General features: G+C 37.9%; 1 protein-coding gene across 1 annotated transcript; it reads right to left on the bottom strand.

Annotated features, from left to right (window-relative positions):
- Nucleotides 1-27,056: 27,056 nt before the first annotated feature.
- On the bottom strand, nucleotides 27,057-63,629 carry APOB (apolipoprotein B; the record flags this gene model as incomplete). The annotated part of the gene is given in 30 exon segments (XM_084203542.1): nucleotides 27,057-28,308; nucleotides 28,310-29,919; nucleotides 30,947-31,130; nucleotides 32,006-32,120; nucleotides 32,567-40,147; nucleotides 41,148-41,524; nucleotides 42,703-42,848; nucleotides 43,119-43,306; nucleotides 43,438-43,613; nucleotides 44,854-45,064; nucleotides 45,632-45,753; nucleotides 45,971-46,153; nucleotides 46,675-46,886; nucleotides 48,071-48,238; nucleotides 49,009-49,200; nucleotides 49,502-49,678; nucleotides 50,226-50,463; nucleotides 50,800-51,011; nucleotides 52,453-52,599; nucleotides 52,827-52,944; nucleotides 53,111-53,338; nucleotides 54,118-54,337; nucleotides 55,080-55,165; nucleotides 55,353-55,477; nucleotides 56,439-56,594; nucleotides 57,346-57,499; nucleotides 58,489-58,634; nucleotides 59,483-59,598; nucleotides 62,204-62,242; nucleotides 63,572-63,629. Coding segments are annotated over 30 exon segments (13,896 nt in total). The 3' UTR covers nucleotides 27,057-28,097.
- Between the last annotated feature and the right edge of the window lie 8,460 nt (nucleotides 63,630-72,089).

Below are 72,089 nucleotides of genomic sequence, written 5' to 3'. Positions count from 1 at the left end.
CTTTGATGGACTAAGCTGGTGCCATCCGCAGTCTGCAGACAAGGGCTAAAGAAACTGAGACATTTTCATAATGTTACTGAATGACAGCTGAGGTGTTAAGTAATTTCTGTGGTAGACAAGCACCTGGAAGAAAAAAAGTAGCTTGCCTTTGGCAGAGCTATGGCTGAACTCATTGTCCAGGCTGGGATCTATCCAGGCACGTCATGACTTTGGCTACATCTAAATAAACAGCTTTGAATGCTGATTTAGAGGTATTAATGGGTTTCTTGAACCATTTATGACTATGTGTAGTGACAATTGTGCCGCAACAAATCCACCACATAAATCAGGTGTGTGTTTTGGCATGGTCAGTCCTGCATGGAAGGGCAGCTTTTAGGTGAGGAAAAGAAAAGTTGCCTCATAAATGTCAATAAGATACTCATTCCATCAGATGCCAGGAAAAAGAGAAAAGCCCCTAGTAGCAATGGCAGGGTTACCATCCAATGCTGATGAACTATCAAGTAACTGTACACTCAAAACAAACTTTTTTTTGTCATTAATACTCAGTCAGAGAGATTAAGAATAAGCTGGCATCACTTTCTTTTTATTATATATAGGGCTTGTATGCATATTTGCCACCTGGCAACCCAACTGCAGTTTATTTAAACATTTTTATGAATTATATGTATTTAAGAGTTGCTTTAAGCTCTATTTGCAAGTTATGCACTGGCAACTGTAGAATAAGATTGATAAAAGTCATGTAAAGCAGTGAGATTGTCTGCATTTTTGTGCCTGATGCTGTGGATCCTCATTACCATTAGTTGAGATGTGGATTCATATTAACCACACATAACTGGTGATAGTCACTTTATAAATTGTTCAGCTGCTGATTACAGGCTTGAGCTCTCACTTTTCTGTATAGAAAGTCTGCATGAGCTTGAAGGCTTTATGGGTTTTTGAGAATTTGCAGGAAAAATTTGTGTTTATTTTGTTTTGAATACTGGCAATTTTGAAATGAGGTTGACATTTCAAATGCTACTCTGATTTCTGGAACTTAGATCCATCTTGGGTATTCAGAGCCATTTTAAAATCTAGAGGACTTTACACCCCCAACAGTCATTGAAAAAAGACTCTCCCGGGGACAATTCAGAAGAGGCACCACATTCAGGAACCTTCTCTCAATCCACTGGCCACAAGAGGAACATAAAATCTCATAGAGTCCTCTGACTTGGTAGCTAGAGCTAAATGCTTGATATGAAGTGACCGAATCTGAGTTTGAGTAGGAGGAAACAGGTAGGGAGGCCCAATTGATGAAAGAAAAACAGACTTTATCCTGACTTCTTTTTGTTCCCTTCCTCTTAAAAAAAAAATTAAAATTACAGAGTCATTAATTTGTTAATTTGTTATTGGCTCATAAAGAATTCTCTTTGTGACACCTTATTTCCAGGTCCAGTTCTTCCATGATCAATCTGTGAAATGGAAATTCAGGATGCTGGAAACCAGACTCTAGAACAGCTCTTTGCCCAAGTTATACCGGCATAACCAAAGTGGAGCTGCCTTCTTTGGGAACCTACAATACAAATCCTTTCTATGGACTAACAAACATATTTCTGTTTTTGAAAGCATGAGCAAATGTTCCATCAAAATAAATATTTTACATAAATAAGCCTAATTTATCCAAATATCTACAGAACAGTGCTTTTTGAGGCTTGCCAGCTCTAGCTTCCAATATGCTATTATCTGTGTTTAACAAAAGAGAAAACCAGAAAAAACCCAAACCAAACCAACAAACAAACAACCCCCTCTCCCCCAAAAAGAAACCAAAACCCCAAACAAACCAACAAGATCACAAAACACAGGTTTGTTGAAAAATAACAACTTGCCACATTCCAGGGTATCTCCTTCAAGCAAGAAGAGGTGACCCTCGGGATTTCCAAGACCTTATCCATGGCAAGCAGAATATGAGTTACACTTACTCTAAACCTCCTCAGCCATCAAGGGATCATTTCCACTCATGGGAAGAATGAGGCAGATCTTAAAATGAACTCACTTTTTGATCTTCTCCATTATTTATGAAGTCTTTTAGGAGCACACTCTTTGTGCAGGAATTTGAAATGAGGAGTAGGGTGAACAAATATATTTGTTTAGTGTATGGGTACAAAAAGTCATTAGAACATAAACCTGGGTAAGGATGTGTGATGGACATGGTAAAAGCTGGCAAAATTTAGTTTGGGTGGAATACACCTTTATTTCTGGCTATAGTTACTTCTGATTCAGATGATGATATGATCATTCAGGTGCTCTAGTGTGTCCAAAGGTGCTGGAGCATGTCTAAAGAGGGTAATGAACCTGCTGAAGAGTCTGAAGAACAAGTCTGATGAGGAGTCACTGAGGGAATTACGTGGGTTTAATCTGGAGAAATGGAGGCTCAGGAGGGAATTGATCTCTCTCTATAACTACCTGAAAAGAGCTTGTGTTGAGGTGTGGATCACTTTCTTCTCCTGGGTAACAAGTGGCAGGATGAGAGAAAATGGCCTCAAGCTGCACGAGAGGATGTTTATATTGGATATTGGAAAAATTTTCTTCACTGAAAGAGTGGTCAGGTGTTTGAAAAGGCTGCCCAGGGAAGTGTTTGCGTTGCTGTTCCTGGAGGTCTTTGGACATGTACATGTGGCACCTGGGGACATGATATAGTGGGGGATCTGCAGTGTTAGGTTGATGGCAGGACCCTATTTCCCAAGCTTAATGATTCCATGAATCTATGAATTTCTTGCCCAAATGTGGCTGTGGAACTGCCTTTTTCTAGTGTCCCATGAATTCAGCAGGATGGCTGAGGTGCAATGGTCCAAGCCGGAATAGGATCTAGGCTGTAAGAAAAATGTTCCTTGTGGATGAAACTCTGCTTTGTAATTTAGTGAAACATATTAACAAACAGGTTGCTGTAATAAAGGGTGAAGTGTGAAAGTAGTCCTGGACTGCTCAGCAAAGTGATTTCTGTTTTATGCCTTTTGGCAGCCTCACGTTTTGGGTTTCTCCTGTATTACCAATATACAGAAAACCCTCGCTTCTGGGTTTCTGGTATATTAGCTGGGTTTTACTGAGGGTTAGCTCGAGTTGTTCAGGTTATGTTTGCCCTCAGTGCAGCATCACCTCTCTGCTGAGCTCAGCTGTGATCACTGCCAGTGGAGACTGTTCAGTGTTGTTATTGCAATCTATCCCTGGGAACCAATCCTGAGCCATCCAACTCCTTCCCCCTTGACTCTTGCATGCCTCTTTCCTTCTCAAGTCCTATTGGCCAGGCAGAGAATGCAGAGTGGTACACTCCAAGAGTTTTCTGTACATGGAATAGCTTTCTCTGATGCAGAGATATTTACTTTGTCATGGAGACTCCATTACCTCTGAGTTGTTTCTATGGCAAAATAGGTTGGACATGAGAAAGTTGGTAAAGTCTATACACTTTGTGCAATGTGAATGTTGTTTCAAAATCTATTTTAATAATTTTTAATATTTTTTTTCCGTTTTGAAGTTTCTAAGCACAAATACTCTAAGTATTTATGGACAGGATAAAAGCCCTTTTAATCATATTTGTGCATATACCAAAACCTTTTTACTTCTGATCAACATGTTTCCTTTCTATCTGCTCTTAATTTCACTCATCTTCTCCTTGGGTCATTTAAATAAATATTAACAGCAGGATACATTCTCCCAGATTTCCATTTTTCTGCCTTCCTCTGAACCAGCACCTTGAAGGCTGAAAGAAGAGTTTGATTGAGAGCAGAGCTGTACAGCTAAATATCTCACCTTGCAGAGATACAGAATAAATCTGGTCGCTTCAGTATCATTTGTCCATCTGCACTTGGAATAAAGTTTCTTGAGGAATCAGGTGAAGACAGGACAGAGGAGGCAGACACACTGATGTTGTGGCAGCCCTTTTCCCAGCCTCACTGTGCCATGTGGGGCAGCTCTGAGTGGGAGTAGCAGTGCCAGGACATGAAAAGCCGCGGGGCTGCTTCTAGCCGGACGGCTGGATCCCTGCAGGATCAGGGTGCCCCAGGCTGAGCTGGATGGCTCAGCCTTCCAGAGGCTGGGTGTCTGAAACCTGACCTTCTCTATAGCCGTGGCCACCTTAGCAAGCTCAGTGATTGTCAGCTCTTAGTGATCTCAGCTCTTTTACAGTGTCAGCTCTTGCTAAAGGTGCCTTGGCTCGAGCAGAGGCTTCAGGCAGGCAGAGAGAGAGAGAAGAGGCCTCGGAGAATCCACGGTGATGGTTTCATTGAGAGGTCTGCAAAGGGTTTCAGCGACAGCTCTTCCGCCAGAATGGGCTAAAGTAGCCTCTTTTATAGGGGCACAAGGGCTCAGGAACTGACCAGTAGTAAGGGTTAGGGAGAATGGCTATGGGGTCACGGAGAGATAAGCTAGGCCTGGAGGACAGGAGTGAGGACTTGTGGCTTAGTTACTCTGACTTGGCATTTTCTCATCTCTGGGCCTCCGTCCTCCACGGAGCTCTAGCTAGCTCTGTGTCTGCTACCAGGACACAGGAGTCTGTGTGGACCAATAGCCATTATGGCACCTGCTGGGTGAACACACAGACACAGAGACAAAAACCTCCAGGTAAAATGCCCTGCAGCATAAACAGCATTAGATGCACATCAAGAGATCTCCTTTTGCATTGTGGGGCTGCACCAATTCTGCTGGTGGTAATTTTCTCTTGATTTAGTCACAGTGGCATAAAACTGCTTGTAGACAAACACTTCATATCAAAACAACTCTGATGAGTACTATCCTTTTCTCATTCAGAAGAAAAAATGCATATTAAATAACAAGTTTGATTACAGCTTTTCCATAGTAATGATAGAATGCCTTTTCTGACTTATCTCCAGATTTGGTGTGAATGGGAAAAGAGAAGTAAGCCCTTGAAACACTTGTCTTTAGCTCAATTCTTGCAGCTTTGTCCTTTTTTCCCCATAATGCCCCATATTTGCAAAGAGACAGATCATAACCCTGTTGTCCTTTTGTCTGTAAATCTTATGAATTGAGGATCTATTTTTTTCACTTGGTTTCCATCATATTTAGTTAAGCAAATTTATGCCAACGCAGTGTTGGAGAAGGAATGTTTCAAATAAAGAAGTGCTTCCCAAAATCACATGAGGAAACCCATTAATCCAAAGAGTTACTGAATGAGTTAGCATTCAGTTTCGAAACGGATGTCTCAGATGTAAAAACAAAGGCTTGAACTGAGCACAACATAGTTATGTGGTAATGCTGAATATTTCACTGTTTTTCACTGTGCTGAAATACAACAATAAGTTAAAATTACACACCATTTTAAAACACAATTGAGAGATTGCACTGAATTACAACAGCCTAAATTTAGGCGTAAAGCAATTAAAATTTTCTGATGAAAACAACATTTGTTGCAAAGCTTTGATCTTGGATGATGCATTAACAAATTGGGAAACAACAAATTACTACACTTTGCATCCTTGGCCTGTTTCTGGTTGCTTAATTGCAGGCTGGCTCCTCTGCAGTTTTGGAGGAGATGGCATCTGTTCCCCCTGCTTCCTGTTTAATTTCATATGGTTTCACCTACACTTCATTGAGACCTGGACCCACTCTTGTATCACAGGACCTATTTAAGGGTGAGAGGCAGAATAACCTGAATCACCATTTTTCTTGCTCTGGGGAGCCAGAGAAATGTTCTTAGCATTCTCTGCTGTGCAAGGAATAGAGTCATGCCCTTCTAATCTTCCTGAATGTGGCAGAAACTCCTTTGCTATAGGATTTCCTGCTATGTAATTGAAATGTTTGCCTCAGACGAGGAATTTACTTCCACCAGGCACCAATCTATCCTTACATGCCAGACTGGCAGCTTCCTTTGTTGTTTTGAAGAGGCTGGAAATTCTTTCAGGAATTCTTTCAGACCTGTGGGACTAAGCCTACTATTTAGTTACTTTCAATTGTATCTTTGTGGGATATTGAAGGTTGAACAATGCCATTTCAAGAGCCCAATTCTCATTCTGCTTTTCTTCATTATTACTTACATGCTGCCAAGTCATAATTGCAACCCTCTTGCAGTAGGTGTTCCTTAAACATTTACACAGTCCTTCTCCCAAAGACCTTGTAATTTAGCACAAAGACTCAGTCAAGGCAAGATTAAAGGAATAAAACTCAGAAGCCATTCTCTTGGATGGGGTTGATATACACTATGTCAGGCAGCACCAACTGCTAAGGTACTTTCAATTCTTCTTACAAACTTCTTGCAGACTCCATAATAATGGTTAAAATAACCATATTTACATATATATCCATTTTTAAAAATTTCCTTCTCCCTCCCAGAATCCATTGACACTAATGCAGACCACAGACATCACATTGAATTAAATAATAGGGATAAATAAACCAAAAACTCAACCTATTGTAAAGAGGGCTCCATCTAACATCCTGTCAGAAGATTCATTCCCTCCCTTCAGCACACATAATCAGGGCAATCTTGACCGAATGCACAGGGATCAAACCACCAAAGATTTCTTGCTGATGTTTTACAAAAGGCTTATTCTGTCCAAGTTCTGTGAACTCCTTTGGCAACTCCAGTGAAACGTGGCAGATCCCAGCTGGCTGAGTTAGGCCATGATGCAGAATCAAGTGACAGAAGTAATTTTTCAGCCTTTCTCAGAAGAGGTGGCCATGGAGGGCAAGCAGAGACTGGTGGGGTATGAAGAAATCAAGCTTCAAAAGTTTTAGAGGAGGCTTGGAGGAGACCTTATTGAGGCCTGCCATTATGTAAAGGGGGCTTCCAAGAAAGATGGAGATGGTTTACCAAGACCTGTGGTGGCAGGACAAGGGCAGGGCAGATTTCAACTTCTTCTGGTTGTGGGATTTCAAGGTGGGTTCAAAGGTGTCTGTGGACAATGTCTCATTGGCAGCCACTGCCAGTCACGGGGGCTTTGCTGAGCACATTAGAAACCTTGTTAGATATGGGGAGAGACAATTTAACTTCTCATATTTGGGAAATAGGATTTTTACTGTTTCCTTTTCTTTTACTTGTAGAACAAGATAAGTGCTAAGGATTTTTCTCTATCACCTCATAAGTGTGCTAGAAGAAACAATTCAGAATGAATAAGGTTTTTAATCAAGGCATATTTATTCCCATCTGTAGAAGACAGAGTAGACAAGCATAGAGATGGATAAGTAATACCTTAATAAGGTACTACAAGTAGTACCTTATTTATGACACATTCACAAATATTCTTAGAAATACAGAAATTGAAAGTGTATTATAATTGTGCTGTTAAAAATGCTGAAAAGCCTGCTCATTTCTTGACACCATATGTCTGTTTCTTGTATTAAAGGGTTCAGAAACATTGTTTATGGATATTGCATGACCATGAATGCCAAAAATAATAATCCTATTAAGTTTAGTCCAAATAGCATGTAATGAGATTCAAAATGATATGTTAAATACACATTCTAATAATGAAACTCAAATTGCTTTACAAATAGCATCAGAGAACATTAGCCTATTTTGATTCTAATAATTACTTGCATCCTGTGTTCCAAATCTATTCAATATGCTTTGTGTAAGAACAAATATTTGTTCTACTAATTGTTCTGCAATTCTCCTGGTTATTTTTAAAAGGCTAAAGGGCTACACAAGACCAGCAGTTGTCTTAGAATAAGATCTGGTTGTTTTTTTTACTTTAATCATCTTACAGAATTTGAAGAAATTAGGTTCTCTAATACCTCTGTCTTTTGTCCAGATTTCAGTTGTCTGTGTTTTGTATACTATCATTAAACCACTTTTCAAGTGAATCTTTGCCAGACTAAACATAATTTTTCCTCATAGAACATTCCATCCAAACCACATACAACCACTGTAGCCCTTTCTGGATTGTCTGAAGATGTAGATTGTTGATTTTTAGGCTAGGCATTATTTCTAGTTTACATATTAATTCTTAACTATTAATAAATTATGATAATATCATATTGTCAGTTAAAAAGGAGCTATCGATACATTTTTGACTGCAGAAAAATGTAAACTATCTATAAAGAAACCATATGGTTTAAATGTTTCAAAATATTGTTTTAAATAGGAAGAGAACAACTATGAATGGGAAGGGAGCTCAGTTTTCCTTCACTTCTGGCTTCACAATGAAGTAGCCTGGGATCTCAGTGGGTATTAGAAATGGACCAGAATTGTATAAATGCTACTTTATCCACCCCTTGAAATATTTATTCAGGTTTCTCTCCTTAAGTCTTTTACAGATGTGAAGTCGATTAGTCGTCGGTCTCACTGCCACAATCTCAAAGACCCAGTGTGTGGCCTCCAACACATGGAAAGATGACCAATCTGCAAGATGCACAGGGGACTTTTCAGATCTGAAGCCAACAGTCTGAAAAATAAAGTACCCAGGGAAATTGTGTCTTCTTTCCACTGACAGTGAGATCAGGTTCAAGGAGAAGCTAGGTATGCAAGTTAGACATCATGACAAAAGTCAAGCAGACAGAACACCATTGTCTTCATTTTTCACCACACTGTGTTTGTATTTTGTTATTTTAAAAAGTATTTTAATTTTGTTTTCTACCATCCAAATGGAGAGTGTCTTAATACCACTGTTATATCATAACTTTTTGATAACTTCATCTCTTTCTAATTTCCCTGTGTTCTACTTAAAGAAGGAGAGGAGAAACAGCCAGATAGTAAAAATGCCCACTGCAATATCCTGGCCTTAAAAATATCCTGTGTTTGAATGGCAATTCCTTTTTTTCTTAGCTGAGTTGCGTGTAATTCTTTTCACATATATGGAATAGTCCTGGGTATTGAGTACAGCTGGGATTTCTGAATACAAATTCAACCTGACTGCATACCATTGAAATAGAACTCAGTTGCTTGGAGAGTCTATTGGAGAATTCCTTAAGTCTCATTAATCACGTATGTGGTGACACTGGAGGGGGCTCTTTACTTTTTTATTTCTCATTTGTCTCTGATATTCCCTGTTTATTATGAAATCCCTTCCTTTGCTGGATTTATAATGTGGCTATTTTCCAATACAGTTGTATCCTTTCACTCCCAAGCGGAGCCACCCATGTGTGGGAGCTGGGAACCTGGAGCTTTTTGATGAATATCCTTACTTGCCACAGAGCAAAGAGACCATGACAGGCCTTGGAGATGCTTGATGGTGTGGCCCACCAGGAAGATGACAATTACAGATGGAGCTTGCCGATGCTGCTTGCACAATCTGATTCCATTTCCCTCTGCAGCAGAATATGTCTGTCCCTCTGCTGTTCTTTTCCAAGAAATTTGTTATTTTTTAAAAGAAATATGCACTTCTAATTAGGAAATTTATGAATTAATCTTATTTACAGCATAGTTTCTGTCTTTTAATATTGATGCTGAGATGAAGATTTGCAAAGACATTTAGGTACCAAGATGCCTTCAAGTCTATGATTGCCTTATGGTGTCCAGCTACCGATCCCTTGAACAAATCATCTTTTCCATTTCCAATTTTCTCATGCCTGCCTTCTCCTGCTCTCTAATCCAGGTTCCTCTCTTGATCTGTGCAGTGGTACATCATGACCACATACTTTGAAGATCAGTTGTTCCAGCCAGATTTTCACACAGAGGTGAGATGCTAGGTACATGGAATGGATTTGCAGAGGGTTTTCCCCTTGTGTTGGCAGTGTGGCAATTGAAAACACTCCAGGGGTCTGCAGTGCATTCTATGCATACTGCGCAGTTACAGGTCTGAAACTCCACTTGATTCTTTGTGCAGGGCGCAAATTTTCAAGTGCACGTGAAAAATGTCACTTTTTTTGTGCCTAGTGCTCATACCTCATTTGTCCATAGACATGAGAGCTGAGGATGAAACCATAATTTTCTGTTAGGAAGCACCTAAGGTTCTTTTCCTTGTAAGCTCATAGAAAACATTCTTTGTTTGGAAAAATGTGACTTTCAGATGAAAAACTGTGTAAGGGTATAGGGACCAAGTAAAAGATGCAGATATGCAAAAACTACTAACCTTGGAGAAAGGAAGGACTAAAGAGGCATTTTAGTTTTGTTTTAAAGCATGCATATATGTTTATATGTCATGCATATATGACATATATGCTGCACATGGAATATCTAAGCATTACTCATAAAATCACTCGCACAAATAAATTTCTAACAGCATTCATGGAGCCTGACACCTTTTTCCTCTTATTCCAAACAGTACTTAGATGGTGTTTCTTCTCTTCATTTGATGGGGCTAATTCCCTTTCTGGTTTTGTGGTAGAAATTTGACATAAAAGAGAGCACCACTGCAGTGATTTCTATTAATTGTCATGTTAAGTAACTTGATGCTAAGAGCTACTATAGGTGTTAACAAAAAATTACTTCCAGAACATAAATGTGTGCTGCCAGCAGAATTTAACCTCAGGCTGTAAGAGTAACACTGAGACATGAGGAGGCTGAAATGGAGTTCTGCCAGATTTCCCTGGGCAGATTATGCAGGTGTTTCCCTAAAAAGGAAAAGTCGATAATAGATACTATGGCAATTTATTTCCTCCAAATGATAGCACAGGCAAGTAGACTTTTTGGCATGAGTTTTGACCAGGAAATAATTGTGATCTCCTCAGTATTACTTAAATACATTTTTATAGAAAGCATAAGGAAATTTATGTTAAAATATATCATGTGTCAAAATCCCTGTATTTGATAAACGAAAAATGTTGGTGGCTGTTCCCATAATGCTTTTTGAATTATAAATATGGGGAAGAATCAAGAAAATGGAAAAGAGAAATACTTCAAAATGAAAACATTTGAAATAGAGAAGGTTTCTTTTTTTTTTTAGCAGCTCCACTTGGCAATTTCAGGAAGAGTTTGTTAAAACTTAAACTGCTGACTCTGCACCCTGGGATAGAAGATTACCTTCTACTGCCTCAGTTGTCAAGGTCAGTCCAAATAGCTAAAGAACTGTTCCACCATGTCCTTAATTACAGCAGTTTCATCTCCAAAGATGCTAGCTGAAGTCATGCCTTGGTAGAGAGCAGAAGTGTAACCTGTAGGGTTGCTTCTCTCATGAGTAATGGTGTAAATGAGCTAAAAGCAATGGAGGGCTGATTCAGAAATGGTAGAAAGTGGGAGCTGGGCTTCTAGATTCGACCCTCCCCAAAAGCCCATAATATTCATAACAGAACCAGATGACTCAAAGTTCAGATGCTAAGGGATTCAGTTAAACACATATCCAGCACTTGGCAATGACAAGTGCTCGCTCCTGGGGAGACAGACCCAGAGGGCGATATCTGAGAGCAGGGTAAAACAGGTGAGATCGGCTGATGAGCGACCCAAGCGAGTGTAGATGTGGCCCTGGCTGAAATTAAACTTCACTCAGTCCACTCATCCCCTCACCCACCCACTCAGCTGCCACACAGACACAACAGACCCCTCAGCCCACTCGAGTTGGCTTTATTGAGCAGGCAGGATGCAGCTCAAACCCCACTGTAGTCCCTGAGAAGGCTCCCAAGTATTTGTGAGCTATAGGATGAGGAATACAGACGTGGTTTGCTGTGGGAAGCAGCATTATTGCATAAACGTATGCTGGAGTGAACCAGCTTGGAAAAAATAGTCCCACAGTTTGAGTGGGATCTTCCTCTGCACATCCTCATTAACTCCCTCCCACCCTGATATATATGTCCTATAAAATACAACTGAACTCAGTGTTGAAAGCTTAGGAATATTGTGAGAAACATTATTCTTGGAACAACATATGTATGTGTTGAGGGATGAGAATGATTGTGCTCCAGTGTAGGGTGGTTAAGGGGGCTCCAACCACATTTAGATTAAGGCCACATTTAACCTCAGCCCATGAACTTGCTGAGCATTTTATTCCAGTTTGCCAAAACTAAAAGCTGAAATGGAGGACAACTGAGGGAAAAGAGGGAAATCAGCACGTTTACAATGTTAATCTGTGTAAGGTATTAATGAATAAGGTTAAAAATAGAGGGGCTTTATTAGTAAAAAACACAGACTGAATATTGACCAATGTTTGCTATAAATGCAATCACAGTTTAACGGTACTTTGAAAGGGGGGATCTGCAAACCAAAAGCAGGCCTGGTGCTCTTGTCTGGGTCCAGGTTTCATCCTGTCATGGATGTGTATCAAAGTCAAGGCATAAACTCTGCCAATTCTTCAGTATAACCTTTTCACATCACTTGGCAACTGCCCATTTAACTGAAAACTGCTTTAGGAATATGCTAACCAGGAGATTTAAAGGTCGTCTTTATAAGATCAACATATATCTCTCCCATATAAACTCTGAGAAAAAGAGTAACTAGTAAACAGAGCTGTAAATCCTTCTCAATTTTTGAATTAAAATTTTAGCTTTATTTATGTAGCAATTTTTCCTCTTCAAACTAGAACAGAAGTACTACAAAAAGTAAGATAATTTTATTTTGTTACAAAAAGATATTTTGAGTTATTTGAGATATTGTTTTAATTTCTTAAAAAGGAAATTGATTATGACTGGTACTGTCAAAACCTGTTTTTTAAAATTTTTCAATGCAATCATAAAATCAAAAATGTTTTTCATGCAAAAATGTTGGCCAACAGTAACAATGCAATGTTTGAACAGTACCTTTTTTATAAAGAGCAATGCCACTCAAGATGATCAGTCAGTCACTGATATTCCTTGCTGCCTCTTGTTTTGCAGTGTGGCATAGGAAAGAGGACTATTAAAATTCAGCTGATAGTCTAGAATGATTCCTATGTTTTGTGCGGAGGGCTGCAGAAAAAGAGAGCTTTGATGCTTCTAAGAAACATTTAGCTCGGATTGTATCAAGTGAGGTAACTTCAAGTGCTAAAAAATAAATCTCTCAGGCTCTACTGAAATGCTTTTTCCCTCCAGTTTCCTTCACCAAAAAAAAAAAAAAACAACACAAAATGGAGTAGAGAGTTTGAGCCACGCACAAGATCAGTGAAAAGATACTTTTCAGCTATAAGAACCAGCTTGTTGCCAATTTCCGTCAAAATAATTCCCCAGGTTAAATCCTGGTGCTATTGAAGTCATTGTCCAAATGCTCATTGGCTGTGAGGGGAGATGAGGATTTGTCCTGTTCAATTCATTAGTGATGGTATGAACCCCAAGTAGTGTAACGCTTCCTTTAAAGAAAGAGAAGCTGCTACTTACTGTTTATATACTAACGTTATTTCTCACACGTTTATTGTGTTACTCTCCTTAATTTGGTGCCATGCTGGGTCCCTGTGGGATGCCACTCAAACATTATGTCAATGTTCTCAAAATTGAACTCCAGTGCTTTATTTTACAAATGGCTTCTAGCAGATGTGTGGCACACTTTATTAACTTAAGTACCCATTAGTTGAAAATTTCATTAGTTTGGGGGAAAGGGATCAGTTTCATCAATAGATCTGGTATGGGTGGACCCTTTGTGTCAACCTGACCCATATCAAAACGGATTATTGTTGTAAGTGAGACAAGTGACCTAATGTTCTGCCTATTATGCACACATGATCTATAACCTTTTAAAATACTAGTGTGGGAAAGGAGCACACTTCAGTGCGTCCCCAAACCATGGATTCCTAACAGGTGGCAGTCCCTCTCTTAGCAACGTTTGCCACGGGCTGTCTGCGCCGGCATATGAATTATCAGGGGGTACAGTTTCCAACCAGGTAACCAGGGGAAAACTGGGATGGAGAATGAAACCAGAATAATGAACAGCCAAGCAGAAGTTTTAATGAGTGCAGCTGGTGGACCTGGGTCTGTAGTGCCATCATCTGACTGACCAGTGCATTTCAGCTGAAGCGTTCCGCATGCTGCCTGGATCTGTCAGGCTAATAAAGCCCCAGAGGTAAGGCTGGCTGTCGTTACAGCAGGAACATATGGTACATTTTACTCCACAGTTTTAATGTTTTGATGCTGTTTGTTCTTTGAATGATGGCAGCAGTAGTTTCCAATGCATTCCCTTGACCTTGTTTTGGAAACCATTTTAGGGCCAACTTGAAAGTCCATGCAAAAATATCTGGCAGGACCACACACTGAAAGGTGCACTATATAACCCTTTGGCTGTTTTGTGCAGCAGTTCTCACACCTGCCTTGAACTGATTGACCTTCTGAAGAGGAAAAAGTAAACCTGTCTGGAAGCGATGAATCATAGAATCATTGAGGTTGGAAAAGACCTTTAAGATCATTGAGTCCAGCCGTCAATCTGACACTGCCAAGTCCACCACTAAACATGTCCCTAAGTGCCACATCTAAATGTCTTTTAAATACCTCCAGGGATGGTGACTCAGCCACTTCCCTGGGCAGTCTGTTCCAGGGCTTGACAACCATTTCCATGAAGAAATCTTTTCCAAATAGCCAAACTAAACGTCCCCTGATGCAACTTGAGGCCGTTTCCTCTTGCCCATTGCTTGTTATTTGGGAGAACAGAGTGACCCCTTCCTGGCTACAGCCTCCTTTCAGGGACTTGCAGAGAGCAATAAGGTCTGCCCTGAGCCTCCTTTTCTCCAGGCTAAACACCCCCAGCTCCCTCAGCAGCTCCTTATAAGATTTGTGCTTCAGACCCTTCCCCAGCTCCTGCGCCTTTAGGGTCTCTCTGTTTCAGAATATCCAATCTTCCTGCACTTCTTTGCCTTTCAAGACTGTCTGCTGTTGCAGGGAAGGCCATACAGCTCACTTCTCCTGAGCTCTGCACGCTGTGGGGGGAGAATCAAGAGTTAGGCTGGACAAACTGCCCTGCCTGGGACAGCCCACTTCAAGTGCCATCCTTGGGGTGGCCACTTCCCTGCCATGTATTCAACACCAGAATGCTGGTGATGTGATTAGAGTGTGAGAAAACAAGGAAGACACCAGCTGGAGTAAACTGGAGTGATCTGTTGGAGTCTTTGACCTGATTTACAGCCAATTACTCCCAGCAATGTCTGGGTGGCTCACAGATGGGATCAGCTAGGCACAATTGATGTGGAAAAAAGTCTTGTTTTCAATGTTGTGAATTTGGGAGACAAAGGGAGGGTTGGTTGTGCTCAGTATTTGTAGAGAAAAAATTGGGCATGGAGCTGCCTGGTCATCTTCAGTGATAGAGAAAGGTTTTCCTGCAACAAGACACTTCCCTCTGTTGATAATGAAAGTCAAAGGTGAAACACAGAATCAGTAGACTCCAAAACCAAAGGAAGTGAAATAGTTAAACTAGATTTCCTGGTTTAGTGGCTTCCTTTCTCCTTCTGCCAGCTTTGATTGATTCTCAGAGTTTGGGTTTTTGTCAGTCAGTTGAACAGAGAGAGGCTGTTTAGCTGCTGCAAACCTGACAGGTATGCACTAATTCCTCTAGGAGACACAGGATCGGTACAGAAAAAATGGGAGAAAATCAGAAGAATGGAATATGTGCCTTGGCCAGCAAACTTCCAGATTCTAAGTGGTTGTGGGACACTTAGCTCACTTTTAGTTGCTCATGCTTGTTTCCCATCTCTGAAATTTAGGTCTATTTGTCCCCTACAGAAAGTGTTTTCAGGTAGACTGAAGAAAATTTTATGAGAGAATGAAGAATGTCAATTCTTACACAGTATCACATCGCCACAAATCATGTTCTAAAACAAAACCATGCTAATGTTATTAGGTTTAATCTTCTGTCTAGTGCTGAACAGACAAAGAATTTACAGTGATTTATTTCCAATCACTGCTTCTGCTGACAAGCTGAGGTCCTCCCTCTCTCAAGTCAGTAGGGAAACATGCAGTTGCTTCTTCAGCTCAGGTTCATTGCAGTAATTTCAGTATGTTTTGCTGGAAAGTGCTTTCTCACAGCCAGGTCTCCCGTGATACCAATATGAAGTGTACACGATATTCTTTCCCTGTTTCCTCTAGAGCCTAATATATCCTTTGCAGCACTTTCAGCTTGAAATGAAGTGTATGACCTAAAGTCTATAGAATAACATGAATCACTGTACAATAATTTATAGGGTCACCTCGTAATTACTATTGAGTATAACGTGACTCCATTTATTGGAATATATACAGGTGAAAGGTTATTTTTGAAATTTTTCTTGTTTATTCAAGCCAACATTACTCCAGATTTGAATGGATTTATTGACACCACATTAAAAGTAATCATTGTCAAAACAACTGGGAGGAAAAAAAAATTAAAAGGTAGAAACTTCCTGCTCCCGAATCCTTCTTTCAGAGAGGTGGGGAGCAATCTATGGCCCATGGCTTTTCTGTGAAAGGTGTTTTGTTTCATATCCAAAGAAATGAAATCTACTCAAGGGCTGATAATAAGAATGGACTAACTGAATGATAACAAAGCATGTTGGATGGTAGTGTTCCAAAAAATAATGTTTTATTTGGAAGGAAAGCAGATTAAAGCAAAGAGAAGCCAATGATTTAAAGGAGGAGAGTTATATTTTGGGCTTGTTTTGGAGATTTTCAGGTTTCTGCACTTACTTTCCCTAAGTGATAATTTCCCATGCCTTTGTCCATAGCAAAGGAGAGGGAGGGGTAGAAAAGGAAGTGTGCTCAAACCAGCAGCGCCCTTGGTGGTACATGGAAAAATCTTCAGGCAATTCCAGAAGTAGTTTTGTACTAAAAGCACATATTTGGCACATATCTGTGGGACCAGAACCAGAGACCTTGCTGAATTTTACCAAAATTTAATAGGTTAAAAAGCACCATGACTCTTCACACAACAGGGGTGTCCACAGAGGCTTGACAACCAGAGAACATCAAAGCCAGTGCAATAAATAAATGCTGTGTTCAGAAGCCCAACTTGCTGCTCTTCTGGTATTTAGGATCTCTTAATGCCATCACACATTCCAGATGTGCAGCCCAGGCTGTGCCAGTTCTGAACCTATGCTTGGCTTGACCAGACATGGAGGGTTTTATTCCAAGTAGAGATGTATTCATTTGCAGTCATCAAAAAATGTATATTTATGGAGGGAATTTTGTGTGCTGTGTGCCAACACACCAATTAAGAGTGTGTAAAGTAAAGAGGTACTGTCAGGCTGCATATGTTTTAAATATATAAATTCAAAGACCAAAATACTTAGAGACAGCAGATGGATTAGTGACACATTCAGAAAACTATGGGTACACATATTCTGGTAAATTAAGCACTGTCAAAGCATGGGCACATGCCCTGGGATTTACTCATCCACACTATTCAATTGTTAGAACAGTCCTTGGTGTAGTTTTGGCCTAGATTAACTAACAACCTCCCAAAAAATTCCTATGTATGGCTTGTGAGTTAGTTCAGGCCAGGGACCATTGCCAGCAGGCAACATGCAGGCAGCTGTCCTGTGCTAGAGGTTAAGAGAGTTTAATATTATGGATGCATCAGATTGTTCCAGATGGCTCAATGGCCCTGACACTATTTAGTTTACTAATATAGATTTAACCTTTAGGTTTTTATACTCATCCACTTGGACCTGTGACTCACGCACACCAAACAAGCAGCTGTGGTGATTTAAGATGTTATTGCACCTGAGCTCTTTGTTACTGGCTCTTGCTGGAGGCTGCTGACCCCACTGTAGAGCTGCCAAAAGTAATGTACTTCAAGTGTTTCAGGACTAGCGAAGGTCAAGCCACGATGTGAGGTCTGTACATGTACTGAACATGGGGAAAAGGTCTGTTTAAGATTCTTTCCCCACGCCTTGAATTCATGTATTCATAGAGCCCAGCATAAGGCCAGAGCTCCCACTGGTGCTGTTGCTGTCTCAGTCCTCAGCACAGGATGCCCTTAATCATGAGTGACCTTTTGGATAATGACCCTGTCCTAGAGCCACTATTTGGCTTTCATGGGATGAACTGCTTTTCGTGAATCTGTGTTTTTCTCTGTTTTTCCTGAATCTGTCCTTCCCTGACTGTTGTTGTGCAAGAGTATTGCACCCTAAAACCTATCATATTTTCCCTATATGCAATCACTCCTACCTTTAGAGAAAAATTAGCTTCATAGATAATTAGTTTAAAGACATTAGTTTGACGTCTGTTCAGTTGTTCCAGGTAGGTTTATTGTGACTTGAGCTCCCAGCTGCCAGGAGGACTGTTGGGGGGTACAGAGATGCAAGGTGGTGCATGGCCATGAGGAACTATCACCTGCTGGGTATCACTACAATGATGGTACCAGCTGGGACTATGCCTCTGCCTGAAGGGAAAACAAGTGCAGGAAGATTGGATATTTTGAAACAGGGAGATCCTAAAGGCGCAGGAGTTGGTGCAGGCTCTGAAGAACAAATCTTATAAGGAGCTGCTGAGGGAGCTGGGGGCGTTTAGCCTGGAGAAAAGGAAGCTCAGGGCAGACCTTATTGCTCTCTGCAAGTCTCTGAAAGGAGGTTGTAGCCAGGAAGGGGTCACTCTGTTCTCCCAAATAACAAGCAATGGGCAAGAGGAAACAGCCTCAAGTTGCATCAGGGGACGTTTAGTTTGGCTATTTGGAAAAAAATTTCTTCATGGTTGTCAAGCCCTGGAACAGACTGCCCAGGGAAGTGGCTGAGTCACCATCCCTGGAGGTATTTAAAAGACATTTAGATGTGGCACTTAAGGACATGTTTAGTGGTGGACTTGGCAGTGTCAGATTGATGGTTGGACTCAATGACCTTAAAGGTACACTCAATGGTCTTAAAGCCCACTAGCTAATGAAGGGCAAAATGTGGAGAAATCCACCATTGTTTCCTACCAGACACTTCTGGGGCTGTATGTAACCAGACATGAAAAGGGCATAAAAAACCTTAAATGGAAGAGACTGAAGAAATTACAGCCTCTGGAAAAGCTTCATGACCTCTGGTGCACACATAGCAGTGCTACAGACAGTCTTAGGAAGATATGCATGTCTGCATGAATGGTCTTTTTTTGTGTATTATTTCTCTGAGTGGAAACCATCTCAAGAAAATTATACTTGACAATCTGATAGCAAAAGACAAACTCAGAGGTAAAAATAATTGCACATAGGCTTTTTGTCTTGATCAGGGTCTCCTTGTTTTCCTACAGTGCTTCTTTGGCTGGAGAAACACAGAGCAATAAATGTAATTTAAAAGGCATCCTTGACATTTGTGAGATCCTCAGCATCATAGCACATGCCATTCTTGCCCTTCAAAATATGTAGGGAAAGTGTGGTCATCTCACACAGAGCATAAGAACAGCTGCTGGTTAATGATTCTTCTGATCACAAGTGTATTCTAATAACAAACAAATTCTATTACTTACTTTAAGCCAAATTAATGTGTTTATTTTAAGAACAAAGGCTCAAATGCATAAAGTGTCAGAGTTGCTCTAGCAAAAAAATTGTAGACATCTAATCCCTCCTTTCCCAAAAAGAAAAAGGAAGTGTTATCTGGTTGACTGCAAGAGCAACATTCTTAGATTAATCTCTAAAGGCATCTAATGAGTAAGAGGAATGCATGACATCAAAACAAAAGATCACATTTACTGGCCCATCTTTCCACCGAAAGAATTTCTTCATGTGTTGAAGGTAAACATCGGCAGCAAAGCAGGGACTCTATGACTACTAAATGTTGTGTAGGGCAGTTTTCTGTGACTTGAATTGTTAGTGGGAAATAGCTCACTTACATTACACTGTATAGCTTTGGGAGCACAAGAATTGCTGAAGCTATGTTTGACGCACATTTGTGCTGCGTGGTCGAATGTGAGTTCCATTGGAAGATATTCCTGTGTAGGGCATTCACAATTAAGCTTTTCTTTGAGAAATCTCTGTCATTGAATGGGTGTGAATTTTCAGCCTTTCAATGGTTTTGGGAGGCAAACCCCAAAATGGGGTTTAGGTCTTAACATAAATAGAATAATTCAAACTAACTCTTGTGATCATCTGATCCAAAACCCTGCACAATGTAGGATTAACTTGGAAGTTATGTTGAATTTTGAAGTAGATGAAGTTGTTTGTGAATGTTCCCATCTGAGTTCTGAACAGGTCGAAAGAAGAACATTCCACAACCTCTCCTGGATCTATGCTAATATTTGATTATTCTCAGGGCAATTTTTTTATCCTTCATATGGCTTTTATTTATGAAGCCATTGCTTTTTGTCGTTCTCCTCTGAGAAGAGCTTGACTCTGTCTTCTCTATAACCATGCAACAGGTCATGGAAAACAGAAATAATGTCTCTCCCCAGTCTTTTCCTCTAAAGGCTCAGCAAACTCATCCATCTACCACTTGTTTGCATGCTGTGCACCCCAGCCCCCTGATCTCACTCTGTTATGTCCATGGTTCTCTTTCACTGGGGATCCCCAAACCAGACGCAGTAATCCAGATGTGGACTCACAAATGCCAAAGAGAGGAGAAGGATCTCTTCACAGACCTGCTAGCTACAGCTTCCCAGTATGTGGTTGGCCTTCTTGAGCAAAAGACCATACTGCTGACTCCTGTTCAACTTCTTGTCACAAGGAGAGTACAGACAGGTAGATATAATATGTAAATGCTTATATGAGACATTGCACATTACATATTATATCTATATATATCCTAAATTTTATCCTCCCCAAAGGAACAAAGTGGGCTTAAAATGTTCTCTTGCAACCTTATCCAGAGCGGAACAAATGGACTATCTGCTAACTACATTATGGTGGATATCAGTAATCACTATGGGAGTACTCGACTTCAGAAACACAGACTGGCTGCAAACCAGACTCAGAACAGAAGTGGGGGTAAAGAAGCAGCTGAGCTTAGCATCAGACTTTCTAATATGTGCTGACTTTTCAGTATCAATCTTTGCAGGCTATGCTTCTCTACTTTAAACACTTTTTTTTTGGTTACAATTATTTGTTTTTTTAATGGGGAAAAAAAAGGAATGTAATTTTATTAAATAAATCATCTTCTCCCTGTAATATCGACTAGTTTTCATGCCTTGCTAAACATTAAACCAGACGAAATGGGACTTGGTTACATACAGTTAAGTAGCACACTCTTTGTGCATGGTAAATGAGATTACTATTTGTTATTTTTAAACAAATGTTCACCCGTAAAAAGAAATATCTCTATTAGACAGAAAAGTGACTTCACAAAGGTGCATTATGTGGCAGCCAAAAACTGAAATGGGCAGCAGATTATTTCCAAAGTTAAAAGTTTATGGTGAAACCACGATATAAATTAACTGCTAGCAGCCGTTGAGTCCATTCCTCGGATCATTTATCGGTATGAGAGTGTTATATGTTTGATGCCTGGTATGTGTGATGGTTTTGGGGTGGACTAGAGTGTTTCTGAGTGATTTAGCACATGAAATCAACTCCAAGTTTCTAAAACAATAAACATGATGATGGGAGAGAGAAGTCAATATCTGTATCTTGATTTCTTGTTGCCATTACAGTGTGTCTATCTGCTTCATGGTCTTCAGCACTATGAGACTCATCAGATTATCTCCAGGTCATGAGTTAGCTTCATTCTGACAATTTCATTGAAAAGCAGAGAAGTATAATTCCTATTTTACTCATGGGAAACTAATGTATGAGAAAATGAGGTGGATGAATGATGCAGTGGATAAAAAACTGGCCTAGGAACTGAACCCAAATACAGAAAGTGAGTTATTAAAACTTGAACCTGTCTCTTCAATGGGTAACACATTTCAAGGGAAGTCAGGAATGGGGTATACATCAAGAAGATTTGTAAAAAGCAAAAAGATACTGATGTTCAGAGGGAACCTGAAGAGGGACAACACAGAGTTCAGATGACACACATACACATGGCCACAAAGAAGTTACCAGGTCATTACTGGGCTAGCAAAATAACAAAATTTTTCTTTAAAAAAAGTGTGTTTCTAAAATGATTAGAAAACTTAAGCTCAATCTTTTGGAGGAGGAACTAGCCATTGTTGAATAAGATCAGCTGTATCACTTCACAAAATTGTGCAATGTTTTCATCAGCACATTTCAGCTGAAATGGACTTCAAAAAAAAAAAAAAAGGAAAGCTGCCTCCCTGCAGAACTCCAAAACTATAACTTTCTGATTCAGTGATTAAACAAAAATTGAAGTTTTGGAAGATGAACCTGGTGGAACACCACTGGTGAAACTGCTGGATTAATGGCTCCTGAGTGGGAAGAGCGGCATCAGCTCGCTGCTGATGGGAAGGCTTGGATGGCTCGATGTGCTGAAATGAAGGGGATGACCTAAGGATTAAGGATTAACTGTAGGCTTTTAACTTGACAGTAATGTACATAGTGCGTGTGTGTGTGTTTGCATGGACGTTTGCACATACAGACAGATGTGTCTGAGAGAGACACGTTGTGGGTTTGTACTGCTGGAATACGGGCTATGTGTGAGAGATGTGTGTTCCTTCAGATTTGGCTGGTTTTCTGTTCTTCAGTTTTAAAATAAAGTGCTTTTGTATAACCGTCCATATTGTTTGCAAGTAGTTATAAGCCAGTCATTTCCATAGAGAAAAACAAAGGCTTATTAAATAAACAAATATAGTAACAACAGAGAAAGAGCATTATGGAGAGACAAACAGCCTGCTAAAAATGGGAAATGTCTGTGCAAAGTGTCATGCAACACAGAGGTGAGAGCTTTTTTTTAATCCAGCTTCTCTTTGAGAACATTCAAAGGTAGTAATCTTGAAATAAATTAAATTAACACCTATGCTGAACTTTGGAGACAGTGATGCCACCTTTCCATTTTTCTTCCTTTTTAGCAGAATAATATGATGCAGTGGGATTGTGAAGTGAAAAGGAGTGTGCATATACCTGGGAAATGGGGAGTTTCTGGCTAAATGCAGAAGTTTGGTCTGGTGGCCTTAGGGTAGGTGCCTAATGGAACCTTGTTATTGGCTTTGGATCTTCGCTTCCAGCCTGGAGAGCCACTGATGTAAAACTTAAGAGTATTACAGGTATTAGAATGAAAGAAACAAATAACCTTTCAGAGTGACTGGTTGGCACAGTGTGGGGCTGTTTATGAGACTGGTGACAAAACAACATGTTAGCAGATAAAGAGATTTCTGAAGGCTCCAGTGCAAAAACCTTCCACAGATGAAACCAACCAAAAGAACTACAATTACCACTGCTTTCGGCAGAGCTGAATACAAAGATATCCATAAAATACTTTCTACAGAAAACAGTTCTGAATAAAAGCAGTATCAAGTTTCTTAGAAATAAAGTTCTATGGTCATTAAAAATACTACAGCAAAATAACAAGTTAACAAGTATGTTAACAATTTTCTTCTAATTGACACCAATATTGGAATACATCTTAACAGTGGCAGAGGTAGTGGAAGCAGGGAAAATGTGGGGAAAGAAAAGTATAGGATGGAGGCTGTTTCCTTTCCATCCTTAGTCAAAGCTGCGCAGAAAGCAGAGCAGAATATTATCCCTGTAAGAATAACCAGGTTGCCCAGAAACCCAGGAGTCACTAGCCTCTTTCAGTAGCGTAATAGAAGTGGCAGGCAGCACTTAAAAATTTGTAGGTCTGATACTTTTCCCCATGCATGGCCTGAATTAAGACCATCTTTACTCATCCCAGCGGCCTCTTCTAAGTACCTAACCATGCCATTTGTCTGGTAGATGCAGTGAATATTTTAGTTCTTCATGCTCTCTCTGATGTGCATTTGGTTCACTCCTTTCCTCAGACCAAGTCTCAGGTCCCCCAGGCACCTATGCTGCATATGGCTTTTGGCTCACTCTTAGAGGAAACTTGGACTCTTGAACAGAGAGTTGTTCCAAGTCTTACTTCCTATATGCTATATAATGTTTGAGCTAGTTCGTATCACTTGTTCAGAGACTAGAACTTGCTCCTTGAGTCCCAAAGGCAGTATAGATTAATAGATTTATCCATAAATTCAAGATTGTTTTAAACATGTCCCCTTGAATTCATTTGCTGGGAAATCAATATGAGGCTATAACTTGTGGTGGGTCTCTGCTTACAGCAAATACCTGCCACATTCTTCACAACAGATGCATGGTATAGACATTTGACCTTTGTTACTTCTCCAAGTTTGTGGTGGATCTGCTACTCATGTACTTGATCCTCTCACTCTGACAAGGCTCAGCTTAGCAGGGGACCCTTCTTCAGCCACTCCAAGATGTGCATCTTATTCTTCTAACAGCTGCCACAATCATGCTGTCAAAACATGAATGGTTATAATCATAACATCAATTCCTGCATATTGGGAAAACCTCTATGGTTTGGTATGACAGAGGTATTCACATGAAAAGCATAGAAGAGGAAAGGTGCAGAACCAACTGAGAAGGCTTCAATTGCTAGAAAACTTCAGGGAATTTTAGGATGCCTCATGGTTGCAATCAGAATGAGGATGCATTTGCGTGCAGGAATACCATGAAACTTTTCTGTCTATGTATGATGATATATTACAATAATGATGCAGCAAATTGCTTGTAAACCATTTACCAATGGGTAGGCAAAGTGTTAGAGATGACAATCTAAAGCCATATTAATTTAGCCACAAGAGAATCACAAAGTAACTCAAGTTGGAGGGGACTTTGGGAGGTCTCTAAAACCTACTTCTCTAAACAGAGGCAAGCTTTAAATCAGATGGTGTCGCTCAAGAATTTGCCCAGTTGGCTCTTGCAAACACCAACACAAGTTTTTATTCTGTCCCAGATTCCCTTAATGCCTTGAATGGATAATGAAACCAGGGAAAGGGTGATGAGATGTATGTGTATATTTCCATGTCTAAGGCCTAGGACCAGAACCTAGAATTTTTGGCCCTGACAGACTTTCTCTGTGATACTGGGTAAAAAATTGTAAAGAAGCTCTGGTTAATGTTGTACAGACAAGCTTCATTCTGATCTGACTCAGATTTATTAGTGAATAATTTTCTTGTCTGCATGTTTTTTCAATGATATTTTTGTGTAGATTTTAATAGATAAAAATATAGCTTTGTCCTACAGGATCCCAGAGTGCTTCTCAAGTTATACACCTAACTGTCCAAAGCCTACTCCTGCTGAGGCCAACAGGCATTTTGCTATTGATTTCATTTGGGCCAGGATTTGGCTGTGTAGAAATGGAATATGAGCAATTCCGTATGTCCGCATGGCCTTTAATAAATTCTGGTTTCCCACCTGGGCAATAAATCTGCCAGCAGAAGAGTAGTAATTTTGGTGTCACTTACTGAACAACTAAATATTTTAATATAAATTTTGAAAGGTATTGGTAGGCCATAATGGCAGTTGCTCTAAAAGTATCAATAGCACAATTTAGAGCCAGAGGTGGAAGATGGTGTGTGTGGATGTGGATAAGTGTGTAGAATCTCTGGATATGCAGCAAACTATGCATGTACTTTTAAATCACTTAATAAAAAATCAGCTCTAGTTGGTTGCATAATCTAAAATTCTGGAACATTTTTGCTGTCCTACGTCTGCAAAAGTTTTTCATTTAGGAACACACACGTTTCTTGTCAATGTTATTTCTACAATCACTTAGTTAGAGCAGGGCATATTGTTCTCTCAATTTCTTGTTAAAATGTTTCACGTAATTAAACTTTTACAACCAGTTCTGCTCTATGTCTGATACCTGCTGTAAATTATAAAGAGAAACCCCTCTAGCATTTATGAGAATTCAGATGATGAAGACTACAGAGAAAAAGAAAAGAAAGAAGCAGTGTCACTGAGCCCCAAATAGTTGCTGTTTCCCTGTTATCTCCCACACAATTTGATTTAATGAAATAGAATATTTCCTGTTATATAAACTAGACTGAAAAGAAGCCAAAACAGAACTAATAATAGTACAAATTATTATATTGCAAACATTTCATAAGTTGCAACACAATTGAAATAATTGTGGTTTTTTCTATATTTCTTAGCTTATATTTCCCATGTAGCTTACTACATGGGAAATAAATTTTCTAGATTCAGAAAGAAAACAGCAACCACAACCAAACAAGAAAAGGAATCGAAATTAAAGAGACATCTGGTTGTATGTGCTTGTGTCATGTGATGCACACACACACAAACAGAAACAACCTCTTCCTGTGTCAAAATACTGCCCGAGATTCAAAGGGGTGCTTGAGACACAGATAAGTTCCAGTAGGAGCAATTTTGAGAGCAGTGTTCTGCTTCCAAGCCCTCCCCAGACCAACTGTGGGATGACTGCAAGATGGCACATCAATTACAGGATGGAGAGCTTTAATCCAGTTGGCAGCAATGCTGCTAAGAGACTTGGAAATCTCCTCTAACCTCTAACCACAGTTTAGTGTGCAAACTATTGTGTTTGCTCTTGGGAAGCTTCACTCTTGCCAATAAGAGCCAGTATTTGTACTATTTGGCATATTTATTATTCAGTTAACCCATTCCTTATAAGTAAATCCTTTTTTAGCATTTAAAATCCTTCCAAGAATAATGGATGATGGACAGAAATAAATAGACACGAGGGGGAAAAAAAAGAAAACAAAACTTTAAATCGCTCTTCTCCCATAACTTTATAATTTATTCTATTGTCTTTTGTTTCACAGGGTTGTTTGTGATGTTGATAATGAAGGGAAGCAACAATCAGTCAGTGTCTGAGAAATCTGGTTGTGTTTAAACATTTTTGTTAAAATTCAGGGGAATGAGTTGTGCAGTCTGACATCCAATAAAGATCAGGTCACCCATAGGCTCTGGTTTCCTTGTGAATGAAGGTGAAAGGGCTCTGCAGCCAACATCTTTTTTACTGGGATGCTCAGTAGAACATATTAACAGGGATTTTTATACCTTTGGTTCCCCTGGGCAGGGCAACATATGCAGATCAGTTCTATTCAGAATCAAAACATATTTTATAGTTCACAGGGAACTATTCTATCTCTTATTCTAAGAACTTTTGCTGTAATTGTGATGTCTGAAAGCTCTGAAGAGAAAAGAGATAACCACTTGCTGATAGATAGGTGTGTTTATAATACCCTGCTTGTGAGATTCTGATTTCCAGGTTAAAGATAAGAATCTGATAAATATCTGATAAGAATCATTATCTGATAAAAATCATTACTGGTGAAGTTACTCAGGTAATAATATTATCTATCAATAGGGATATCAAAGTCTGGGTGCTCCATTGCTTCATGTATGTACTCCATCACACCATGGAATGAAAAGAGCTCAGTTTTCCCATGAATGATCAAGCAAGAACCATATTACAGAGTGAATTGATTGTATCAAAACAGACATGCGCACAAACTTTCTAGTGTTGTTTGTCAAAAAGTTTATTCGCAAAGAGGCAACATTATTTCAGCCCGAGCATGCATTTCTCTAGGACTGTCTGTATAGTACACAACTGCAGCTCAACATATTTTCCACTTAAAAAAAGTCTTATTTTGTGAGGAACTTCTTCAACATCTTAAATTCATCTTTTAAACTGAGAATGCATTTAAATGGTCTAGGCTTCTGCCTAAGAGGGGAAAACTTTTTGACTCCTATCATACACAGTGATGGCCATGAAACCTTGACACTTGACTAAACTCATAATAAGTAAAACATAGAAAATTTAAAGTGAAACCAGAAATATCATGGGAAAACAGGTGAGAAAACCCTGTATTTCTGAAATATAAATTAGCCAGTAGAAAGAAAACTCATATAAAATTCTTGGTATAGTTGTCTGAAAACTGACACAGGCATAAATTAATTCTTATTAAAAAAACCTTTGTATTATCATCTGCAATTTTCCAGGAGTCAGATTTCTACATATGTTCATATTTCTATGTTGATTTTCAATTTTTGATGCCATTTTCAGAATTTAATTCATCTTTTTATACATGCTTTTTTCCTTACTTATCTATGAAGGTATCTCTATGCTGGGAATTAGATGTGTTTCCAAGTCTTCCTTCAACTGGCTTATGAATGTGACCTTTATCTTAAAACCTGTTTATTCTATGTATTCCATAGCTTTTGTGACTATTTACAATATGCATTGCACATTATTAACTTGATCCAACATATTGTGAAATTACAGAAAAGACTTCCCATTGACCTTGAAAATTGTTGGATTAAGCCTTATGCTCCAAGTAAAAGTAGTTGTAATGAATGACACAAAAATGTAATAAAGAACTCATTTATTGGCTTATTAAGCTTATTAAAATAACCTAGTGTAGATTATCAAGTTTTCATTTACAAATTCAGATTCAAACACATATATATACCTGAAGCTCCAGTATACTGATTGCTGTTATATTTAAATACATTTTGGTAGAAACTTGTTACTTCTCCTCTTCTACATGCCCATTCAGGTGTTCATGTGCTGCTGAATATTTTCCATAATCTCCTGAGGACTCACTTGCTCAGTGTCAAGTTGTTCATTAGTGAAGTGTTGCATTTCTTTCCATTTCTTGGAGCCTTTCTCAATGCCTTGCTGAATCAGTATGTGTGTCATTTCCACTTTATTCCTGAGTGCCTGTTTGCTTTTTTGGGGCATTTGGTAAATGGACTGCCAGTCACATGGGCACCTGTATTCTCAGCTCCCCTTGACGAACAGCTACATACGGCTTTATGCTCTCAGATGTTACTTGCTCAAGCCAGCGAAGAAGCTCTGAGAGATATTGCAGGAAAGCAGAGTAATTTTCTATAGTTAGATCAATTAACCTTTTGGCTTCAATGATTAGCTTTTCTTGGGACTGACTAAGCTGCCCATAGATCTCCCGGAGTTTTTCTTTGAGTTGCTTGTTATGTTCATCGATTTTCCTCTTAGCAGCTGCAGACCAATATCGGATTTTTTCCTGAGCAGCAGATGAGAGTTCCATGATCTTCTGTTTTCCTTTTCCTTCAAAATCAGTTATAAGGTCATAATATTCCTGACTGTAGATATCTACCAATTCTCTTACTTGGTCTGTCAGGCGTGTAGCAATGCCAGCAAGATCTCCAACACGCTGGTTGTGCCAATCTACAAGAAGATCTATGATATTCTTCAGCCACCCCAGTACTTTTTCTTCCACCTCATAGTATTTCACTGACAATCCAAGTGTAGTTGGATCAAAATATTCCTCCCGCAATGACTTTACATAGAGGAGGAGCTGGTGCAGCTTTTTTGAAAGGTCCTGGAATGTCTTCTGGCTAAAGTCTTTGAACTGAGAAATGTATTTTTTAACATCTTTTGTCAAAGATCTCAGCTTCTGGGCAAAGTCTGAAGCCATTACATCTTTGTACAGCTGCTGTGTTTCAACTTTGATGTCTTCAAAAGTTTTGGATTGCAAGCTTCTAACCATTTCTTCTACCTTCTGAAAAACTTGTTGCACTGCTTGTTTCAGTTGCATCAGCCTTCCTGCAAAGTCAGCTTCCTGAAGAGTAGCAAATGTCTGCCTGATTTTGTTCTGCAAATCTTTCAGCATTTCTTTAATTTGATCAAGTACATTACGGCCTCTAAGAATTGTTTCAGAAGCAGGAAGTCTGACTTCCAGCTCATTGATAGCTGCAATCAAGGCATCAAAGTACTCCTGAAGTTTTGAAAGGCATACATCAGCAGTTTTTGCTACCTTCTCTGTAGTCATGAGGTATATTTCTGCACCACTGTACTTTTCAGACAGCCCAGGGACCTGAAATTTTGTGGTTTTCAGGAATTCAGTGGCTGAGTCAATTACGTGTTTTATTTTCTGGTGGTACTCTTCTATTATGTCAATTAAAACATTCAAAACTTCTGCTTTTATTCTTTGATAGTCAAACTGTTCAGCCTGATCTGCTGCTCTTCGATAAAGCCTTTTAGCTTTGAACTTCAGCTCCTGATATTTGTCAGAGGCCTCATTGGCAGCTGTGCGAAGCTGAGCATCTATTTCATCTATTTGATTTGCAGCAAAAGTGTATGCTTTTTCAGCATTATTCTGCATGATATTCTTCATCTTTAAGGTGGCAGCACTAATTTCCAGTCCTGTATGCTCCTTATGGTACCGATTAACATATCTATAGACTGCATTTGTCATTTTAGGCACTCTTGCTTTCAGACCCAACAGCAAGTCTTTGGCAGCATCCTCGTCCCAGTTGAATTTCATTTGAATCTGGTCAGGTTCTTTGAGGGATATCTCACCTTTTAGTATGTCAATGTCATTCTGGGGAGCAGACTGAAAATAAAAAACAGGATAAGAAAACTCCAATATCATTTATGAGAGCATTTTAACATTCTCATTATTGCATCTTTAATTTTATCATTTATTAAGACAAGCACTCTCCAATTTTTTGTCCACTGTCTGTTTGCTGTCTGTTTGCTCTCATCTTGAAAGGTTATTTTGGAAGAAATTATCTTGTACCAAGCTATTTCAAGCTCCTTCAAAGTGCAAGACTAGAACATAACTTAGTCTGGTCTTCAATATCTGACTGCAAATAAGACTTTTGCTTCCTTTGTATTAAATGCCTATCATGTCTCATAAGGCAGGTGAATTACTTGGGAAAAGGAGGCTTTTGCTCATTCCTGAAATCAATTAAAGTGAATTCAAAAAGCATCTTTTTCATATGAAAATATTAGAGGATTTAATTTTTTAATCATTTAAATAAATGAGACAATTTAGACAGTTATTCAGAGTAGTTAATAAATCCTCAAATGAGAATATATTTACATGCATAGTTTTTCCATTTTTATAATAAATAGTGAATTATGAGTTGCTTCTGATCCCTAAATTAGTTTATAATTTTGGAACGTAAGATTTTAATTTAGAAATTATTGTAGTATGCCAATAATAAGAGCATGTATTGTAACAGACTTCGCATATGGTCTGACCTTTTCTGGTTGCCTTATTCCTATAATGGTCACTTATGTAGTAATTCCAAGTAGTCTGATGGCTATCTGTTAAACCTGGTGGGTAGCTTATCTAAAACTGACTTTGTGCATTCTTCACTTTCAGTGGATGTGCCTTCTTAACCATAGGAGATGGAAAAGAAAAAACTCTGTGAAGGGGTTGAAAACACCTCTTTACACAGATATTATTTTTAGTACTAGAAAGGCCAGTGTAGGAAATAAAACCTTTAATTACTGATAATACAGTTTTTATTTGGTGGTTAATTTATATCTCAAACACACACAAAATTGAAAAGGGAACTTTTCCTCTGACCACAGCAAACATTTTTGGTTTTTATTCCTCATATCAAGCTTACCTGAGTTTGGTAGTACACTCTGGCAAGGAAAGTTTCATCATCCGTTTCCACGACATAAGCAAGGGTCCCGGCTGAGGGTGAGGATATTGAGCCGGATGATTTCCTTTCATTCTCTTGGTAACGCACATGAACATCTGTGAAAGTTGGGCTGATGATGTCTAGTGATAAAGTGTCCTCCAGGGCTCTGCAACCACAGTGCACACACAGCTATGAAGCAATGCCGAAAGCACAAGCCCAGTGCTCTATGTCTGAACATAGTGCCACCTATAACTTCATATATATATATATATATATATATATATATATATATATATATACATATACATACATATATATGTAAGTAAACAATGCCTTTATGATGAAAAGAAAATGTTAGGTTTATTATCCACATTTCTTAGAATTTAGCCTGACACATTCAAAACTTCATGTCACTCCAATTTTCCTGTTTTAGATAAAACTATATTGAGCTCTGTTGTGAATTTTTATTAAATTAGGGCAGGTAAACAAAGTCTGTAACTGTACCATTGTCAGCTTTCTACAGATTTCTAGAAAGTGACTGCAATTTTTTCACCAACACACGCATAGGCACTACTGTTTATCAGCATTTGTACTTGCCTTCACTGATTCAGTCCCTTGGATGTACCAACACAACACTTGCACATCAAAATAGGCAGTAAGAGAGACAAGTCTAATCCCTGGTGTGGGCACTTGTGAATAAAAATTACTCTGTAATGGCTTGTGGTGACAGAGGGATCCACTGGGAAGAAACCCAGCTATGTTGATGGTTAGATCTAGAACTGCTCTGATTACAAAATACTGTGTTTATGTCTCAGTGGTTTTCTGACGGGGGCTGGTGAGAAAAGCTGTTCTAGAAACCCTGAGAGGGAACAGCTGTCAAGTTACCTTGAGGGGGAAAAGGACACAGCCAATAATGGCAAGGTTGACATACAGGTTCTTATGAATTACTGCAAAGCACCCTGGGGCATTAGAGATCAAAGCAACAACACATCATCTGCAATTATGCGTATTATAAATTACATTATTAGAGCAAATCTTTACCGAAATCCTGAAATAGTTAGATTTTCCTGGTAGTTTGCACTCAGGTCACGATGTGAAAAGCTGCCAGTTGTCTTCACAACAAACACACCTTCTTTATATTCATAGTTTGAAACAACTGTGAAAAAGATTTCAAATGTGTATATTACCAACAAAAAATACAAAAGACATATCCATTCTATGTTAGATGGTCAGTTTTGGGGTATTTCACTGATATGTCAAATTATGCTTCAAGAAACTGAATGCCCATAATGTCCCACATAAAAAGACATGAAAACATTTGTTTGACTGGAGCATTTTAAAATTCACATTATATCTTAACATAGATATGACACACACACATATATATATATAGTTATCAGCCTTCAGGGTGACTGACTGAGACTCTGATAGTAATTTATGCAAAAATGCCACTGCTGATAAAAGAAGTGTCATCTAACATCAATGCTAAACAGACAGAGACACCTTCATATGCAATGCCCTGGGGAAAAAAATTCTGGAAAAGCCTAGTCTACGATAATTTTTTCCCTCAAAATCACGGCATATAGAATTTTAATGTCTTACCATTGAGGTCATATTCCAGGAATTGCAATGTTGAGCTGCAGGTAGAGTCAATGGAATGTTCAAAAGAATCCTTCTTATTTGTCAAGTCTGTTCTCCAGGTGACGTTGTACAAAGGGGAAACAACTTTGAAAGATCCAGTCAAGGCACCAAATGATGGGATGTAAATTCCAGCAGGCAAGGATATTTTCAGAGGGGGGATCTCAATTTTCTGTTCAGGAATGGTAATTGCAGGCATTTCAAAATCTGCAATTTTATTAGCTACTTCATCTAGATCTACAGAGAAACTGCCAAATGAAACACTCTTTGGTAAAGTGAATTGAGACATAGTTATTTGATATTCAGGTATTGTCACCTCAAAAAATGGCATTTTATATTCTTCTAACGTAATATAATTTGCTCCTACATCCACTTTGGGGAATCTCAGCTTTGGCAGTGTGGGTAAATGGACATCAAATGGCATTGTGCTTAGTGTCTGTGGAATTTTTATGTTGCGCAAGTCAACAGTGTATGCTGGGACCTGGAGAGTGGTGAAGGGAAGGCTGAACTCTGGAGTGCTGAGGACAGGGCTTGGAGCCTTTAGGTGTAACCCAGGAACAGTGACAGTGAAGCCGTCGGTCAGCTTATTCACAGGTATGGGGAAAAAGTAACCATCCTCACTCTTGGTGTACACGAGGGACGCCGAGCCATTCAAGTACTGCTTCCTGTCAGCACTGGTAGTGACGTCCAGCTTCAAAATATCCCATAAGCTCTTCTCAGAAATGGGACACTTGATGACTTTGAGGAAGTCCATGTGTCCTTCCAAAGAACCAGAAATATCAAATTTTGCCTTTGAGTGTTCATTTGATAACTGCATATCATGACTGAGAGATAGTGAGTGAATTTGGCCTTCACCCTTCCAGCCAGCTTTCTGGTTTGCAGGACTGATTTTCACCACAACAGCCTCATTAACTGATGCCATGCCCAGGAAAGGATTTGGCTGAATGGCTTGAATCTGAAGATCTGCTGATACATCCCAAGGAGCCAGCTCTAAGGTTGCTTTGCATCTCTGAGTCCCCGTTGTTGTGAAACGAGATGTACATTGTGCATAGTTTTTCCCATTGTGCTCCCAGACTGCATAAATACGACGGGCAGATGCTTCAACTGCAAGTAATTCTTTGATTTCAATCATCCAGAGTCCATCTGCTTTAGAGTGGGCCTCGAATCTGAGGGATGACCGAGCTCCATTAGCATTTAAATAGGCATTTACCTCATGGTCTAAACTCCCAGAATATGCATTTCCAGTGTAAAATACTCCGTCAATATCCCCAGTTGTAGAAGATTCTACTGATATGTAATATGTAAGGCTCTCTAAAGCAAATTTGTGAGCAATTTCTCCCTTAGCACTGGTACCATATTTGGGAGTATTAAAATCATACATTAATTTTATCCCTGAGGAAAGAGTGGGTTTAGATTTTGTATTTCCAGAAAGTTCTTGGCTGAAATTCATTTTTAAAACTGGTGTGTCAACTTCTATATTTGTTGCCACGGAAGCTTCCATCATCCTCTTTAAGAGAGTGATAGTGCTATCATGGTTTCCTCCTAGATATTTGTTATTGCTCAGGGACAATTCTGTGGCCAGCTTCAACCCCCTTTTTCTTGTCAAACTTGTCGAACCATCCAGCTTAAATTGCAAAGCCTCAATGACAGAAGAGGATGAGACACTGAGATGTCCAACAATATCTGACTGATTGAACAGCCCAGCATTTGCAGTTAAAGTGATTACACTGGATTTAAATGAGAAGGCATAAGTAATGTTGCCCATGGCAGGAATTAAGATGTTGTTTGCTGAGCTGTTGATTCTGAATCTAGGAAGCTTTAGAGTGCGTAGATCCTGGGGGATATGAAGGACTGGAAGCTCAAAAGAAGGCACAACTAGTGTGTAAGATGGAACTGAAAAGCCAATTATTGGGACTGTGAATCCTCTTGTGCTTATTTCTTTTGGAAGCGTGAAACCAAAGGCTGGCATCTCGGCAGTGAAAGGAGAAACTTCAATATTCACAACTGGAATGGTGTATCCTGGAATGGTGAGGGTCCGTGGTATTTTGTTCAGTGATGTTTGTATTTTGTATTTGTCCAGTTTTGTTTTGGCTTCATTATATGACTTTGTAAGAAAATCTAAAGCTGCATTTCTCCCTTTCTCAAAATGCTTGTTGAATAAAAGGATGTTCTTATTAAGTACTTCATGTACTTTTGCTAAGGGAAGTGGGATTGCATGCATGTCTTTGTTTTTATCATACTGAGCATTCAAATTTAAATCAAAGGATTGTCTTGTTGTCTTCAGTAATTCCTTCAGGCCTACCTGTTCCCACAGTGAATAATCTTTCAGCTGAGGAGTTTTGATTCCAGTGTAGGGAATCTGAATCTGAGGAATGCTTAGAGGAATGTTTAGGAAGTCCAGGTTAGCATCTCCATTCATTTCAATATGAGCTTCAATTCTGTCATCATTGCTGCCAGCAGACATATTATGGGAATATCTGTACTGATTGAATCTGCCAGTAGCTTGCCAGTTGACCTGCTGGACAGAAGAACTGAGGGCAAACCCATAGTTATTCAGGAAGTCAATTTTGCCAGTTAGTTTCATTGGGAAGCTGATTTTCACATTTCCATCATTGTTTGTTGAAAGACGAATTTCAGAAGGGCTTGCCAAGAAGGAAAGGTCATTATTTACAGTTCCAGTGATCCGTCCATGGAGCCGAGCATTGTGAGAGCCTGTTAATTCTACTTTCATTCCTAGAAGCTCTCCTGTGCCTTGCACATTCAGAAGGCTACGTCCCACACGCTGTGACTCCATTTCAGACTGAATCTGAAGCGCTGCAGACATTAAGGAATGACATTCATATTTCATAGCTTGGTTGACTTTCAGGTACTTATCATTTATTCTGTTGTTGGCAGAAAATGTAATACTGGGGCCCTCAATCTTGAAAGTGGCGAGTGAATCATGAGTACCTTCATCGGAGAAATTAGGTGAAGCCCATTTCCAGTTTCCTCTGCCAGCAGAGGTAAATGATATGTATCCTGCTTCTACCTCTGTTGTCATGTTATTGATCAGATCAGCCTGGCTAGAGAAATCAGCTTGTGGAATATTCAGTCTGTGAGAATATGCCATTCCGCTCTGCAACCAAATTTTTCTTTGAAGCTTGACCATTAAGTTATTCTGTAGTTCTACTGAATTTTTCTTTGTATTTACGTTTGCTCTAGTTTCAGCTTCACCTTCTACTGAGGTCCCTAAAAATACCACTTCATTGGTGTGATCAACTTTAAGGAATCTATGGTTGACTTTCACGGCATTTTTAAGGTTCAGCTGTTTCATGTCAGGGGCCAGCAGACGTGAATCTGCAGTAACACTAAAAACTAGGAAGTCTAATTTGGATGTTGTTGTAGCTGAAATGGAGGTAACAAATTCTGGACTGTTTGCAGATGTTGTGGTATTACGAAGCTCAACTTGTGAAGACAGTGTGAAGAATGGAGAGGCGACTCTGAAAGCACCAGACAACTTGCCAAATGTAGGGACAGTCACAGTATGTGGGATACGTGGGAGCTGGAACTCTGGTATCTTCATGTTAGGAATCTGGAGCTCATTTAAATTTAGCTTTGGAATCAAAAATTCTGGTATTTGGAACTGAGGCATTTGTATTTCTGGGAAAGAAATATCAGAAAAAGGCATATCTCTCATCTTCAGATCTTTCAAATAGACATCAATAGATGGGAACTGAAATTCCGCAGATATGAATTTGTCTATTGTTCTCACAATCAGAAGCTTAACTTCAATCAAGTCAATTGTGAAGGAAGGAATTTGAAAGGTATTTAGAATTTTAAATTCTGGGGTAGTAAATTTCATTGGGATTTTCATGTCCTTTAGTCTCTTTATATTGATCTCATAGGAGGGGATACGGAGATCAGTCAGTGGGACAATGAATTCTGGCGTTCGAAATGTTGCTTCCCGAAGACTTCGGAGACTAACCTCAAAGGCAGGTATAGTGACTATAACTGCCCTGATTTCAGGGACTTTAAATCCAGTTTCAATGAACTGTTTTACATTTTCAGCCCAATTTTTTAGATCATACTCTTCAGCCAACATAGTGATTTTTTTGGAAGCTGTGTTCCATTGGTCAGAGATGTATATGACAACAGAATTGTAGAATTGGCTTATCTTCTGAAGACACCACTGGAGTTCCTGAGAAATATCCATTTCAGAAATCCTCTCTCGCAGGTCTTCCAGATGTTCATTTACCTTGGCTTTGAGATTAGCAAATGTTGTTGAGTCTATGAGCTCCTTTAGCCAGTTAATTACTGCAGCAAGCTTCATGTCCTTTAGCTGTTCCATGTATTTTGAAATCACAGTTCTAAAATCTCTTATATACTGCTTCAGTGCTTCTGCTTTCTGTGGAAGTTCTAGATTTCTGAGTTCCTCATTTATTTTCTGAGTCACTTCTCGAATTCTGTTATTTGTGTCATCTACAAATTGGTCATAATCAAAAGCCTTGAGCTTTTTAATAACCATGTCAAGGAACTTGTTGACTTGCTTTATCATCTTTTCATAATCAAAGGTTTGCACTTTCTTGACAGCATCATCAACAAAAGCAACAACTTTATCAAAGCATGACTTCACATCAGCATTTTGCAGGTAGATGGTCAGTTTCTGGACAGTTTCTTTTATTCTGTACGTTTTAAGCAGTTCTATCATTCTGTCAATTAAAAAATATATCTGCTTATCAATTTCATATTTCATAATCAATTTGTGCATATGACCACGGAAAGCACTGATCTTCTCAGATAATTCATATTCCTCTATCCAATTTAGAATAAAGTCTTTGATTTGTTCAAGAATTTCATTAATTTTTTCGATTGGCAATGATTGCTTTAATTTTTCTAAACATTCTTTAGCATCAAACGCTTTAATCTGTCGTTTCAAATTTTCCGCAACGCTTCTGAGATCAATATTCTGAATCTGAATCTTGAATGATTCTAGTTTTTCCTGTATTTTTGCTGTAATCTCGTACTCATCATCAAGATTTTTAATCCAAGCCAAAGTGCTGCTTCCGATTTTGTTAGGATCATATTGTTGGAAAAAACCCCACAATTTTTCAATGATGTTGATTACAGTTGTTCTTACCTGATATTTGTTATCTAGAGCTGTCACTGTTTCAACTATTTGTTCAAGAAGCTGTGCAATAAGTGCTTTAATGTTGTACTGCTCATACCAGTCTGTGAGGTATTGCTCAACTTCTATCAGATAGATCTGCAGCTGAGACAGTACTTCTTGAAGCTTGTCCATGGCTTTTTCCAGCATAATTTGTAGATCATCAGATGTTATTCTGTAGTCCTTTGTGAAAGCAACAAGATTATTTTTCATGCTGCTAACTTTGCCTTTGATATCTATTTTGTCCATGTAATCGTTAATGTCCTGTGGCAGTTTGTTCAAAGTTGCCTTGTATTTTTTCATGTGTTGTTCTATATCTATGCTCTTCAGATAACGTTGCATGGCCTGCAGTGTGGATAGAATGGTGCCTCTGAGTTTTTCAAAGTAAACTGGCAAATTTTCCAAGAAGGGTAGGCTAATAACATGCATATCTTTATTTTTGTCATACTTCACAAAGCCAGAGATGCTGAATTCTTGAGGCTCTGATATGCTGTTCCTGAGACCAAACAGATCAATTAAATTAACTTCTTCAGATGTTAATGGTAGTATGACTGATGTGTCCATTACAGAGAGATCTGCTAAAGCTCTTCCATTAAGTTCCACACCGATCTTTTCTGCATTATTGTAAGAGCTGAAATCTTGTGAATATACATTATTGTTTAGCTGACTTTTCAATTTCCAAGAACTTGACTGCTCTGATGGAGTAAAAAGCATCTGAACTTTGTTGTCAAGCAGGGTAGTGTACCTTCCTCTAGACTTCAGGCTATGGCTGCTAGAGCCTCTGTAATCATGGGAGAAGGTGAAAGCAAGAGGCTCTGCTTTAAACAGCAATTTGCTGTACAAGTCTCCTGTGTGCTCACCCACAGCAACCAGCTTTCCATTAGCATTGGTGTGTACGTCAGCCGTGATGACAAACGGGGCCATAGTGGAACGCACAGCATTGCTGAAACGGAGAGGTTTGGAATCACAGTTTGTGTTCATGGTAACTGAGGAAGAAAGTCCTGCCACATCCAGATGAACTCTGTGACTCACTGCTGCGCCTTGAACGTTTGCCACGGTGTCTGTTTTCAAGTCTGCAGTTAGACCGGCACATGTAAGGGTGTAGGTGTGCCTTATTTCATCTGCTCCATGGGCTCCTCTGACATTGCCACCCAAGTTCATATTCAGAGGCTCGAGAAGGAGTTCTGCTTTGTTGGAAACTTCCGTTTTAGTGTATTTAAGATTGTTGCTCAGTTTAGCTGTTAGTGAGCTAGGCTCCAGTTGAAGGTCAAAAACATGTTTGTGGAACTTGTCAAAGCCGAAGCTGTTGTCTAATTTTGAAACAAATGTTAAGGATAAGCCCGGAATATTCAAATCATTTGTGTACTCCACCTTAATCTCTTTGAATGATCCCTGCAAATTATTTGAAAACTTGAGTCCTTCTCTATTAACTCTGAAATTTAAAACATGTTTGTTGTCCATACCCAGAACGGTACTCTGATATTCACTTCCCAGCGTTACTTCTGTTAGGCTCACTCTTCCACCTACATTGAACTTTGCATTGTTTTTCCCATAGCGCCCGGAAGAGGACAGTGACATGGAGCCTCCAGCAGTGTCGAGCTTGGCATTCATTTCACTCTGCATTGCCAAGGGACTAAACTGCATGTTGGTGGTTGCGCTGCTGGCTAGACCATACCGATTGACATTGAGTGATGACTTATGTGCAGCTCGATTCTTCTGATCAGTCAGGGAGATATCAGTGTTGAAAACAAGGTCCTGGGAATTGAGAGAACCTGCAAACACGGCAAAATACTGGATTTGTTTGTAAGTGGCTTGGTATTCGGATCGAAGTGCTGCCATCTTCTTTGACAAAATTATTTCAAGCTTGTTGACACCTGCGGTATGTTGATACTTCCCGTTGGTTTCAGATGACATTTTCAGCTGGCTGTTTTCACACTTCAGTGAAGCTGTGTTCTTTAACAGCCCATTTTGTATATCAGAAACTGAAGTAATGGAAAAGGAACCATCACTGTATCTGCCAGATATCTGATTGGTAGCCTGAAGGTAAGAAGATTCCAACTTCAGATTTGATTTTCCTTCTAAAACCCGTCTCTTTTCGTTGTATGTGGTAGACAGAGTGTAAATGCTTCTTGCCGACACTGAAGCCACTTCCAGCTGCCCTTCCATATTGACATTATTGGTATTCATGTTATTTATCTTTTCAGAAACAATGTCACTGGAAAATGAAAACTGAGGACCCAGACTACTTGATGCTGTAAGTGATAAGGTGTAGTTTGCAACTGGAATAGGTTCATAATTCTTTCTGCCAGACAGCTTAAAAACTGATGTTAAGACTCTGTGCTCAAGGTGATTTTCGTATGCACAGATGAATCCATTTCTGTTATATGATGCTTCTCCAGAACCTTAAATAGGAAAGAAGAGACAAAAGGTAATTGTGTCTATACCTTTTCATCTTTGAGAACTTGTCTGATGCCACTGAACTTGCTATTGCTTGAGTTGTAATTACTGTTATGACATTTTGTTTTCAAGGCCTAAGTGCTTTGGTAAATACTGAATATTTCAGTAAAAATGGCTATTTTTTTGATATTTGAAGTTAAAGTTTTGAACTACAAATAAATTAAGTTTCTACACTACACTACTAAATATAATAATGGGAAATGACATAAAATTATGTTATTGTTTAAATTAAGAATATGGACTCAAGAATAGCTCATATCTAACATTCCTACATTTTAATGGTTTATTTATCATGCCTCAGTTATGGTGAGGAGTGTAGAAGAAAATGAAGTCAGGTTGTCCTTTGCTGTTTAAGAACCCAAACTGCAATTTTAGGGGAACCAACCTAAAAATACCATAATATGGCAATATATGGGCATAAGAAAAGATAAGACAATTTTATATACGTATATGTTTAAGAACCCAAACTGCAATTTTAGGGGAACTAACCTAAAAATACCATATTATGGCAAAATATGGGCATAAGAAAAGATAAGACAATTTTATATACGTATATGCACATATTAATAGACTGAGAAATAAATTGTGGGCATAACTACACATACACTTGCACACCTGATTTTGAAAACAGTTGATTTACCAGCTGTACAAGTGTTTGTAGAATCATGCCCTCAGTTTTGAAGGACATTTTCTTCAGCAAGAAACACCCAGGACTGTAAAACTTACTGGACTGTAAAAGTCTTAACTGAATTAAACTGACTTCACCTTCAGTGCCTGAATAAACAGACACACCCAATATCTTTAAAATCAAAGGGAAAGTGATCTGAGATCGCACAACACCTGTCTTTAAATAAGTGCAGGCAAACAAATGTACTGTACCTATATAAGGGATACAAAATAATTAAAGTAGGTTTGCAAACACTGACGTATAGCAAACATTCTTACCTTTCAAACTGTAGGAAAGCAGCTCCAAAACTGAATCAGCCTTTGTGTTATAGGAAGCTTTTACGCTGGTTGCTCTCTCTGTGGTGCTGTTAGTCACGGCGTACGAGGCTGTCCAGTTGTAATAGTTGCTGTACACATTAGCAGAAACCTCCAACTTGCCCAGCAAAGGCACACGGAAAGGATAGGATTCTGGAACAGTAAATGTTGGGATTCTGTATTCCTGAGATGGCACACTTATTCCCAAGGACTCCACTACCAGAGGAGGTGTTTTAACAGTCTTCGGCATCCATATCTCATCCGATGACTTTCCCGCAAATGGCAGTGGAATATCAATTACAAAACTGTTTTTATTGAAGTTGTATCTGACCCGGCCTTCACTGGAAAATAGAGATAACTCTGTTAGAAACTAAGTTAACTCTGTTAGAAACTAAGTTCACAAAGCATATACAGGAGCATATACAGGAGTTTTCATATTTCCTCCTCTGCCCAAGATTCTGAGCTTACTTTCATGCCTTTATAAATGTCCTGACTTTAGTTTTAGAGAGAAATGTAATGATCCAACTCTAATGTAAACATTTTCAAGCACTCATTCTTCAGTATTTATCAAAAGTATTTTTGATACCAGGGAATTGTTTCAATGTTTTTTCCCTCTTATTTCATAAATAAAGGGACTTGTAGGTAAAATTTTTAAAAACCCTCCAAAATCACTGGCACACTTGTGGGATGCTGAGTACCAGAAAAAAGTAATTATGTTTTTTAAAAAGCAATGCATTCTTAGAGAAATGCATGAAATCATATTAGCGTTAAGAATTTATCTCTTTCCCATTATAAGCATTTCAAAAGTTTCATTTAAATATTCAGATTTTTTTTATTCTGAATAAAAGGAAGTAAAAATCTAAGCATGTGATCAGGAACTAGGACTGAAAAATGGATCACTGGCTGAAAAAGTGTAATTAGGAAAAGGCAAAACAGAAGGAAACTTGGCCTTAATTTCTGAATGAACAATAAGCTGGCAAAGATAATTTTCTTGTTTTCATAACTGGTCTTTCATATTGCAAAATCTTGAATTTTTACACTTAGACCTACATCCTAAGAAGAAAATTAAGCAAATGCTTTTGAAATTTGTTCCTTTACAAAAAAAAAAAATTTACAAAAGGAAATTTGTTCCTTTAAAAAGCTACATAAAAGAGCAGTAAAAACCCCTATTATTATTATTATTATTATTAGTAGTAGTAGTAGTAGTAGTAGTAGTAGTAGTAGTAGGGATGATAATAACCTAGGAGAAAAAACCAGTTTCTTCCTTGCTTATACTTAGATCAGGAGCACAATGGCAGCAATAGAGATATGTATCATTAACATGCCATAATCATATTAGCACAATGAAAGATAATACATGGAAAAACAGTTTTAAGAGACACAAAATTGAAGACTCTTTTCCATTTGTTTTTGGAATCCAATCTTACACTAGCCTCTGTTGTCCTTTGCATTTATTTCAGCATTTCATTTCTACTAAATTTTCAGTTTCCTGTTTCACTATCCTCATTTTATTTACTACCTTTTCAGGAAAAGTTCTTCAGGAATGGTGATAACAGGCAGGTTAAGTTTCTGAATGTTCAGTTCCTGCAGTGCACTTAGTTTGTCTTGCAGGGTCTGGGCATAAGGGACATCTTTTGATGTCTTTTGCAGCCAGGTGTTGGTTGCCTGCAATGAGGAGAAAAGTTTTATAAAGTAAAAAAAATGTTTTAGGACTTCCCAGTGAAGGTATCTGAAAGTTATTTGAACTACCTGAACACTGGGGTCTAGAGGTATCTGCTAAAGTGACTCATTCTATCAAAGATAGAAAAACATAGTTTATTCAATCTGATGAGTGATTTTACAAGTAGTTCTTATTCTGGCTTTCATGGGGGAGGCAAGAATTCCTCAGGGCTATGTACTGGAGCTATAATATCTACTGCAGGTTGAAAACCATACCAGGATAAATTGTGACACGATGTGCCGTAGTGTCATATCCGTATGAGCCACTTTCCGATCCAGAAGTTCGTTGGTACGCTTCTCTAGAGTTTTTGGGTAGTCTGAAAAGTCAACTGGGAAGGCAGAAGACAGGTTTTTCACAGCAGCACTGGCACCTGAATTCCACTCTAGCTCAAACTTCTCAGCATCTAAAAATCATGATTTTAAAAAGACAAGGGTAAAATTAGAATTATTCTTATTTTGAGAAATACTATGAACTAATATAAAAAGATGTTTAAATTTACAGGTTGCGTATGTGGATCATGTTTTTTGCCCCTACCATATCTGAGAAGAACTCTTTCTGAAATTGAGTTTCCATGAATGGTTGCAGCTGAGCTGATCTGAAGATATGCTTTGTTTGGTGAATAATTAACCAATGCTTCACTTCTAAGTTCGGTTTCCAGGCGAGGAAAAGAAATAGTGCCTCTTAACATTGTCTCTTCCACTCCAGCATATCTGTGAAAGAAAAAAAAAAGTGAATAAAAATATTTAGATGTATTTTTTCAGGAGCAATTTCATCATTTAAATCTATAGCAAAGGCACAATAGGTGCTATAAAAAAAAAATAGATTGAATCAAACTCGTAAACATTGTTCTAATTTAATGGATATTTTAAGCCTCTGCTTGTTACTTTGAAAACCTGTAGTAGACAATATAATGCTACTGTGCAGATACACACAGTAGTGAGTCTGTGTTAATTTCATAGGAGTGAAAAGGATGGAAATATGTACCTGTCCTGGTAAAGTTGTAACTGAACCAAATTCTAAATGCCTTACTTAAGCTGAATTCTCTACTCAGGATACAGACTGTGGCCATGAATCACATAGAAACAAAACACTTGGCAAAATATATTATGCCAGTGGGCTTCATTTTCCTTTATTCACATGTATTTTATATCTCTGTAACTTTGTTGACTTGAGCAAACTTCTAATGTTATGTTAGTGCAAATGAAAGGGAATTGAGGTCTCTGACATCTGTCCAAAGCTCCCACTGATATCAGAGGCAATTCTACATGAACAGCAAAGACAAAGACTCCCTGGGGCACCATCAAGATCACAGAATTCCATGGAAGATTGAGGTTTATTAAAGAATGTGATCAGCCCATTTCACTATGGGCTTGTGAGGCAGACAATTTTAGAAACCCTGGCAGGCTGAACATTTTTGTTAGCTCCCCTGTAGATGTTCCCGGAAATATTCTCATTGAGAAGCGTGGGAATTTTTACAGGAAGCTCTCAGTTATTTTTGGTTTTGTTTCTTATTGAGTGCCATTAGATTTCTTCATGGGGAGATGTAATAACTTTTTTTAGAGCCAAGCATATCCAGTAAAAGATAATACCTCTCTGAACAAACCTTGCCTTGTTTATATCCTTGGATTATCACACCTGCAATAACAGTAGTACAATGCATTCTTGTAGTCATGTGTGTGCAAACATGGAAGAACTACCTCAAGGAACTTTTAATACAAATTGGATATATACATATAGTAGGAAAGATCAATCAATGTGTTACATGTATGCATTTGATATATTAAAAGTAAAATACTTTAAAGTATTTTATAATGGGGTTTCAAAGGCAAGTTTATCTGTCTCTGTATTTAAGAAATTTCTCCAAAGCGAGAAAAAATTTTGCCAAATTTTTACATCCAGTGAAACCTTTTCAAAGGTAGTTGTTAAATTCTAAATGTCTTCCTGAGTTACCTTATCTGGCCAGTAAGAGTAACTTCTGTAATCTTCTTGTTGTTGATGTCTAAGACAAAGGTGTATGCTTTCTTCCCAGAAATGGATTCATCAGTAATTCTGAAGTTTGTACCAAAGTCAACACCAACATCAGGAATCTGGACATCACTCGTCAATATCTTTTTGCCTCTGTTGTACCTGAAGGTCAATGTGGCCTCATGCTGGTTTATACCTAGAAAATATAATGTACTTGGGTTATTCACAACTATGGAATCTGTTTGGACTTTTCTTAAAAGAAGAACAAAAAAGAATCAGCTGACAATGATATCCCACTAAAGATCTAACAAACTTTTAATGAGTCTGATTTGCCACTGGGTCATCTTTTTTCTTCTCATCTTCTAAACACACCATGGGCTGACCCACTGACCCATCAATACTTTTATTATTTAAATGACCCCACAGATGTTTTGTATGCTTTCATTCTATATTTCATAGGAAATATATTTTTCTCTTGCTTATATAGACCCCCTGAACATCTCCTCTTCCTTGCTTCCATTCATCAATATCAAACTTTTATTAAAATCATGCAAAATACAAAATCAGCCTCTCACTATGAAAATCTTGCACTAGATTGCATGAAAGGAAATGTAGATAAATTGTGGGCATTCTTGGGTGTGAAAATGGTATTCTATCTTACACTGGTAAGAATACTATTAAGATTTTTTAATAAAAATGTCTTTTCTATAAAATGACAGTTCAAAACAAAGAAAAACCACACAGGTTTTTTTTTAACTCTTACCTTCTGCCTGGACAGCAAACTTTAAGTTGTCTATCTGGTCATTTCCCTCTCTCTGCAGTTCGTAGTTTGCACTTGCAGAGTATTCCTTTACTTCGCCTGTGGACACTAATTCAACCTCAAATCTAGAGAAGGAGTAAACAAATGCCTTGTGAGTAACTTTTTTGTCCATGACCACAAAGAGAAGAAATCATACAGTTCTCAACAGCTCTCTTTCTGAGCTGCTGCTGCCAGTAAGTTTTGAAAGGTTTTTAAAGGTAAGCTTGATGTGAGAGACTACTGGAGACTAAGCGGGAAGGTAGTTAGCAAAAAATAAACATAGTTTAAGTTGACATGACTTACCTGGATTCTCCAGTCAATGGAAAATAAGGAACTGCCTCTGCATCAGTGGAATTAGGGTACAATACTTTGGTGCAGAAATTTAGACCAGGAATGAAAGGCTTACAAGAAGTTGAGGTTACTTGGTTCTCTATCAGAGTTGGAATCTCTTCAGTTTTGGCTGGAGACACCAAATGCAGTGTATTGCTGAAACAGAAAAGTCAGTAATTGATTCCCAGGACAGGTTCTCAGATGTCCTATTAACACAGTTACTTATGAATAAAACTCATTTATTAATGTAGAGGTTAACTGAAATAACATCTGGCTTCAAATGATGGAGGCATTATTATTGATAATTATAATTCAGTGTATTGAGCTTTTTCTCTCTCTAAAATTAATGTAAGCAGTTCATTTAAATTCAATTTAAAATGTGTATTGCTATTATAATAATTTTATGTGAAACAAAACAAAATAATGGAAATAGTAGGAGTCTTGCATAAAATTTCAAAAATAGTGACAAATAATCTGTAAGCCATGACTCCAAGTCACCACTTATCTGGCATATTTGCCTGTCTTACAAAAGAAGTTATCGCAGTTTTACAATGTCTGGGATTTTTCTGAACTGAAAATTTCTCCATGCCTGCCCTAGCTTTTCAATTCCCCCACAATAAAAACCAAGAAGAGAAGGAAGAACATAGCCTTGAAAGTTCTCATTCAGTTCTCATTACCTGATACTGAGGAGTTTTACTGGACTCTTCGGAGCAGGAATGCTGAATTTCAATTGTCCAGCTTTTACACTAACATGTGCCTCTATTCCAGATTCATGGAATATATTAGAATTCATCTCCACACCACTTCCAGCAAATTCAGGCATATTTATTCCCAGGTGTGTCACAAACTCAACTGCTACTGAAGGTTTGGCAATGAAATCTGCTTGCATCTATTTAATAAAAAAAAAGGGGTATTTATTGGCCCAATACACTTCTTGCTGGTTATACAAAAAACCCCCATACCACTCCTGTTAATACAGAGGTAAGTTTTACAGAATTGATTTTGCTATTCAAAAAATCTGATTCCCAAATCACATAATCAAATGGCCTATATAAATGGTATAAAAACCCAGCAAGACGATAACATCAAGAATCCCTGCCTATTTTAATGTAAAAATACTCATGCTTCAGAAAGATTTTATACATGGAGCTACTTGCATGTTTTTATAAATCTGAAGACAAGAGCCAGTTCTCCATTGTAAGAAAAAAATAGCAGTTTTCAAAGACAATGAGCAAACAAAATGACAAAAAAGAAATGGATCCAAGATTTTAATTTCTCTAAACACACACTGGCTTATTGTCAAGCTTTTGCTTTGGCCATTAAAAAAGAAGGGACAGAATGCAAAATTCTGGAAAAGATTCCAAAGCTAACTGAAGGACAAGAAGTACTAAATTCAAGGATTTATTTCTTATTTTTATTTAGATCTTTTATGTGGTAGAAAATTAAAAGGTTAGATTAACTGAAACTAATAAGAAATTCTTACAAAATATTGACTAAGTTAGAGCAAGGTAGTTATTAGAACTGTAAATGGAACAGAAAAATTTATTTTCTTTTATTTTAAATGGATAATTAATTTTGTACCACAAGCTTTTTCCTTGCTACAGTTTTAAGATTTTTCCTCTCAGGTGAAAAAAAATTTTACTTGACTCAATTGTCAATATTTCTTTTAACTGCTAATCAATTTTTTTCTCTTTGAATTGGCCACAACAAAATGTTTTGTTAATTTTTAGGCTTGAACAGAAAATTCACAGAGTGCAGCTTTTTTATTGTTGTATTTTGCGTGCAGGGGGAGAGAAAGAAACAGATCAAAAAGTTTTATTTTTGAAAAAGTAGTTGAAATACTTTTAATTCATAAATTTTATTATGTCTCATTTCAATTTATTATATGCATTACTTCTTAATCTAATTTAAATGTCATCCACAAATTAACCAAAGACCTCTAATGAGTTAGGGTTTTTTAATATCAAGAACATTTTGCAATCTTTAAAATGTTTCTAGTGTTACAGTTAAACCCATAAATTAAAATCTAGATTATTAGGAGGAGAAAAAATACAGACAACTATTGGAACTTACGCTTTTCTGCTGAAGCTTTGCAGCTACTCTTGCCCCAGGTGTTGCTATTCCAGACAAGGCAAATTTCAGTTGCAAACCTGCTCCAGTTGGAAGCTCAAACTCATTGTCCATAAAAATGTAGTGGATAAATAGATCCCTGTCAACACCTTTGGAGATGGCTTGTGCAATCTGGGAATAAAATGAGGAAATGAACACTAAGAAATCCACACTTTGGAATATGCACATTTTGTACTTTTCAAATTGATCAGGGAATGATTGCAACTCTATATAACTCAAAAGTTTATTTCATATGGCGTAAGAATCTAATTTCCACAGATTTACTGCTTCAAAAAATATACTAAAGACTGTCAGCAAAAGCTGAACTTTAAATGAATGCCAGATTTTTTACCAGCCTTGACACACACTGGTTATTTACCTTAACATACGCATACAAAGGTGAATTGGTTTAGATACCATGTAATATTCTGGTTTCCCCCAAGTCAATGGCAAAGCATTATTTTACTTCAGTGAAAGAAGGATATTACCAAATTACCAAACATTCCTAAAATGTACTACATCTTTTTTTTTTAACATGACAAGGATGACATTTTTAATATTAACACATATTTACAAAATTAAAATTTAGTAATGTAACTTAATAGCCAGTACCAAAGTTTTGGAAATGGTTCCAGTAGATATTTCAATAATACAATATGATCTGAACTTTCCCTTTTTTCTTCCCCTCACCAATCCTCCAGGAGAATGCCACTTGGTTATTGAGGAGTCTTCATAGATTTCTCAGAGTCCTTCAACATAGGCCTGGATATTTTATTTTAAATAATTTCATTTTCATGCTGGTATCAAATATTTTTGCATAGTAGTTAAATACAATCTAAATCTTAAAAAAAATCTGGTTAAAAAAAAAGTTGATAATGCACATGGCTGCATCAGAAACATACCATTTCAGGAACAGTCTGAAGAGTTTTAACACTCTTTAAAATCAAGCTTCCCAGCAGTTTAAAATCATTGAGTTTCATGTACCCAAGTTCTTCTCCCAGGATTCTTAGATATGCTCTTCCTTCTGGAGCTTCTTTGCTGCCCAATTCTTTTATCAGTTTTTCAAGGTTAAGGATTATTCCTTTCACAATATCCTGAAAATTCAGTCAGAAAGCAATAAAACAGATTTATAAGAAGCATGTAAGGTCATATATCTAGAACAGGTACTTCATGAATGTCAGCTATTCTGCACAAGCACTTATAGATTTCTATCCACACAAAGACCCCTCCAAATACAATTAAAAAAACGCATTATAAATAACATTAAGGATTTCTGGGATTTCTGTTTATCGCACCATAGGGGAGAAAGAGCATATAGAGTAAAGCACTAAGTGCTGTAATTAGTGTGGGAAAATAGGAATGCTGTGCTCCACAGAGAAGGTTTTCAAGCTGTACCTGATCCTGCTTGCCATCCTGCGAGTAACCAAAATAGTCAAAAAGTGCCTTGGAAACCTTCTCTGGCACTTTGCCATCAACCCAGTACAAGGCCTTGGTTGCAGTGTCTGGGAAAAATCCATTCTCTCCAAACAATGCTTCCAGTGTTGGTTCAAATCCCTTTCCATCCAAGCCAAGCTGAAATGAACAGAAAGAACAATGCATAACTAAGACAGTTGCCTCCTTTTCTTTGGAACTTTACAAGAAACGGACTTTCTGGGGAGCAAAAACTGCATTTAAAGTGTATCCTAGAAGCCCATGACTCAATGGAAGTTATGGAACACTATGTCTTATAATTCATTTTATCTGTATGGTGAGGTTCAACAAAAAACCTATGCATTTAAGTGGTATCTCACTTAAAATCTACTATGAGTACTTCAGTGTGCCAGCGATGATCCATTAGCACAAAGTCAATTTGTTATGGATGGGTTCATTTTACCCTGAGCCCTTTAATAACTTCAACAGGGTCGTCCATCCAGTCAGTGGCAAGTGACATCACATAATGAATGGCTTGCTGTAAAGCCCATTGAGACCAAATCAAAGTCCCCTTGAAGTCACAGTGATCTTTAGATTTCTCCCAAGGCTTGTAAAAAAAATATATTATTCACAGAAAGTTGTTATAAGAAAACAGAAATGAGAAAGAAGGAAGCTGAATACGAGCAAATGGTTTTGAGAATTGTTGTACCTCAAAGACATCACTTGGGTCGAATCCATAGGCATGCAGGGTGGTTTTCAGCATGGTCTCTTTAGGAATATAGCTATTTGGATCAAATATCACATTTCCTTCTACTTTGGCAGACATGGGGTCAATTCCAGGCACAGTAACTCTTTTTGAAATCTGATAATTTTGTGAGAATTTTTTGAAATCTTTGGCTGTTGGGAGCTGATTTCCTTTCAGAGCTTCTTCAACTCGGCTTTTTAGACTAGGCAAGAGGATAGCAATTAAAACATGATTAGTAGATATTCCAAACACTCATTTAGTCTTAGTTAAGGGATTTTTTATGCCTTTGCAGACATTCATACAGCTGTGCTGATTGCTAATGGATAGGTCTCTGCACGTACTTAACAGTAAACATAAGACTTAAGGAAAAGACCATAATCTGGCACTGTCCTGACAAAGCCAGTTTACTCAGCTGATGTGCTTGTTCAAATAAACAGAAAAACCAGTCAAAAACTTCACTGCTAGATAACTACTGCTGCAATTATGGTCAAAACTTTTTTCTTCCAATGAGACCAATATGCACCTAAATTTCACTTACTCTTCGATGTCCAGTTCTTGGGAGTCCAGGATGTTGGCAATGTGTGAGGCAACAAAGCTTTTCACCTGCTCACTCTTCTCCTTTGTGAGGACTCTCAAAATCTTTGCGAGATCACTTGGAGAGGGATTTTTCATCACTAGGAGATAGGATGCTAGACGTTTGTCTGTGGGTGCATCCAGTTCTTGGAATGCTTTGAGAAGGGCTGAACGGTCCTACACAAATAGAAAAAGGTTTTTGATGAACTGGCTCATGGATGATATTGCTAAACCCTTTGGGGAATATATAGGGTGAAGTAATCACAGAATATTCTAACTGGAGGGGATCCATATGGATCACCGAGTCCAAGTCTTTAGTGACTGCATACCTATTTTTGTACCTTATTTCTACAGCCTATCACAACAGTTTTTTTGAAGTTATTTTGTTAAACGCTCTTTTGCTAGAAAACATCATAGAAGTTATTGCTTTATTAAAACTGATTTTCATAGAATCAGAGAATCACAGAATTGTTTGTATTGGAAGGGACCTTTAAACACCATGTAGTTCCAGTTCCTCTGCTGTGGGCAGAGACACCTTTCACTGGACCAGGCTGCTCAAAGCCCCATCCAGCCTGGCCTTGGACACTTCCAGAGATGGGACATCCACAGCTTCTCTGAGCCAGAGCCTCACCACCCCCATAGTAAATAATTTATTTCTAATGTCTAATCTAAAACTGCTCTCTTTTAATTTGTACCCATATCCCCTTGTCCTCTCACTTGTAAATAGTCTTGTAAATAGCCGCTCTTATCCTTTATTTTCTTGCATTTTTAATTTACTTTTCTCCTCTTTTTTTTTTCCCTTATCTTTTTTTTTTTTTGCTTTTAAAAAAAATCTGTTATTTTTTCTCTTGTATATAGAGGTTATACTTTTACTTAAGAATTCTGATTTTTGATCATTGGGAATCATAAGTGCAGACAATTTGTCAAAATTTGGAAAAAAGATCATTCAATTTAGGAAAAGAAGATGCTCAAAATCTACTGCTGCAGAAAAATTAAAGACCTAGTTTAAAACTAAGTAGTAATTTAAAAATTTAAATGTATTAAACTGAATCTGAGGATATGAGTTTCAGGTGTTTCCAGTATCCCAGACTTTTTAAGCCTTGTCTGGAAATGAGAGCATATCTTTTATAGAAGAAATTTTTCAATATTGAAACTATCTCACCATACTGAGCAGAAATGCTCTGTACAATGATACCTATTCTGTAAGGGATGCTGCACTGTAAACACACATCTACCCAGTACTGTTAGCAGTGACAAGTAATTTGCCAGTACAGAATAGGGATATGAGTTTTTCTTAGTTAAATACATTTATGTCTGGGGTAATTCATTAGTCAATACTACTTTTAAATAAGCAGAAGTCAGCTTAAGACACTAAAAGGAACAGATTTGATCTTCCCATTTAAACTGAGACTAACTATACAAAAAACCCGCATCTCAAAAAGAGCAACGCCCACTAAGTCAGGAGGTTTCCCAGGTATGTGTATGGAAACTTACTAAAGGGGTTCTGAAAAGCTGGAGCCAGCTGACAGGGAGATAGCAGAATTGAAACAATGGGAATAGCTTTGCATATTCAGTAACTCCTGAGAACAGTTTATCCTAGTTCTTTTGACCAATTTACCTCTTCAGTAATTGTCATTTTCCTGAATGCTTGGATGGCTGCTTTCTGAACTGAAAGTGATGCAGCTTCATTTCTGATACATGTCTTCAGAGAAGATTTCACACTGGGTTTAGCTTTCTCCATTACTGCACCCATGTTTCCAATAGCCTGGCAGTGAGGAAAACACAGGAAGATAATAAAAACTTCCTCTCCACCAAGAGAAGTAGAGGAATATATGTGATAATATCATATAATACAATATAATATCATATAATACAATATAATATAATATCATATAATACAATATCATATAATACAATACAATACAATATAATATAATATAATATAAGTATTATAATAATAGCCTGCATAAGGAAAGAAAGAAATAAAAATACCCGAAGTGTGAGGTACGTGAGTTCATCTTCCCCAGAACAATCAGTGCCAAGCAGTGATACCATGAAGTCTGCAACATCTGCTATTTCTTCTGTCACAATCTTCTTCTCATTGTAGAACCTAAAGACATAGATAAACACATCAGAAACAGAAGAGGAAATTGGGAAATGTCTATATTTTATTCCTAAAGAGCAAATACATGAAAATAAAAATATTCTCCAAAAGTGAACACTCTCTGGGTTTACTCTAAGCACTGTAATTTTGTACAATTGCATGCTATCCTTACTTAGTAACAGAATGACTCAAGCCATAGAATGAAGCTCTGCTTGGCTGATACTGGGCCATGTTAAGAATTTCCCGTATTCTTTGTGGAGTTGGAGAAGGCAACAGTCCCAGGGTGTATGTGACCAGGTCTGCCACAAGTGGATTCACGTTTCCAGTTCTCAGGATTTGAAGGATTGCACTGTAGCACTCTGGAGTCCCACACTGGGCCAGGGCCTGGACAGTGATGGAGCTGAAAGAAGAAGAGATGACTTTAATTAATTCCCTGTTTGCAGTTATCACTGCATGTTGACTGTTTGAAACAAACATATGGCAGGTTTATTAAGGTATTTTAATATAAATGATGTAAGCTTATGTGTGTCTGGAAGCAAATTATGTAAATTCTTATGAAAAAGAAGTTTGTTTTACAAGTTATACTAACAACCCAATTAAATTAGAACAAGTAAATATTAACAATATGATCATTACACGGACATATCTTTTTTTTCTTTCACAACAGACTTTTCCCCAACTTTAAGTATTATCGTCTAATATATTGACCCAGACTGAGGCTCTAGTTCCATTACAGATGGAGGACATAAAGTATATGTAAACTGGCTCAAGTCCAGCTCAGACAAAAGAGTAAGGTTGTGGAGTGGAGGGTAGGGTCAGACCAAACAGTAGCACTCTTCCATGTCTGCTGAAGTCTCACACTCAAAACTGTGTTCTTTGCTATAAGTCACACTTGGGGGTTTGGAATTACAGCCATTGTCCTTGAGCAAAGCTTCATGAAAGATATTTGGCTATAAAAACTCATCCAAAGGATTGTGTCAGGCACACACAGTTGGTTTGAGGCTCCCTTCCTTATTTCCCTCTCTGTATAGTTCTCATAACACTTATCTTTCTGAAAGACACTCTTCACATCCACTACTCCTCTAATTTAAAACCATTTGCAGCAAATTATCAACCATAGCATGGTTTTGCCATGGCATTGATGTGTGGTGTTCTTGCTCTGTGACCTACTGAACACACCTTGAGGTTTCCATCATCTTTGGAACAAGAGAGCCAAGAGTGCTGTTATGCAAACTCCTCAGCCCAGAAACAAATCTGTAAAAGAGTCTTGCTCTCTGCTGGTTCTCCTGGGAGGCTGTAAGTTTCTGCATTTCCTGCAGGGTTTTCAGAACAGCATCTCCCTGCCTGGGCAGTTTGGCATCTGTACTTTCCAGTGCAAGTCCCTTCTCTTCCAGTGCATCTAGAAATTGGAAAAAAATTGCATTCCTTATGTCTTTATCAGGGACCTGTGTTAATTTTTATCTTCTGTCATACATTCAGTATAAATACAAATCTGTACATTATTTATTATGATAACTGTGGAAGTTAAACAGCTGAACATTCACAAAAATAATGCTGTGGAATTTAATATGATTGCCCCAAAAACTGAATATTTGTATACATTCTTTTGTACTTTCATGAAGATTATTCCTTAACAACTCTCATATTACCATAGTTTTCTTTTTAAACTTTTAATAAATAAATGTTATAAGAAGTATTTTATGACTGAGATTAACAGCTGAAGGTCAGAAAAGTATGTTTCAGAACAAAATATATAGTAATAATGGATTGTTTACATTTGGCACTGAAGCTAAAAGATGATTAAGAATTATGGGTAGCTGAAAAGGGTACATTAAACTAATTTCCAATAAGATTAAAATTACTTTTCAAGCAAATTATACATTTTTAATTTTTAAAGAATAATTTTAAAATTAAAGTGAAAACACAAAGATTATTTAAAATTAAGGGTGTTCTTAAACTTCTGGGTTTTCCCATTTTGTACTCAAACTTTTCCTTACTAAGTTGATAAAATTTCATTTAAAATGATAAGTTTATTTGGTGCCCTCATCTTTAATTAATTCACCATAAAAAAACCACAAAAAAATGTTCCCTGTATTTATATTTAATCTCTGTATTTATAATATTGAGAACTGCAGATATACCTCCATCAAAATTTTTGTTAGTGATCTTTGGGGTATCTTCAAGCTTCAGAGTCTGGTTGACCTCTGTCATGATGCCATAGCGATTTCTAGGAAAGAAAGACAAATTTAGTGCTTTAGTTAAGTCCAAGTGCTTTTACAAGGTCTTGACAGCCCTCCTGCCTTCTTAAAAGCAAAATGTCCATTCAGGGATGAAGTCAGGGCAGAATGTGATACATCACCGTTTAAAATGGACATTTACAAATACAGGCTAATGATAAATAGTGAGCAACCTACTTGTATGAGGAAGGCAGAAACAGGTGTTTTTCACTGCAGACAACATCTCTTATGTGCCTTTTCTTTGCATCAATATTATAATGACAGAACTGAGTGCTCTTCAGAAGGGCAGATAACGGGGTGTTCTGTAAAATAAATAGTTTGGCAGTCAGCTTACTGAGTAGAATAGGAAACAATCACAGTTTTAAAGGCTGACACAGTTTTACTGTAAGATTAACAGCTACATATTGGAAATGGAGATGCATAACTGGAATTCTTACACAAAGACAAAATTGTGCCAGTAACAATCTTTGGACTTAAGTCTCTTCTCAGGCAAAAATCCCACTGAAATGTTCCCTCAGGCCCTATTGAGGTGCTTGGGTTAGTAGTTACTTAATGATTGATCCCCTGCTGCCTACAACAAAGGCTCCTTCATAAAACCAATTTGTAATTTTTGGAATAGTGCAGTCCCCTTGTAACTGTGATGTTCAGTCTCATGACACAAATTTTAAATATTTCTACAAAAAGCTGTAGAAGTGGCAGAAGTTATAAAATATATTTTCCGCACTATATGAAACCTTTTTTTTTTTTTGTTAAAACACCCAAAAGCACAGATGCCATCATATCATGAAGAAATCTGACAATATTCATGCAAGCAACTGCATCTGATCATTGTGGATTAACAGGCAGACTGAACATTTTGCCAAACCACTTACTTCAGGGCATCTAGAGCTCTATCTTCCTCGACCTTACACATATTTTAGAGTTTTAGAGGTCTACATGTTTTAGCTAAAATTGGAATTTTGAAAATTTTCACCTAGTTTGACTATGCTCTGAAAGATTATTGAATAATCAATAGCACTAACTCCATATATGAAAACCTCTCCTTTAAAATAGAGAACATTAAAGAAGGTAATTACACTCTTGCTCTGCATCTGTTTTTCTCTATTGACAGCCAACAATACTGCAGTCTGATCTAATGGAAGGGTGCAATAAAACTACGTTTTCAAAAAATAAATATAAAAGTAGTCATGGTAGTGGTTATTTATCATTTTAAGGGCTGGTGTGAAAAATCTTACATTATATAATTTTTAATGGCATACTTACTAGTCCTTTTACAATGGCAATGGGGCTGACATGATCTCTGATGGGACTGAAGCTGTCACAGCCTTTCAGGTACCTGGTAATTGAAATATCTTCTGCAACATTCCCTTTTCTGGATTTGAATTCAACTTCACTGTCACACTTTCCATACACAGTATCCTGGAAAGAAGAAAGAAGTCAGTGTCTTTGCTCATGCTGTCAGATATTTTCTTATCTACCTGAAAGGCACCCTTTCTGATCTGAATGTCCAGGCTATGGAAACCCAGGGCACTGGGAATATTTCCCTGTCTGCTCTGGGGTGCCCTGACCCCCAGGGGAGCACTGACTTTGACCCTCATTCATGGAGAAAGTTTCCTGGACTTCAAGATAGACCAGAATCCACAAAAATGTGAAACTGATTATAGAGAGTAGTGTAGGTGTGTCACTTGGTGAGAAATTTAGGTGTTGGGATTTTTAATAAGTTGTTGATGGAAGCAAGATGGAGGGCACAGGGTGTCATCCTGGGTTTCTTCTTCTTCTTCCTTCTCCATGGGTTTGGGTGGCATTTTGTAATTGGGCAGAAAAGTCTGCATTGCGGGTTGTTTGGGGTCAGTTATTGGCTTAAAAGTGAAATAATCTAGGTGTCAGCTCTTAATTGGATAGTTTAGTCTTAAAAGACCTTGTAGCAAGAGATTGTTGGCCATTTTGTGCCTTCTAATGAAAAGCTGCCAAACTCACAGCAGTGAGGCTGTTTTACTGATAAAAAATAATAAACACCTGAGTCCAAACATGAACTACTGTCTCAAGTGCCTTCAATCCAGACCCAGAGAAACCCACACCAGGCCTTTTGAAAATAATGTTCAGGAATAACTCCAGGTGAGCTTTTTCCCATTGGTTAACACAATAAAGTGAATGCTTTCAAAAGACCTACCATTGGAATTGTTTTTATGTTTTCCACCGTTTCTGTTGGCACAAGGAGAGCTGAGATGATACCTCTCTTGAGATTCAGTACATTCAGAGGCTCATCCTTCTCTGGATACAGCTTGACTTTTGTTCCATCCTGAATGCTGAATTTTAGCTCATTCCTGCCCCCCAGGAAAACAACATTAGTATGAAATGCAGTGAAGAACATGTTATCAATAACCTACTGGACTAAAGCATCATGTTTATCTTGGTCTGTCATTATTTACTATTCACTGCTGTTACTAACAGAAAGTACTACTATTAAAGCAGCAAAATTCCAGCCAAGGACATTTTGATTTCGCCAGATTACGTCATCTAAGGGCAAGCAAATACTAAGAGCAATGGTTGAAAGTTAGAGTTGCATAAATGCCGAGAGGAGATAAATAAATTTTTAGAATGGGATAATTATTAACTACTGCAATAAACTACGAAAAGATGGGAAGGATTCACTACTAGTCTTTAAAGAAAATCTTAACTGTTTTCTGTGAAACATATTTTAACACTGTCTGTAGTTTGAGATCTATAGCTAGTGAGACAAGGTGACTACTGAGGCACTGAAAGAAGCATGAAGGTGCATGACTAAAATATGCACTGACATGCACTAGAGACTAGCTGAGTGGAGGGAGTAGAAAAATTACTTACAAAAGCAAATAGGTAGGAAAAGATTAGCTATACAGGCCATTAGAGATTGGGATTGGAAATCTGGACTTCAGTCTCAAATGCCTTTCTAATGCACAGTCTGTTAGCAAAGGAATATTATCTTAAACCAGCTGAGTGTGGCCATTTGAGAATGTGCTTACAAGAAGGAATAAGATTTACACTTGCAATAATCTTTTGGGGCACTATCCAACAACTTCCTGATGTAGAAATGAAGAAACCATTCCAGGTGAAAATGTTGTATGTAAAATTCCCTTTCCTACTGGCAATTGAGAGCTATGTTAACTCTAAAGTGTATCAGGGACAGTTTTGCTCTGGAAACAGCTAACAAATCTACCATGTTATCAGGAAATGTGTCCCATGCCTAGAAAAACATAATCAGGGTGGACTGTTTGCATTGCAGCCTGTTCCATGTTAAGGTCTCAAGTATTGATGACAAATTGGCATTGCTTACTTTGACATGGCACTTGCAAAGTCCTCAGAGTTCTTGGACTTTTTCAGAATAGCCCTTCCCTCGGTGTCAACACCAAATGTCTCCCTCAGGGAGCAATGCACTGTCCTCAGGATGAAGCGGCATAGCTGGGGTACCTCCAGCTCAACCTGAAAACACAAATATTATACGTTATTCTTTTTAGCATTATCACATTTCCAGGATCACCCTGCTACTGCTTTGAAAATTCCTTGGGATTTGTGAAGTGTCAGGATCACCCTGCTACCAGTTGTTGGGAAAGACTCCAAAGTGCACTAAATAGCTTAAGGTAACCCCCTGGAGGAGATAAGAGGGCAAGTATTTGCTTGGCTAATAGCACGTATCATATAAATGAGCAACTTCGTTTCTGAGAATTTTGACTATTAGAACTGTATGAAAACTTGAGTCATTACACTGATCAATATGTTTAGACTCTATCAGAACAGCATGTACTAAATAAAAATATTTTCACAGTTACTCCATTTCAGGAGAAAAACCTCTCAAAACCAACATTATGTTGAGAAAGTTTTGGGCAAGATAAGGTGATGCTGGGAGTTACATGGCCTATGGGACCCTTTACTCCTACAGGCCTGATATCACCTTGAGTTACCATCAGCAGGCTCTCATGTGATTTTCATGGCATCAGGAGTTATTTTAATTCAACTCCTAGAATGTTTGATGGACATTGCTAGACCAAGTCTGGGAGCTAAGGAAAACTGAAGTACCAGGTCTTGCCCCTTTCTTATGTAAAAGTACAGCCAGGGATTGAAATGCACAGGCACAGAGGTATGAAGGACTTCTGCCATCCTCAGTGCGTCTGTCTAGAACGGGGGGGCTTAGTTTTCATCATTCTCAATATGTGCCCTCCAAAAAGATTATCTTGTTTGTAAAATCATTGAAGGATGCTCCCCAGCTGCCAGCTCCCATGTGGTTAAGTACACACTTCCCCAGCTGGGTGTATTTACTCCTCTTTGCCTACCTTGCAAGTGATCTTTGAACCACTTTGAGAATCTGCTGTTCCTGTGATCCCACTGGATGTCTCTGCTTCATATGAGTAAACATATTTTCTGAGGGGTTTAAATCTGGTTGCATCCTCTGCAATTGGGAAAATGAGAGTGGTTTTATGACCTGGGTAGGATATGCATATTAATCCTTATAAGCCATCCTTAGTGTTGTGTAACTAAAATGAATGCCAGAAAAAGGAAGCCTGAAGACCCATCCTCCCACTATATCCTTATACAGAATATCTTTCAGACAGAGAAGTGATGCCTTCAGGTCAGTTGGATACTTTCTCAAGCATAGGACAAAATTCCTGGGAGCAGCATAAATTTTGGGGTCCACTGCTCGGGTGGGATCTGACACTGTGACCCCACCTGTCCTTCAAATCATGCCCAAAATACAAACGAGAAAGACAGGAGAAAACTTGAAGTGTAAAACTGTTTTAAAACTACCCTATGGCTCCTAAATTGAGCCAATAAAATTGTAATTTTCAAATTGGTAATAAAAAGATTCCTTTCAGCTCAGATTTTTCCATCATAATGCAAATACAAGGAGCTGCTTTACCTGTCACATGACTGAGACTGAAAGCAAAAACCATAGAAACAGACAACACACCAAAACTGCCATTCCTCAATACAATTTCACCTGAATTTATGGACGATCTTTCTGCCTCAGACTCTCTGAAATATGATTTACTCTAATTCACTTATTAGATCAGAAAATTTTACTAGGGTAGATTATTTTTAATGGACAGAAGCTTTAGTTAACTGGAGAACATCCAGAACAAGGGAAAAGCACTAAATTATGATGAGAACTATTGCAGGAGGGAGTATTTCCAGAGGTGTTTCTCTTTCTATCAAAAACCTAATATGCTTCCTCAAAGGAATGAATTCCACCTGTATTCAACCACTTCCTGTTGCCCTCAAACCCAGCCCTCTGTAATTTTAAACCCTGCAAGCACGAATGAAAGGGCTAATAGAAATATAAAGAAAAAAATAGTCTCTATGTCAAATACAGAAATATAAGATATTACTTTGGTGTCTGAAATGAGTAACATAACCCAAACAATATCCGCAATCACAATTCACTCCCACTAAAACTGCAGCCATTGTTTCAAACTAAAGATGAGGATCAGGCACTTGAAGTGTCTGGGTTGGAGCAGTCTAGATCAATCTGAAGCAAAAATTACTGTTCCTCTGGTTTAGACTGAGCAACTCACTGGAACTGATTCTGTTGTGATCCTGAATGAAAGGCAATTTCCTAAATTGCTCCTATGTGATTATTTGTGACTGCCTGACCCTATGCAGTCCTGATTTACTTTTATAGAAAAACCGAAGATAGGTAATGCTGGTATAAACCCAAACACCCACCATCAAATCTGTATGACTTTGCCTGTCTGTGCCTGCAGGAATGTAGCTTAATCTTCTTTTATCAAATCTTTGTCACATCCGAAGCCAATGGCAATGTTAACATTGCCCTTTACGTCACACCATTTCATACACAGGGAGGACAACAAATTAGTACTATAAATCTCATTTCCTGACTGCACTATCACTTTTATAAGCTTTACATACTTTAGCTGAGATTATTTTCATGTAATTGCTAAACAGAATTATTGCAATAATAACTAACTGTGATGCAGCAATCTGCGTCTTAAAAACATTTGAGAACTTAATTAACTTATCTATTTAACCCTAGAATTAGCTGCTATTAAAAGATTCATCACTAATCCTGTCACTTTTGGCTATCCTAGTCTCTAACTGTGCTAAGAAAAAATTGCAATGCCAGTATCTACATTGCTAGAGTGAAAATTATTGCTTCATATCCTGCTTTTAAACAGAAACCAATGAAAAAGGAATGGAGAAATGATAAGCTTAGACATACACATGACAAATAAGTAATTATATCAAAAAATAAACAAGAAATTGGTAATTAAGCCCAGCAGTCTTTGAGGTGGTTCAGCCATCTGAAGTAAACTAAATTGCCTGGAGGTGGTGCTAAAGCACCCAACAAAGGAAAAAAAACCCCTGAAGACTAAGAAGGGACGAACTCATTCAGTACTTTGACCCTGTGGTGGAACATTATGTATCTAACCGAGCAGTCAGCACCAGTCAGAGTTCATGACAAAGATAGCGCATAAAGTCAGCATTTCCTGACTCTTGGCTTGTTTAAAGAAATTGCTGTCCTTGCTGACAGAGTTGATGATTTATTCTACAGGTATTTAGTTAGAAATCTAAGTGCAATTATATGGGCTTAGCAGCAGCTGTGAAGGGTAAATAAAATGTGAGATTCAGTCCACACTGAGGTGTAGTGTACTTAACCTCACTGTTAAAGCTTCACACATGGTAACCAGGGATTTCTAGATTAAGGAATTTGCATCTGACAATTAAGAAATAAATTAAAAAAAAAAAAACCCAACCAAACAACAAACCCACAAATCCAATGGAAAATAGTTTATTTAAGAAAGTTCAAAAACTTAACCTCAGCTTGTCCAGTCTTAGGAAAGTTTAAAAATTATTTGATGAAGCCTAATGTATAACTGAATGCTTAAAATAAATGGCAAGAAGGACTTAAGAATATTACCATCACTTCTATTTACATCATTTCAGAAGAAAAGATTAGGAAAACTCAGGCTTTGAAAGATGTTTCAGTTAAAACAGTGAGATAAGATAACAAAAGGAAATGCAAAAAAATCACTCACTTGAACATCCTGGATTTGCACTTTCAGGTGATTCTTCTTCTGTAAAAAACCCAAACAAACAACATTAAAAACTGGAAAAGCTGTTTACAAAAAAGTTTGTAAAACAAGACAGATGAAATGTACCATAAAACATATTTTACTTTTAAATTTTAGTCTATTTGACCACACAAAAATACTGCAAAATGGATGAATGGCTGGTTTTGTATGTTTAAAAGAGGACAACTTTGAAGGTTAATACAAAAATTCTCTGCCAATAAATCTTTATTGGATACTGAGAGTTAATTCCTTGGAGGAAAAGAATGCTGGTTGGAAGCTTATTCAAGTTAAGAATGATTTGCTCCAATCAGTCTTAGATATGTTCCATGTGACTCAATTTAAATAAAATAAAATCAAAATATAATCTACTAAATTTTTTGCATTTATTGGATGCTATGTCATACTTTGGGATATCACACATGAAGGCCAACAGTTTTCACAATGTTCTCTGCACACTTTCCATGTTTTCACTCTGGAAATTCTAAGCACACCACTCTACAGAAATAGACTGTAACATTAGTCACAGTAACAATAGCATCAGAAATACTACTGTTGCTATTAAAATAAAATTAATAATATAATTAACAGCAATTAGAAACCAGGTTTATTGTATAGCAATACATTTGTGTAACAACAGTCAGGAAGAGAACATTAGTTCAACAAAGATGTCCATATGATCAATTAGATCTTTGTATAAAATCAGACCTGCATAATTACCTCTCGACTCACTTTTCTCTTTAAGCTCCTTGAAGCTTTAGGTAACACTACAGAGCTGCATTCTAAAATACTACTTCTTGGGAAGCAAGGGTAGCTCACAATCCATAGCATCATATTGACCACAGTTGTCTCTTGTGATCTTAGGGAAAAAACCCTCTACTGGCCTACTTCATTTACTGATAAATGTGTCCCTTCAATACAAAATTGCATTTAAGTTGCCTGCCAAATACAATTTGCTTTACTGCTCTCTCTCTCTTCACATTTGCTGCCAAATAGGTTAGCAACAGCTGGGCCAAGTCTGCATGGTATCTCCAAGCTATAGTAGCTCCATGAGAGTTTAAAAAGACAATGCTAAAGAAAAACAGTGAATGCCTTACAAGTTGCAAGAAACATTAAATCTGTTCAAAAGCCATCAGGCAACATTAATGACTTTTCTACACTGGGATCCTCCTATGACTGCCCATTCCCATGAAGGGAAGAAATTATATCTCTGCCACACTGAACCTTTCTAATTCTAAAAGCCTTGGTCCTTTTGATATTTTTTTCCAATATTGTTGTTTTAATGGGCTCATAAATAAAGCACTAAAGAGCGCTGACATAAAAGAGAATACTTACGTGTGAGAACACCACTGCTGAGCAGCAGGGAGAGCAGCAAGAGCTGCACAGGGCCCATGGTGAGCCCCGGTCCCTCTTGCTGCTCTTTCTTTATCTCTTTTTTCTTCCCTCTTCAAGTCTTCCCTGCTGCCTCAGGGAGAGTGAGCCTTCTGACTTGGACCTCCATTTATATAGTCTGTAGCAAGCAGCTGAGTCAAACAGTTTAGAAAGCTCAGAGCAAATTGCCAAAGGTCCAAAGGTGAGAGTCCCAGATCCTCACTGCGCTCCACACCGTGCCCTGCTTTGGCTGCTGATAGTCACAGAAACATTTAGGTTGGAAAAAACCTCTAAGATATTGAGCTAACCTCCAGTAAACTCGGGATTCTCCAGTTAGTCAGGACTGCTCATAAATGATTGACAGTGGCTCAGTAAGCACTCCTGCTGGCTCCCCATCCTTCTTCCTCTGGGAATCACAAACTATCATTTTGTGAACTCTGATTTCATGATGAATCCCAACACTCCTAAAATACAGGGTTATCCAAGTGCCTCCTCTTCCTTGCCTGCACCTTCTGAAGAGTTTAAAGCCCTCCACTATGGCTGAACAGTAATTCAACTCCTCCCTCCATGCTCCCATGATGGCCACTGCATCACAGAATCCTGCTGCATGCTGGCCACCAGCCCCTCCTGTTCGGTACCCACGCTGTGAGCGTCGGTGCAGGTGCACCAGGGTTGTGCTTCTGGTCCCGCCACCTTTTGAGGGGAGAAGCTCTAATTCCTGCGTGGTGATTCTCAGGTGCATCCACTGCTTGTAACACATCAACAGCTCCTGTGTCTTTGCTGCCACCGAGGTGGGTCCCCACGCCCTTCCTCTGCTGCGGCGGCGGATCAAGGGACTGCGGTAGGACACGGGCCCTCAAACGCTGGCACGCTGCCCCCAGGCTTATCTGAAGGCACAAGACTGAGCTGGAGATAAGTCACTTCCAGTTCTCTGGTCTTTCCCTTAAGCAGAGTTTTAGGAGCCAAATTCCCCAGCTAGAGACTCTAACAGTGTATTCAAATAAATGTACCACATCGACATAAGTGATTACAAGGCATAAATTAGAGATGGAGGAAATTATCACTGCATCGTGCGTTAGCACAGATGCTGAGAAGCTCAAGAATATAAGTACTTGACAAAATCAGAATATTGTGCAACTACTGGCAAGAGATTGAAAGGTTTTTTTCCTTTGGAACAGAATTTGTCATATGCCTTTTAAAAAATATTTTACTTTGACTTACAATATTCAGGTAAAACAGGCTGTGCCTATTTTGAAAGCAAGCTCTGCATAATTCTTTGGTTTCCTTATTTTTAGGTTCAATTTTTTTGCTAATAATAGCAAAAATATGAAAATTAGATGATAAATTTTATCTTAATGAAGAAGATAAACCTATGAAAAAAATAAACTTGATTAAATGCAAACAAATCCCCCTTTTTAGGGTTATGTGTATTGGCAAAAAAGACAAGGCTTATTTCATAAGAAATTCTAGTTGTTTGAATTCTTTTTCTATTCATATTTATCAAAGCTAACTGCAGTAAAAAATTACTATGGAAATATTTAAGAACATTTTGTTCAGTAAATTTGATTTTTCACATATCTGATCAAACGGAAATGTTTTGACATTCACATATTTAAATATTTTCCTTAGCTTGTTGAATCAAAAATCAAATTTTGGCTTAGCTAAGCAGTAATTCCTGTAACCCTGCAATGTTACAATTTTACCATACATCATTGCAGTTATCTTTAAAGTCTCATTTTTCTTCATACCCTTTCTCTCTTGGACTTAAGGATTACATTTCCCAGGGTGCACTGAGATCATGTAACTCCTAACATCAGCTCAGCCAAATGGTAACCATTGATGTATGATGACCTGTGTTTTCCAATAAAGGAGGCATCTTTCTTGTAATCAGGATTTTATCTGATGACATTAACAAAAGTATGCCATTTCATTCACATTTCGTACAAAAATTCCTTTTGTGGATTCATTGGTATCAGAAACACCAGAAAGAAAGCATTTCTTTGATTTTACCATTCTGGTTTCTATCCTTGGCTTATATCAATCCCAGATACAATAAATCAATACAGATTTTTATGTTTTTACTTCCAAAAAGTGACACTTTTTGTTTACTTTTGTGTCTGCAGCTGCCCCAATATGTGCTGTGATGTGTAAAAATGACTTTTTCTTATAGTAAGATTGTACCAAAGAGACTGCGCAAAGATAGCATTTTGTTCCTAGCATTTGATTCATTTCTGCATGCAGACATAATGGCTTTGACTATTTCCTAAAATCTATTTACTTGTTCACTGTAGCACTGCAGGTAAACAGAGCTCTGGAGTGCCCACCATTCAGAGTCAGATATTTCCTTATTCTGCCTGTGTCTCCTCACTGCCTTCATGTGGTTATTCACGCTAAAGTGGAACCTGAGCGTATTAATATCATGTTGCATGGCTATAAAAAGGTTACAAAAGTTATGACTCAGCCCTTAAGCATGCAGGTAATGCAAACACCAATCTGCTGTGACAGTTTTATACTGCTGTATTACCTAGTGTCCTGGTTTTGGCTGGGATAGAATTTATTTTTCTTTAGTAGCTGGTGCAGTGCTGCAGTTTGGATTTAGCATGAGAATGATGTTAACAATTCACTGAAGTTTTGCTTGTTGCTAAGTAGTGCTTACCCAAAGTCAGGATCTTTTCAGTTTCCCATGCTCTGCCAGTGAGGAGGCTCACAAGAGCCTGTGAGGGAGCATGGCCAGGACAGCTGTCCCAAACTGGCCAAAGGGATATTCCATACCAAGGAACCTCATGCCTGGTGCACAAACTGGGGGGAGTTGGCTGGGAGCTGCCAATCACTGCTCAGGGATGGGCTGGGCATTGGTCAGTGTGTGGGGAGAAATTGTACTGGGCATCACTTGTTTATTTCCTTGGGTTTTATTTCTCTCCTATTCTTTACAATAGTTCTGGGTCACAAAGCCCATGGTTTGTGCATTCCTCAGACATTCTGCCTATGGACTGAATCAATGGTCTTAAGAAATGTAGGAAGCAGGACAATACTTCTGATATGCTGAATTAATTTTATACAGAGAGATAATTTGTGGGTGTATATTATGGATATACAGAATCTCTTACATGCTGTGAAAGCCTTAGCAATTGTGGAATTGTTACATGTATAGAATTAAACAAAAAAACCATTTAACATTCAAACTTTAACTGAGCCTATTAAACTGATCTGGGTTTAAATTTTCTTTCTAAGCCACATTGTGCATTAACACTTTATTTTTTGAAAACTCCTAGCTGTAGTTCTTCTGACATTCAGAATCTAGATTTGTTTCTTAAAAAATCAATTTATTTTATGAAACTCTGTCTTCAGGCTTTACCTTTTTCCACAACTGCACAGAGAAATCTGCATCAAATCACTCATCTGAATTCATTCCGTCCTACACTTGTGTCTTCTAGTGAGGAGCTACTTTTAGTTGTGCCTATTTTGGCAATGCAACAATATTTTCTTAATGCTGATATAATTAGAGAAATTCCATTAACATTTAATTATATATTCTATAATGTCTTTCGTATCTATTATGTATGTGCATATATTATATTTGGCATGATATAGAATGTAGTCTTTTTGTCTGCTTGGTGATATTGAAAGTTTCTTTGTCTCTCTGGAGACTGCTCAGATGTTTTGACAGTACTTTTAGGAGAGGTTTTTGCATAGTCTTAGGATAAGACTTCATTAATTAACTCATTGAAACACTTTATTAAGTTTTGTGTCTCATTTTCATTCAATGACTTTTGCAAGGAAACAAAACACACAGTTTATAGGAGCAGTTATGGCTGGTACTAAGTTACTTATATTCCTTATATTGCTGCCTACTTATACTCCAAATAATCATTTTGTCTTTCCTTGTCCCTCTCCCTTCTCTTTTTCTTTTTTCTCTCCTTCCTTCTTGTCTGTCCATTTTCTTCTTTCTTCTTTTCTCTTCTAAGAAATATACCCACTATGTGGCATTCTCATTTATTTTTATCTCGTTCAGGTCAAGGCCCAGCACTTCTGTTATTTGGGAAACATTGGTCTTAGCCTTCTACTGTGTATCCCAGCTCACAGTGTCATCTGTTCAGGTCTTAGCATGTCCCTCATCAGAGAAAAATGGTTGTATTTTCTGGTGAAACACCTCTGGTGCTAACTATAACCCAGGGGCAATTGGGGGAAACTGTGTCTCCCAAAGGAGGTGTTGGAGGTGCACAAACATACCCTCTGTTTGTCTAAGAAACGCTGCCAGAAGCCTGCTGAGGCATCAAGAGTTGAAAAATATTTGGCATAAGCCATGTCCTCCAAAATTTCTCTCCTTGTAGGTAGTGGAAAATGTTTCCTTTTTACATATTTATTTAGTTCTTTTGAGTATATTCTTGGGCAAAGGGTCTGACTTCTTTTAGCACTAACAAGAGAATGTACTGAATCCTTTGAACCTTTTATTCCTACTCTCCTTTCAAAGTATTAAACCTCCTCAGTTCCTCCATTTTGTTTTGTCATTAGGCAAAGGAATTTGCTTTTCAAAACTGTGGTAGGTTGGATCTCTAAATTCAGTCTTGAATTTTCCCAAGACATTCCTACAAAGATATAGCAAACCTCTGCTTTACTCTCTCACACGAACAAGGTGACATTATGAAGTGCTTGATGTATTTCTAAACCAGTATTTTTTTCCCTTGTTTCTTTCTTATTTGTCCATAATTTCTATTCACATGCTTGCTTTTTAGCTCACCACTGGAAGACTGATCATGTATTGTCTCTTTTATTATTAATAATACTGTTTCTGGTGCAGAAGTTCAGTGCATCTGCAAAAAAGGTAAGACTAAGAAATAACCCATTTACTCTCAGAATGACAATCTAGGGATTTCCTGTAGTAAAATTACATGCTGCTGTTCTGGTAACCTCCATTGAACCAGTGGCATTTTGTCATCCTTTCTGTCCAGGTTGCAATGTTTCCATATTGCCTGTCCAGCCAAAACATTTTCATGACATAAGTGGTTCAGTCAGCCATGGTTTTTGAGAGCTCCAACTTGAAACTCTGTGCACCTTTTTGCTTCATCTCTCCCATGGTTTCAGCTCTCCATCATTTTCATACTGCTGGAGCTCATGCTGTGTCCTCAGGCTTTCATGTACACAGGATGCCATCCCTGCCTGCAAAATTCCAACTGCTTTCCCAAAATTAATTCACACCACCACTGTGCTTTCTATGATGCTTTTCCTCATCTCTGCATCTGGTCACTTCTCAGAGCCTCAATTTTTTTTCCAGACTTACAAGCTGAATTCATCAAAACAGACACAGTTTATTTAAGTTTTGGGTTTTTAAAAAATTATTTTGTTATTTCTTTTCAAATATTTATGTGTCACATGTCAATTTTCTACAGAATACCACGTTCCTCAAAGAATCACGCTATATCAAAATAGCCTTCTGCACTTCAATTAAGTGGAAGCTTTGAATGTAAGAATTATCATTCATGGTAATTGTGCCTTGCTGTTTTTCTTTTTGCTGGCTTCTACTGCTCACAAATACACTGAGGAGTAATTTTAAAATATTCTCCAGTTGTTTTGGGAGCTCATTTTTTCCATCACTCTGAGCAGTTCATTTTTCTTTCTGCTTTTGAGGGCTGTTCAGTAATCATTCAAAGCCAAAGACTTCAACAGGTCGCTTTCACTCTCTCTGAGCTGATCCATCAATTTGATCCATCAGTTTCAGCTGATTGATATTGTGCAACACAGCTTTCTACACAATATTATATGGAATTTCACTAGATCATTCCTGAGTCTTTTTAGGACATTGTTCTCCTTTGAGAGGGCAAAAAAAAAAAAATATCCATCTTCATATTAGTGATAGGGAATTAAACCACAAGCAGACTATAACTTGTCTTACAGAGCACAGGAAGCCCTCACTGTCAGCTTTCCCTAATGTTAGATAATTGATACTGCAGAAGATGCCCCCTGTGACACACCAGGTGCTCAAAGGCAACAAGGAAGTCTCTCACATATGACAGCTAAGGAAATAGGTGTGACACCCAGTGTCTTGTCTGCGGAGGAGAAAGATGTATCTATACATAATTTTTTCCTTTACTAAGGTGCAGATGAAATACAAGGAAGAAAAAAAAAAAGAGTCAGTGCTTTTGCACGATGTTAGCAGAAACGAAAACAAAACAGGTGAAGGCACAAGGGTGACGACAGCAGATACGGCTGTCAGGTGGGGACCGAACTTTAATCCTTTAATCTCTCTATTGACCAGGTTATAATTCTCATTCCTGCATGATGAACTGCACCTGTTGGGCTGGAGGCTCTGAAAAGCTAGAAAGAAGGTGGACATGTTCTGCATCTGATTGGTAGTGACATCAAAGGTTTTTCAATTTCTGGTCACCTTTGACAATGTAACCTTAATAAACAGTGGGTTCAACTCCCTTCCCTGGGTAAAAATATTTTCAAAATTAGAAACATTATTGTAGTGGTTATGATTTTAAATTCTAGGACAGGATGAGTCACAGAGATTTGAAAAAAATCCCTGCCTTTTATCTCAAAACATAGATTGCATCATTGAAATATCTTCAGCTTACCCATACACCTAGGTATTTTACTGGTTAAAGAGCACAAACTACTAATGATATCCAAAATTCTTCATTTATAGAAGGCATCTGAGAAGAAAGGATTTTTTACCCTCCGAGTTCCTTTCTAAACTCAATACACCAGCCTAGATTAACATAAAACTAACAGAAATGAAAACAATATTTTAAAGAGATTTTAATATATTTTAATACTAAGGTAATATTATTGCATTAAATAATTGTATCCTTACTTGTATGGGACAATATATGGGAAAATATTGTGGTGCATAAAAATACTACGTATTTCCCTATCACAGGAACAAGACATCTAAAATAAGCTGTCCAATCTAAACTTTTGCAATGTATTTTAATATAATTTTTAAGTAAAGCATTTGCTGTAGTTCATCAATTATTTTATTTTATTTTATTTTATTTTATTTTATTTTATTTTATTTTATTTTATTTTATTTCTTTGATTTTGTGTTTCTATGATTTTGGTATTATCAGTTTGGATTTAAAAAAAAAAAATTATCAGTCTTCTAAGTAGGATGAGCCTTTTTTTTTGTTACTGTGTTTCTGAAGAAGGGAACGTGTCTCCTAAAAGTCATATTAATAAGAGTTATATGTTTGCAAAGGAAGCTCAGTTTTTATGAATTATAACCTTGATGGAATGTAAATCAGCGAGAGAGAGGTGTATTTGTTCAGTATAGTAACTTGTCTCTATTATTTCACACAGCAAATAGGAGTTCTACTGTAAATATCTAACATGTGGAATGGTTTTTTTCCTCCCATGTCTACAGATACATACTTCCATACATTGATTAATACAGACTTTAACTAAATCAAGGGAGTTCCAAATCTAAAGCTTTGGTTAAAAATGATTTTCAATATTACTACATTGTTTTTAGTAAAATCTGTTATTTTTTAACTCCACCACACAGTCAGAAGGAATGGTGCTGGAAATAAGCATGCTACCCTTTGCTGGCCCTGCCTACACATTTGATGATGTCCCAGGGGCTAGACTGACATCAAAACAGGATTCTGCACAGAGCTTCTGTACAGAGTTTTGGGATCTGCAGGTTTAAAATCAGTCCATGACATCTGTGGAAAACATGCCTCTAAGGATAACACTAAGTTGCAGACAGTTGCCACTTAAGCAAAAACTTCTTTATTCAAAGATTTCAGTGAAGATGGAGCATTTTGTCTCATGTTAGTGCGTGACTGTCCAATTGTCTCTGTTATCAACAGTGTAGTGATTCATTATGCTGATCACTCAAATGAAACCAAACCTCATTTAACTCTAAGATAAGGTATAAACTGTGAAGATAGGTTAAGGTTTATCTTTCAATAGCAGCTGGAGTTCAGAAAAAAAAATTGGGAACATCCTGCTGTTCAAATAGTATTCAGTTCAGATGTTATTTAGTAACAGAAAGAAAACTTTCAGAAGTTAATTTTTTTTAAAGTTCTTTGCAAACATGCTTAGTCAAGGTAAATAAAATATCTAACTATTTATTTGGTTGGCAAGAGTGAGGATATCTTATTTAGACTTTTTGGCATATACTTCCAACATATTGGCATGCCAATTATGGCATATTTTAATGAAAGAGGAAGAGAAATGTAACACTAAGAGTCACTTTATCCACAAGAATGAATTGGTTGACCATGATGGAGTTATGTTAATCTATCTGATAGGAGGACTGGGCCCTATTCTGAAGTTGTTTCTTTGTTGTCATCTGATGTTCTCAGCAGCTATTTCTCTGTTGACTGCCCCACATTTTGCTTTCTATTCCTTGACCTTTCACAATTTTTCTCTTTGTATTTGTAAACCTCTGTTTAATTTTTCTTTGCCACAATTGCACCCAAGAATTATATTTTCTAATGTTGGTCTTTCATTTCTTCTTCCTATTTTCTGTTTCAGC

The sequence above is a fragment of the Fringilla coelebs genome (genome assembly GCF_963513975.1).
Source record: "Fringilla coelebs genome assembly, chromosome: 3".
Taxonomy (NCBI): domain Eukaryota; kingdom Metazoa; phylum Chordata; class Aves; order Passeriformes; family Fringillidae; genus Fringilla; species Fringilla coelebs.
Note: the sequence above shows the minus strand (reverse complement) of the source record. Positions and strands in the feature narration are given on the sequence as shown.